This window comes from Quercus robur, chromosome 10, assembly GCF_932294415.1.
Source record: "Quercus robur chromosome 10, dhQueRobu3.1, whole genome shotgun sequence".
Classification (NCBI taxonomy): domain Eukaryota; kingdom Viridiplantae; phylum Streptophyta; class Magnoliopsida; order Fagales; family Fagaceae; genus Quercus; species Quercus robur.
The window spans coordinates 43,726,791-43,782,366 of record NC_065543.1 but is presented as its reverse complement, the minus strand read 5'-3'; the positions used below and the strand labels follow the sequence as shown (position 1 = coordinate 43,782,366).

Below are 55,576 nucleotides of genomic sequence, written 5' to 3'. Positions count from 1 at the left end.
GGCCAAATTTATAGCTTCAGCCTCTGCTTGGAGAGGGAGAGTGGTGTTCACTCTTTTTGAACAAGCAAACACCACTTCTCCTCTCCAATCTCTGGCTACGGTTGCAATAGATGAACTCTCAAAATTTGCAAGCCGCAACTACATTGATCTTGATAGAGTTCCTATCCGGTTTAGCAGAGCCATTGGTCTTAACACAAAGATGGTGATAATTAATCAGCAAGTTCAAATTTTCCATGTGGCTAAACTAAAACGTCAAGTTGATATTTTCTTTATATCAACTTATCAAGTCCATTCCAAACCGATTTTCAAGAAATGGACAGAATCAAATAAACTGTGGACATCCATGAGAAAACATTAGAACACAGGAGGGTTAATCCAAAAGCAAAATGACAAAGGGGTAACTGTAAATGCAAAGCAATTTGTAGATGATGTAAGTTCAGAAGTGCAGATATTTTCAGTCATAATCGACTTTTCTTGGAGCTAAGCATCTTCATGTACCTACTCTCAACTTTTTCCTCTAATATGATTAAAAGGGTGCCCACCATATCCTATTTTCACTTTTTTATCAAAGTTGGATTATGCTTTATATCTGGAGTCACACTGCTTATAGTCACATCCCATCCAATACTATTTTTTCTTAGTGGTTTATTGACTTTTACCTCTCATGCTTGTCTTATGTAGTACTTACAATTCAATTAAAGTGCTAAGGTTTTTAGGTGTGACAAACCACATCAAAACACATCTCTCTCTCTCTCTAGCACGTGTTCATGTGATGTGCATAGTGCACGCATTTCATATTCCATAATGCTAAAGTAAAAAAAAAAAAAAAAAAAAAGTGAACTGGTTATACTTTCTTTTTCCTCTTGACTTTATGAATAAAAATCCAGGTAATGCATGCATGATGGCTTTGTAGTTTGTACATCTTTCGTTATAGAAAGATAGTTCATTTCTTTGAGACTAAGAAAACAAACACTTTTGCTGCATAATAGCAAAAAAGAAAAAACCAATGAAACAAAATGAGCTGGTATTGATACAGTAAAAAGTAGAAAGGCCTCAATCTAGGCATGTAAGACCATCCAAAAGCCTAGAAGTCAGAATTTGCGATTCACACGTTTTTTTTTATACCTTGGTTCATTACTGCATTTTGCTTCCAAGCAACTAATTCCTTTGATGTTTATGGTTTACCTTTAATGATGTCTATGTGGTTTTGGTTCACCTGAATAGAAAAAGCAGAAAAGTTCTTCATAGCTCAAAGAAGAAAAGAACGGAAAGGTGCATATTTTGTGGATCATGTAGGTTCATCCATTGATAAACAAGATTGGAAACCAGCATTTATTGAATCACATGTATCACCATATCTACTACAGATTATCTAGTTCAGTTTTGTCATTGCAGAATGTTTCAATATAAAACTATGATCTATGAATGACATGGTTGGACATATCCGATCTAACTTATTTATGACAATATACGCAATAAGTGACGTTCATAACATGATGCTTGACCAAATTTTAGAAAATTTTCCATTCCAAATCAAAACTTATCCAAATCTGCCCATTTATGTTGTTATCCGGTGAGGAGTTTTAGTTTAACTAGTTTATTTATTTATGGTATTTCTAATAGAAACGTTTAGGATTTAAATTCTCCTTACCTAAGTATTGAACTATACATATGAGTGCTTCAAAAAAAAAAAAAAAAAAATCCTTATCATGAGTACGATTGAACAAGTCAGACTAGATTGGATTAACCTAAATTAAATATCTAAAATAATCTTTAGCTTGGATTTAAAAAAAAAAAAGCCTTCAGTAAATTTTTTTAAGAATTATAGTTTTAAAATTGTTGCAATCTAGATTCTCAGTGAAGTAATGCTACAAACATAATATTTTTAACAATAAATTTTAGAAATATTGAGTTGTCAAGTTGTTAGTGATTTTCATTTGGACTCATCACTACCACCATTTTATTGTTTACCGTTTATAATCTATCACCTTGATGGTTGAGAAAATTTTTGTGGGAAAAATGGTGACTTTAGACTTATGGTTCTCAGGTGCCTATTAACTAACAGGGTTTTAAATTGAACTTTTTAAAAGTAATTTTTTTATATATAAATTTTACTTTATTCTAGATGTAGTGTTTTTTATTTTATTTTTTTATTTTTTTTATATATATTTATTTTACCTGATTTTCAAAAGGCTGAAAAATTAATTTTACCAAGTGGGTACTAATAATCAATTAAAACTTAAAAGCAATTGAAGCTCACGTGAGTTACTCTGAAGATCCTTTTCCCCCCTTCATGTGGATCCTAGTTATTTTAAGGCAATTTTGGTATGAAAATACCACTTGCCATTCATAAAGAATTATTTTAAAGTCTAGGTATATCTTAAGTACAACTAATATAAATTTTTATTAAATATAGAGCTGTGAAAGGTTTAACTTGTACTAAGTAGAAACTAAAAGTTAGATATCTATATAATTGAAATTTTACAGTTAAATTTAAAACTAAAATTAAATATATGATCTCTATTTTATAATTCTTTTTTTTATTATAAATTGTATAATAACTTATTAAATTTACATTTTCAACATGCATGCAAGTCATATATACTTGAATATTTATGTGCACTCATGTGGCTCTTCATGAATTAGGATAACAATTAATCCTCATATATGGATTTGTAAGTGCATATATAATATGTACCTTCAGTTTATGGTCATGTCCTAGAGGATATATATACTTCTTCTCTCTGCCGAACTCTGTGTCTTTCTTCCATGTTAAAAGATAAGGTAATCCACTTGCCCATTATTTAGCTATACAAGCCAAGTTTGGCAAGGAGTTGCAAGTTTGGTTAGAATCTATTCATGATGATATAACCTCTCTTGTAGCTCGTGACTCTGTAATTTTTTCCAATCAAATAAGCGACCTCTAGGTAAAATATATATATAATATGTACCTCCTCGTTTAAGATCAAAGGAAATATTTGCCAAGAGTGTGATTTAAAAATTTATAAAAACCTTTATTTGAGTGAGTGAGTGAGTGAGAGAGAGAGTGTGGAACTTATACAAAAGGTCAAGATGGACAATGGAACCCCACAAAACCTTATCTTAGCTTATCCCTGCCAGAAGCAAAACCCACCAGTCCACAATGGAAGGCCATTATATTTAAAGTGTACGGCCTGTAAGAGATAACAAAAAAAATCTTCTCCTCTCAAAAAAAAAACAAAAAAAATCTTCTTCTTCGTCCTGTCATATGGACAACAATCGAATATGCCAAGCGGACGGTCCATACTCCATAATACATTACTTCCATTTCTCTTTCCACCTATAATTTTATTTTGCTGTATATGTATCTTCAATCATTATCATTTTGTGTACACTTGATTGTTAAGAAGCATGGGCAATCAGGTGCTTCATTTAGGGTGTCGTATTTGTATAGTACTCATGTTATACTAGTATCGTTTCGGTTGTTTTATGTAATAATTTTCAGAAATTGCTTGTGTTGTCGAGTCATATCCATATCTGTGTCTGTGTCTATGTCTGTATCCATGCTTTTTAGGTTTTTTTTTTTTTTTTGGAGTAAACAGTAATACTTATTAGAACATACATGAAAATAGTAATATTAGTATTTTAAACCAGGTTTATAGTGCATTACATAACCAGAATACAACTATAAAATGGTTTAACTTTAATAGCTTTACATCATGTCAATGGCCAATTTTCTAGCAAAGTTTTTATGAAAACTTTGGGGTTGGCATTTGTTTTACATGGAAAAATACAAAGAAAAAAAAGTTCTGTGCGGCTCTTGAGAATAAAAGTTTGATCGTACATAGTTATTGGTTTAGCTAACATTTTTTTGTTTTTTTTTTTGCTTAATTAAATTTGCTCAGACAAGATAGGTTTGACTAGATTCATGTGACTGGATAAAAAATGTGGGTCCATATAGGATATTTATATATGTTGGTGATGTGCCTTCCCATGTGCTGTGTTTCTGAACTTATATTCTGATGCACAACTTGTATTTCTGGTGGTTGAGTAGTTTTATAAGAGGAAGTCATATCTGCTTTTTAATTTTTATTTTATTTTCACTACTTTGCTTGGTAAAATTAAGAAACTATTCCAAATCCTTATGGACTTTTTACTACCTTATATGCAATACCATATTTATGAGAAAAGTTAATGGATATTCTAATAACACTGATTTACAAAATACTTTTTAGAAATTTTTATGAAAATGTTAAGAAAAAAGTAACTTTTTTATTATTATAATTTTTTATATTTCTCATAAAAATGATATCAAAACTTTCATAAAATAGTCCATTAACAAATACCTTAAAAACACTCATTAATTAACAAAATCCATACTAAAATTAAGTGGGATCTCAAAGTTTAAGGTCCTAGAGTATTTTGTAAACCAAGAAAAACTTCATTTATTTATTGTTTTAATAAGTTGAATTTCAATCAATACAACGTTAATGGAATAGAACTCGATCTTGATGAAAAAGAAAATAAGATCGAGTCATTGGACGTATCGAAGATATTATGCATGATCCCCATAAGGCCTCTATCATGAAAAGAATGATACTAGAAATTTTGACTGTCAAAATCAAAGAAAAAGAGTACGACCTTTAAGGTGATTATCACAACCAAAGAAAAAAAATTAGAGAAAAGAGATAAAAAAAATTTGGCTCTAGAATTTTATTGTGAATGATAAAATTCACATGATGGTTTTCTATGCAAGAAAGTGACATTTTATTGCACTACTTTCACCAAACATCACTTTAAAACCGTTGGTCTATTATATGAGAGTTGTGAAATTTTGTAATAATTAGATGTTTAGTTATGTGACCAAAAACATTTACAATAAGATTTGTTATTATTATTATTATTATTTTGATAGGAACAAAAAGATTATTTATTATATACGTTCATGTTTGAAATCGCGTTACAACATAAGGCATGGACCTTTAGATAGTTTTTCACAAAATTTGTAAAAGTTAGGTCCTAGAAGTTATTGATGTGCCAAGTGACTCAACTTATGCATAATGTGAAACTCTATTGCTAAAATATCAAATGACTTATTAATTGTTAAGATTGTTTACTTAGTAAATCTCTAGTACCTAAATTTTAAAATTTTAAAATATTACTCCAAATTAAATTCCACTAGCAAAAGTTTCAGAAAATTTGAAATAAAACTTATTGTTTAATTTAATTATTTTGATCATCTATCATTATTTTGTGTTAGGATCTTATAAAAATTACATTACATCCTACATATCATGATTGCGTCGGTGACTCAACACATGTACTGCATGTCGTAAAATTTTGTGTACTTTTTTTTTTTATTAGAGATAATTTTTTGTGTACTTTTGCCATATGGCTTATAACATATTAAAATAGTTACTTTTATTCTAGGTGGATATCAATTAAATTTTAAGTGACTAACTAATTATTATGATAGTTTTGATAATAAAACATTGTTTGATAGTCGAGTCCTGAATAAATGATAATGGGTCGCTCATTACCACTACCAATGTGCTTCCCTTTTAACAATAAAATATACTAATTAGTAAGTAAAATAAGATAAAATATAGGTAGAAAAAAGAAATTGAAAATATATAGAAAGAAAAAAAAAATTCCTTTACAGAGGTAGTACCTAAGATCATAAAGCATCCAGCACCAACAATGAGAGATGCAGTGGTGAAGAAAGAAATACAACAACAATAATGTTGACAAAAAAAAAAAAAATCTAATACCTCAAAAAAAAAAAAACATAATTTTTGTCACAACTATTCACGTGGTAAATTGTGAGTACTGAAAAAAAAAATATTTATATGAAAGTAATAGACAATCAATCATAGTTTGTGAATTTATTTGTGGTACTAGAAGAACTTTAATGTTTTTTTTTTTTGAAATTAGAAGAACTTTAATGTTAATTGTGATATATTACCAAATGCAATTGCAAATGTGGAGTTTCTAGGAATAATACAAGCATACTAGTTGTCAAAAAAAAAAAAAAAAATACAAGCATACTAAAAGTTTCTAAAAAAAATGGCTAATTTTGGTACCAAAAAAAAAGTTGCCACTTGACATGTGACTTTTAGTCCACTGCAACCTCAATAACTTTTTGCCGCTTCTGAAGGAAGCTAATCCACCAACACATGAATTTACGCTTCGAAATTTTAGGTAAAGATGCCTGTAAACCAACTAGATTTCAGGTCTCTAGGCCCTAGGGCCCAAATTTGTAAGACAAGTCGTTTTCATATTTAACATGCAGCTCCAACTTGAGTCCAAAATGACAAACAAAAGGGGTGCTAGCTTTTCCATAGATAAGATTATTTGGAAATCCACACACACACACGTTGAATGGGCGTGAATGTCTCTTTGATAGATAGGACCTTGTGTCCCTAGTTTTGATGAATGTCCCTATAACCCAAAAAGAAATCAAAATCAACATGACCTGTTTAGAGTTTATTGGTGCTTTGAAGCCATGGTTGTCTCTAGCTTAGCTCTCGTTATCCCTTTGTACTATATTATAGAGTTCACTAATTTTTCTATCAAACATGTTGGGGTACAAATGTGTGACCACATGAGATTATGTGAATCCAAGTTATCCAACAGCTAGCTAGCATGTACGATTGATGATTCCATATCCACACGTTTTTTGCTATAGAACTATAGAAGATGCCATCTTGCAATAATCGAGGAACTACCAACAAAACTGAAGAGGTTAAAAAAATATGTCAAGACAAAAAAGTCAATTTTAGTTACTTGTATTGATATGAGACAAATTTTAATCATGTATGTGGCTGGGATATCATTCTTATCTATAAGGCTTTGATTGATTTGGTTATGGGAAAGTGGAGAATAGAAGATGTTTAGTTTTTTCTTATGTATGTTTAGTTGGGGATGAAAAGGTTGATAGATAGAAAACTCATTTGTTTGGTTGAGATAAAAAATGAGAGGATAGAAAATGAAATTTGTATAAATAAACTCTCATAACCCTATTACATAAAAAAAAAATTGTTGTCAATAATCAATATAAAAAATAATAAAAACTTAAACATTAAAGTTGAAAAAAAAAAAAAAAACCAATGTCAAACACAAGTGGGAGGAGATGTAGATACTGGATATATCAGAGATAAATAATTTTCCATCAAATCTCCTCTTTCCCCCATATTTTCTCTCCAAAGTAAAGAGATTCCAAAATCACCTCAAATGGCAGACTCAAAGAGAAAACACATTACTCTTAGGCCCCACCATTTTTCTCCTCACCTTTCTCTTTCCCACTTTCCATCTTCCTATAATCATTCCAACCAAACGAGCCTAAATGATAGTTATATATTTGGTTGAAGAATTTCTTTCTACAAATTTGCATAAATAAATTAAGGGAACCTACATTCTGGTTGTAGCGATAAATAAATCAAATTATTTATGAACAATGTTTTGAGAAAATCCTTGTTGATGTTTGTTTATTTAGCTAAAGAGTCAAATTCAAGGCTTAATTATTGAAAACTAAGCTCATTTATAATAATGTATTTATGAGTAAACTAGTTAATATAATAACCAATTTAAAAAAAAAATATATATATATATATAATATTATATTATATGTATAATATATAATATTATATGTAATATATGTATAAGAATATACTTATATAGACTTAACATGAGATAATGTAAGTTTCTAAATAAATGTATAAGATATCAAATTATTATTTATAACTGATTGATAATATAAAATTTTAATTTCATAAAAATTCATATTAAAATTTGTATATAATTTTTAATAATACGAGATTAATAAATCTAATTTTTATAAGTTTGTAAATGAAAATATTATATCTAATTAACTTAATAATATAATTTCAAAAAAATTTAAATAATAATTTCAACTATTTTAGTTATCAATTATTTGCATAAATTTATGTAAAAAGTTTTCAGTCATATTATTCACTGTATTTGGAGAAAAATTAAGTCAATGAAGTAGATTTTAAACAAGATCAAGCTTGTTTGAAAGGTAAATGAACTAAATATGAATATGTAATAAAGCTTATTAATGAGTTTAAATATAAATTGTTTTCAAAATAAAATTAAATGAACAATTTTTAATTTTTAATAATTTGTTCTACTCAACTTGTTTACAATCCTAATGTTAGTATTTGAATCTAAATCATTTATTAAAGAAAGGACCAAAGGTATCACTCCAATTATGAGATACTATGTCAATAAGTTTAATTCGTTCTCAAGTCTCTTCAAATTTTACATGAATAACATTATTGAGGAAGCATCACATTTGAGTGTAAGATGGGGTCTAAAAATTTGTTCAACTCTCTTTGTTCATGACAAGGATTGATTGGACGCTTGTGGACTATATGAATCAATAAACCAACAAGAGAAATGCAACTTCAATTTTTTAACATATAACATGAGGCCCACAAAATTTTCATCTTCGTGTCACACATTCGTCACATACACACCTCAAAATGCATAGATACATACTGCTTATCACGCTTGGCCAGTGACACCAAAAACCAATACATTATCTTAATCCTCTTAGCCAAATAATAACAAACTAAACCCAAAATGGTCCCAAGACTCCAAAACATCGAACCCATAGTTTATATACACAAACAAATAATGATAATGATATATAATCAATCAAATATGTCAAGTGGATTGACCTTAACTAGTTAAACCCCTTTTTACAAAATTTACAGTAAATTAAAAATTAAAAAAGAAAAAGAAAAAGTCAATGGATACTCTATGAACATTGGTTTATGAGTTATTTTTAAAAATATTTATGATAAAATAATTAATTATTTTGATAATTTTTATATTTTTCGTAAAAATGATATTAAAGCTTTTTAAAAATAATTTATTAACAAAAATAATTATTTCAGAATGATTTACTTTTTTTTTTTTTTTTTTTTTTTTTTTTTTTTTTTTTTTTTTTTTTTTTTTCCACGTTCATAATAGATGCCACCATAGATTTAAGAAGGAGCATCATTTCTAAACTCCCAGAATACTAAAAAAATCTTTCTATTAACCATTAGCATCAATAAATGTGTCCTAAAAAAATGTTAAAAAAAAAAAAAAAAAAAAAAAAGCAAAACCACGTATGAAAAGCAGACACAAACCATAGGTTTCATAACGCCACAACTTTACACCCACACATCCACATGGTGCCACCCCATCTCTGTCTTTCTTTCTCTCTCCCACACACACACACACACATACATATATTTATATATATATATATATATAAACCAACACACACACAAAACCTTTCATTCATATTTTTCTATCTCTATTTCCACTTGTACGGTCTCTAAAGATTCCCTCTTTAACAAGAACAAGAAGAAGAGAGAAGAGATTTAAAAAAAAAAAAAAAAAAAGGTATAGCAAAGTGAAAGGTTTTCTCTCTCAGAGATGGAGATGGAGATGAAGTCAGAGACGTGTGGAAACGGAGAGATCATGTTGTTTGGGGTGAGAGTTGTGGTGGACTCGATGAGGAAGAGCGTGAGTATGAACAATCTCTCTCAGTATGAACAGCCTCAGCCTCAGCCTCAGCCTCAACAACCTCATCAAGATGGAGAGGCTTCCAATAATAGTAGCAATAAGATTCAATCCAAAGATGATGTTGCTGCTGGTTACGCCTCCGCCGACGACGCCGTCCCTAGCTCACGCGCCACCCGTGAACGTGAACGTAAACGAGGTCCGATTCTGATAGATCACCGATCATCATTATATTTTGAGATTTTTTATTTTTATTTTTTCATTAATCCAAATCCAAAACCTTTTTGACTATATATTCTATACCAAATTCTGCTATAATGGGTTTTTTTTTTTTTTTGCTGAATTTTTAACTACTCCTAGTTGATCCATAAAGCTATGAATTCGCATGTACAAAATTCCTTGTCTTTTTTACTGTTCCTATGTGAAAAAAAAAGATTGTTTAGAAAAATAAAGTTTTTGATTTGATTACTATTACAAGTGAGTTGATTCAAGTTTAGAGAGAGAATTTAAAAAAAACAAGTAACATTAGTAGAAGCAGTAAAAAAAAAGTTGTCTTTATTAGTCTGTTGAGACTAAGATTTGGTTACTGATGATGTTGTTGTTTTTGTTGAATCTATGGTAGATTATAAGATTTTGGTACTAATGTTTTGGTTGTTTTTGTTACGATGTTTTAGGTGTGCCATGGACAGAGGACGAGCACAAGCTATTCCTGCTGGGATTGCAGAAAGTAGGGAAAGGAGATTGGAGAGGAATATCTAGAAACTTTGTGAAGACTCGCACGCCAACCCAGGTTGCAAGTCATGCTCAGAAGTACTTTCTCCGCCGTACCAACCTCAATCGCCGCCGCCGCCGATCTAGCCTCTTTGATATCACCACTGATACGGTAACCCCATTAAGCTTGCTTTCTTGTTTGGTTGATGAGAAAAAAAAAAAAAAAAAAAATTGTGGACAACAACAACAAAAGAATCTTGAAATTTTCAATCTTGAATTTTTAATGAGCTGTGATCTAATTATGTTTGACTGTTGACTTAAATTTTGGGGAATATTTTTAAATTATTTTCTATGAATATATAGATTGAGTGTTGGATTTAATTTTGTTACTTCTTAGGCAATTACCTATTACAAGGAAAAATGGTCTTCTTACTTTGTCGGCAATGAGATAATATGTAATTTCTTAGAAATGAGAAGGTTATTAATTTTTTAATGGTGGTGCTCATTTCTATGTTATTTCTTCGGTTTTGCTAGTATAGTACGTTTTGGTTGTTGAGAAAATTTAGAAAGACTAAACTCAAGGTAAAAAAATAGTAGTAGTAGTAGTACTAATGAAGAATCCTATGTTTTTGTATTTGTTTTGCTTTCTTTAAGAATTTGTGAAAGTTGACTATAGTTGAGTGATTTTCTTTGTGATTTCCTACGTTTTCTCAATGACCAAATGGTAAAAACCTTTTCTTGACCGTGGACCAATTTTCCTGTGTTAGGTCACAGCAATTCCAATGGAAGACGAACCAGGGTATAACAATCAAGATAATGTGTCGAATTCACATTCATTGCCACCTCCACCGCCTGAAACATGCAATTTTAGTGGTTATCCTATGATGACTGCATTTCCAATGACTGTTGGGCCAGCTGTGGTTCCAGTTCCCATTGAGAACCCAATGGAAAATCTAAGCTTAGGACAGGGGAATCTGGATATCAATGCATCATCAAAGCTTGTCCGTCCAATTCCTATCCATAAGGCTACTCATGCCGCAACCATAACGGACCTTAACTTGAATTGGAAGTCGGCTTCTGATCCTTCACCATTGACTCTCAAGCTGTCATTGACATCTGATCAGAGGGAGTCACCGTCGAGGCATCCTTCAGCTTTCCAAGCAATGCCAAACTTCAACAATGGGGATAGTATCATCACTGTTGCTTGAGAAAAATATTAAATATGGGGGGAATGGTTGATAATTAGTGCAGGTTTCTTAGATCAATTTATCTCTCTAGAAGGAAAAAAGAAAAAGAAAAAGAGAGAATGGGTTAGAGATGACAAGGTAATTAGGTGACTGAATTTGTCCTTGTTTGTTTTGTACAGACCCAGAAACTGTCATGTCATTTTCTTTGTTGTTGGTTTATGCTATTATCTTAGATTCGCGTTCCTTTGGCTGTTCTTGATTGTAGCTAATATAACTGAAAATAACAAGGACACTGTTCATTACTCATACAATGGTGGGTTTAGCCTAACTCTAACGTGAGTGGTTTTCATGGCTTTGAGAGGAGAAAAAAATCAAGTTGGATTATTTGTAGAAGCGCATTTTCTTCCCTTTTCAGTGATGGACACGTTGATTTTGTGTGTGTGGATTGATTTTGGTACCCAATAATGGAGCAGGGTAGTTGTGGTAGTGTGATTAATGCCGCGTTGTGGGTCATACATTTGTAAGGTTCAATTGAATGGGGAAAACAGTTTTTAAAACGTGTGGTGGGTTTTGCATTTATGGTTTTATTGATTGTTATATTTTGGTAGAAATGGTTGCTTTCATTGAACTTTGAGAAGTGAGAAACCCCTTATTAAAGGGACTGTTTGTTTAATTAAAACTGACGTTGATATTAAGATTTATGGTGCTCTGTGAAAAGAAAAATACAAAACAGTAGAAAACAGAAGCTTTTTCTCATTGGCCAGAGGAGGGTCTGTTAAATATGGTTAGGAAAGTGAAAATGGAAATGGAAAATTTGCAGACTGGCTGATTTTTTGGACTTTTGAGATCTTTTTTTTTTCTTTTTTTTTTTTTTTTTCCTTTTTCTGTACTATAGGATACAGAGAATGTTCTATTGGCATGGATATGGTGACTGAATTCTGAAATTTCTTGCCCCATGGCTAACTATTTTTTTAGGATTAAGTGCAATAATTCTCATTTGGCCCCAAATTATAGTCTCAGCTGAATTTATGGTATTGATTCTTATCTTTATTGGATTAAGTTTATTGACTTTTAAAAAGGAAAGTTGGATTGGAAGTGAAATCTCAGTAAAAAAGAAAAGTTGCAGTACCTGGGTGGGCCATTGGGTTGAATCTGGGACAGGTAGGTTGAGATGGGCTAAACCTTGAGTTTGAGTTTATGGGTCAAACATTGATGATTAACTAATTGAACCAGAACTTGCCAGCCCTGTTTATGATCAGTGTTCTGTCTGCTGTGGCAGCTGCGTCTGGAACAGTCCTTTGGAAGAAAAGAAAATGATAAATTTACTTGACATGTGATTGGTTTCACTTCAAAAATTAATATACAAATATTTATATTACTTTTATGTGATTGGTGCAGTAAAATTTAGAATAACTCTTTAAATATTTGTGCTTAATCATATGATTTATTTAATAATTATACAAGTTTAAATGACTTAATAAGTTATATGATTAATAGCACATGAGTCATCTACAACCCTTTGTAGTGGGTTTAAAGAGATTTTAGGATTCGCATTCCAACTTGAGATATAGAGAATTTGGGGGTGGTAATTTGTTTTTGTGTCATGTTAGTGTTAAAGTAGGGGCATTCTAATACATTGGTCAACTCTAACTTGGTGAATGATGAATTTAATAATCTTGTCAAAACTCTTAATCCTAACACTACTTTTTTATTAATAGTTTTAACATGATGCAAACAAGTTTAACACGCTTAATATATACTTATTTTAACTCATTTAATAAACATGTTATATTGGATTAACACGAATACTATCCATTTCAACTCACAAAAATAATATGATCCAAAACAATTGACTTTTTTTTTTTATAAATATTTTGTAAGTACATTAATTATAACAGTTACAAACAAATAAATTATATACAAAGTTTAATTCATTATAACATTAAAGTACTAATAATAGCTTACAATATTAAAGTTATTATTTCAACTCAATGGAGTTCCACCCAAATTGATTCGTATGGAATTGACATGAACAATAAATAACGTCATTTATTAATTATGTCAAGAGATGAATTGACCATTTTAATCCAAATTCATTTATACTAAAAGTCTAACTTTGAAAAAAAAAAACAATTCGCATTGTCAAATATTGCCACCTAGAGACACAGACTTTTGGCATTCCTTTTTGGAAGCTGTATCTGGACACCGTGTGACAATTGCCATTACTACAATTTCTCTTGTAATCATTTCTAGCTAATCCAGCTCTGGAAATGACTACAAAAAAGGAGGCAACACTATATTCGAAGAAGGTCCTATCTGAAAGGAATCGTTGAAGTTTTCCATCATCTTAATATTTGAAGGCTGAACAAACCGAGTCAAGTTCAACTACGCACTCATTGACCTGATTTGACTAATTTACCAGAGGTTCAGCTAATGGGTGTTTTAAGAGTATTGATTAGTACTTAATTTTTAGAAAATTTTGATATCATTTTTATAAAAAAATAAAAAACTGTCTAAAAAATCAATTATATTTTTCTTTTCTCATAAATTTATTTAAATTGTTAGCAAAATATTCATTAACTTTTCACATTTACTAATTAAAGCTAGTATAGTGAACGAACAATAATGCTATTACTACATATTTTGACATGATTGTTATACGTGGTAGATTGTAAGTGGTGAAGAAAAAATAGCGGAATTATATAATAATGATAAACAACTAATCATAGTCTGTTACGTAGGACAATTGTGGTAAAGTATGTATAAAAGTGTGTAATACTAACATTATTAGTACGTGAAACGAAAAAAGAAGCACGATTATCACATAAATTGCTCTGATTTATTTATTATTTATTACAATCATTACTCATTAGACATTTAGGGCTTGGTTTACACAATATGACCACCAAATCCAATGCATTAACAATGTAAAGAAAATTCTCTACGACCTTGTTATGGTTTTCCTTTCCATTAAGGTCGTTCATGTAACCACTAGAGTGAAAAATGGCCTTTATTAATATCACAATTATGGCTTATCATTGCCATGAGTAAGTGATGAGTGAATTTTTTCTTCATTGTTGAAAGTAATTGAAAGCAAGCATGCGGCTTAGATAGTGCGAGATCACTGTGGCCAATTTTGAAGTTCTAGTTGGATTTGTCCTGAGACAAGTACGATGATGCACTACTATTTTGTAGCAGAATCATGGGCTATTTGAAAGGTTTAATTTTTCGCATGGCACGTTACAACTTACAAGTAGATTCTTTAGTTGGATATACCGACATACTGCTACTTTTGTTCTGCTAAAAACAGAGGATGATGATTTGTGAATAAATGCTTCTTCTTTTTTTGTATGTGTGGAGAGGTAAGGTTATTGAATGTGTATTTTTTTAAAGTGTCCCAATTTTATTTATGATATTCTTTTGTGAAATATTGAGCAAATGGCCATTCTATAATATCCTTGTTTCAAACAAAATAGTTGTTTATGCTAATTGAAAGCATAAGAAAAATCATAGGGCATTTCTTAGTTAATAAGATAATGTTTAACTGACCTACAAGGGACAGACTGAAATAGATAGTTTATCCTTCTTGTTTATAGTGATTTTTTTGCTTCCTAGGTTTAAATTTAAACTTATACATAAGTTCTTCACAAACTTATTCAGGGGGCCTCATTTCACAAAGTTGTGCAAAAAGCAAGAGGCAACCCGCAAAGCCCTCCGCAAATGGAACAAGGAAGTTTTTGGTATGTGCCAAACGAGAATCAATTCACTCATTCACAAGATTTTTGAGATTCAAAGAGTTGAGCCATCGGACTGGAATGGCAATACTGAGGCTACGCTCAAGCTGAGTTGAGAGAATGGTTGCTATGTAGCGAGGTCTTGTGGTGCTAGAAGTCCAGGGAACTTTGGCTAAAGGAAGGGGACAAGAATACAAACTTTTTCCACCTCTCTACAATTATTAGGAGGCGCCAGAACAACATCAAGGCTATCAGAGGGGATGATGGAATCTGGATCATAGACAATTGCCCAATCAGACAACACTTACAGGAGAAGTTCAAGAATCTCTTCACTGCTGAGGATGTTAATTTCCCGAACCAGTTGGAGGACCTGATTTCGACAGTCATATCAGAGGAGGAGAATAGAGCTTTATGCAAGATTCCCACCCCTAAGGAGATCAAGTAAACCTTGTTTCACATGCCGGAGCTTAAGGCACAAGGGCCTGATGGTTTCCCTGTTGCCTTCTACAAAAGCTACTGGCCTATTGTGGGGGAGGATGTTATTGAAGCAGTCACTTCCTTCTTTTTTAACGAATCAATGCCAAAAGAGGTAAATAGCTCACTCATCATCCTCATTCAAAAGGTACCAAATCCTTCATCTTTCAACAATTATAGGCCTATCAGTTTATGTAATGTCATTTATAAGATTATTTCCAAGTTATTGGTGATCAGAATTAGGCCTATCCTCTCGAGGTTCATCTCCCCATTCCAATTAGCCTTTATCCTTGGCCGTTGGATTGTAGAGAACCAAGTGATTGTCCAAGAACTGATCCACAGCTTCAAAATTAGGAAGATAAAATCTGGGCAGATGGCAATTAAAATAGATCTCCAAAAGGCATATAATCGAGTAAATTGGGATTTCTTTCAGGCTGTTCTCAGTAAAATGGGCTTTAATAGAACATTCACTAGGTGGATTATGTCTTGTGTGTCCATAGTTTCCTTTGAAGTGCTTGTCAATGGGGGAAAATCAGACCAGTTTAAGCCCACCAGAGGGCTCAAACAAGGCGACCTTCTTTCGCCCTACCTTCTCATCATCGGGCAGGAAGTTCTGTCTAGGCTCATTGGGAAAGAGTTCGAGAATAAAAATATCAGTGGAGTTAAAGCTAGTATTTGTGCTCCAACTGTCACCCATGTGATGTATGCGGACGACATCCTCCTTTTCTCCAAAGCAACGAGAAGTAACGCCACTGCCATTATGAACTGCATCCAGAAGTACTGTAGCTGGTCTGGCCAGATCCTCAACAATATCAAATCTGGGGTTTTCTTCTCTAATCAAACAGACAGGGACAAGCGGAGAGCGATAAAGCATGTGTTACAAATGCGAAGCCTAAAGAAGGATGCCATTTATTTGGGGTCCCCTCTTTTCTTAACTAAAGCCCGAACTAAAGATTTCAAATTTCTTGTCGAAAGGGTTGAGTCAAAATTAGAGGGTTGGAGAAGCAAAAGTTTTTCTTGGGCAAGTAGGTCGACCTTGATAAACTCCATCGTCCAAGCCATCCCTAATTATGCAATGTCCGCATTCAATGTCCCCAACAATGTTTGCAACAAGTTGGACTCGCTTTCTCGCAGATTTTGGTGGAAGCCAAAGAAATCAGAGGGGAAGTTCCTAGCCCTCACAGCATGGGATAATCTTTGTAAACCAAAATGTAAAGGAGGCTTGGGGTTTAAAAGTGCAAAGAAGATGAACAATGCGCTCCTAGCAAAACTTGCATGGTTAGTTGCATCTAAAAGAGACAGCCTTTGCATCTTAATCATAAGAGCTAAATATAAAGTGAGGGATGACTAGCTTAGAAGAGAACCTGTCAAAGTGGCCTCACCAGTGTGGAGAGCCATAGAAGGAGTCAAGGATATTATTGTTAAAGGGGCGTGTTATCTCATTGGAGACGGTTCTTCTATTAATGTCTGGCTTGACCCTTGGGTACCTTGGATTCAAGGTTTCATCCCAAAGCCTGCACAACTTGCCTTTGTTGAAACTCCTATCATGGTGTCCATGCTTATAGATACTACGGCTCATTGCTGGAATGAGAGCCAAGTATGCTATCTATTTGAGGTTGAATCTGCAGAAGCTATACTATCCATCCCCTTAGCCGCCAGCCGTAAAGAAGACAAGCTAATATGGGTGCCTAATGCAAAAGGAGAGTTTACTTCCAAATCAGCATATAATATTGCTAACCCACACCCCAATCAAAGCTCCTTGAGTGACAAGATGTGGAAAAATATCTATAAAATAAGGGTGCCAGAGAGAGTCAAAATGCTGCTTTGGAGAATCGCGACAAATACCATCCCTGTAAAAAAAGTGTTAGGCCAAAGAGTTAAGCTTGACAGCTAAGAGTGCGTATTGTGTCAAGATGGACAGGAAACTATCAACCATCTTTTCTTCCATTGCCCTGTGGCTAGAGGGATTTGGTTTTCTGCTTGCTGGGGTTTGAGAGCTCATAACCATAACATCAGAAGCAATAAAGATATCATAAAGCTGATCCTGAACCCTCCCAACCCCTCTGCTTCTGACATAGATGAAGAGCTCATCTCTTCAACTATGGCCTTCATTTTAGATGAGATATGGTACCTGAGGAATCAAGTAAACTTCCAAGATGACACTGTTGATACTCAATTATCCAGTAACCGTATATGTCAAAGGGCTTTGGTATTCTCAAAGTTAGCCGATGTAGAGCATCTCACCCAGTTGTCACACCCCCTTTCATGGTCACCTCCCCCAGAAGGCTTCTTAAAGCTCAATGTCGACGCAGCAGTCAACAACTCCTTAACAGCGCTTGCAGTGGTTGCAAGGGATCATACAGGTACTCCAATTAAAACTTGGATCAAACCGTACTGTAGTTGCCTCCCTGCCCAAGCTGAAGCTGCAGCAGTGTTTTGGGCCGTTAATCTCACCTTAGCTTAAGGGTGGACAAAGGTTGTGATTGAAGGAGATGTGAAAGATTGTTTTGATGCTCTATTAGTTCAAGGTCTCCAGCCTAATTGGGTCATTAGTAACTTTGTTTGTGATATTCTTGCTTTAAGTAGGGCCTTTTTCTCTGTTTCCTTTGTTTGGGTTAAAAGAGCCTGTAACTCTGCAGCCCACAATGCTGCCAAGTTAGCTCTTAGGACCCCCTGCTTTATGTTTTTCCTTAAGGATAGTCTGCCATTAGAGTTACTAGAGGTTTGTAAGGCAAACTTCCCCCCCTGTTCTGCACTTTTTTTAATGAAGTTTAGCACACACACACAAAAAAAAAAAAAAAAAGGGCTAAAAGTTCACAAGGTTCAAGTATAATTTAAATCATCAATTTCCAAAAAAAAAAAAAAAGACAAAGAAATCTTTGCATTTTATTTTTCAAAATTTGCCTTATGCCTACAAGGAAAAATAATAGTAAAAAAGAGTATTATGAAGCCAAATGACAGCTTTGAAAAGGAGTACATCCGCACTATTGAATAGGACACCATAATTTACAACTTACAGGTATTCAATTCCACCAAACAATGCCACATAAAGCTCAGGTAGAGGAGGACCATGAGCCCCTTCTATTCAGCAAGGCATAAAGGTAACCAACAGCTAAAGGAGAATCTAATACACTTTACAAAACACTAGTCATTATCCTATCCAAGCAAGGAAGATACGCCATCTTATTTACTGGTTTATTCTAACCAAGATGACAGCAAGTAGATAAACAAAAACATAAACACACAACACAGATAAAGGTGGCTATTTAAGTACTGCATAAGGTTGAGAAGGTAGTATGCATGGAGAAATCTTTGATGCATCATAATGATTTTGGCATTTCTCATGTACCTTCCTTATGTATGCAGAAGCCCTACCATCAATGTTCATCTCTTCGCAGATCACATACGTAGATTCATCGTTTTCACCAGGTTCAATCAAGTATGAAATTTTCTTTGACCTGCTCTGTGGTTCTTGTGACCTTTGGTTCTTGGTTGACAAGTCAACCATGGCAGAGCTCATCACAGGTGCAAGGTTCTTATTTACTACTTGATTTCTACGTACTCCAAGACTCATCTTAGAAATACAGAAAGATGATAGCTTAATGATGTTCACTACCATCTTCATTGACTTCTCACAAATGGACTCGTTGCTCCTGCCCTTACTATTCATGGCTACAAATTTTTTTAACTGCCACAACTACTCTCTAATAGCAATTAAGACAATTGAGGTTAATTGGTGATATGATAATGGTATTTTGTATATAAATAAGCAAGTGATACTTGCTCCTGAAGTAACGTAGGATTGTAGATAGGTGATTTTCTATCTGGGTCCTTCTAGGGTTGTGGAAAAAAACAGCCAAAGAAACACCAACTTTCTTTAGTGGATGCACCCCTTTCAAATTTTACGAAATGAAGTCCTATTCTGGGGGCCATAATGTTACTTAAAGAATATATCCCCCCTACCTATCTATGCTTAACAAGAGTAAGCGTGAAACATGATATGCCATTGTTTTGTTGAAAAATAACATGATTTGCCATTGTTGGGGTACTCATCACCAATCATGACTTCTTGTTTTACTTTTCCTACAGATGCCCAGCAAAACTCTTATCACTTGTAAAACTAATTCTAATCAACACAGAAGGAAAAACAAATCAAATTTATGTCAATCATTTTCATAACAAATATCAAGCTTCTGAGATGCCATCATTAGCTAAGCACATATTAATGTGTTGTCTAGATTTTATTGGTTAATTTTCTCATTGTCTATAAAGTGAGTTGGAACAAGATTCCTCAATGTTGCTTTCCTCTCTATACTTTCTAATTGCATCTCTTACTTTTCACCGTTGCTTTGTGTCAACTTCCTAAGGAAGTTCAGACAGAATCCCCCCTCTCTCTCTCTCTCTGAAATCTGGCAGAAGCCTAGCCATAAGCTTAGTTTAGTAATTTGGATTGGATATTATGATATGCTTCAATTAGTAACTATCTAAAAAGTTTGAAAGCCTCCATAAATTATCACGCTGTGCAACTTAGGTGAGGAATGTAACCATGATCATTCACTATGCAATTAAATATATTAGAAATTTAAAAATCTCAAGTTATTGAGCTCTCCAACCTCTACAAGGAGATTAAACATGAATAATTTGCCATCATCACGGGATCAACACAATTTCTTCACAAGAAAAACCAATATTTGTTCCACCCTACCAAGATAAAATATAAATAAAATGGATAAAAGTTAGTGCCCAGTAGGCTCTCTTTTTCTCTCTCTGTGAGTATGCATAATGTTCTATTATTTATCTCTTACTATAAGTATGCATAGCATTCTATTATTTGCCCATATGAGTGGAGATTCACTTTTTTATATATTAATTTATCAAACCTTAGCTTGACTTCACAATTGGATGGGTAGAGAGGAGAGGAGAGAGGGAGACGGGTGGAGATTTAAACTCGTTTGGATTTCTTTTTAACAGGAAGGGGAAAGAATTTGATGGGATTTGGGGCTTAGAGATGTCCAATTTGAGAGAATTTATAGGGGAATGAATTCTAATTTTATAAATTTTATGTATTTCCCCCCATGTGTTTTTTTTCCCTCTTAAATTGTAGAGTTTAACAAATAAAGGATATATTTATCCAATTTTTTACAAGTAATCATTTCCTCTCATTTTCATCTTACAACCAACTCTCCTCCACTCTTAAAACATCCAAATAAGAGGAGGGATATCTACTTTGCTCTCCACTCGTCTCAACTTCTTTGTTTTCAAACACAATTTAAGTCCACCCACTACTTGGAGCTAACTCAGATAATTGTTTTTTATACAATCCTATCCAGCATCTTACTATATAGTCTCTTATACCACAGCTTCACATAGACCAAAATTATTTGTGCTAAATAGCATATTCTTCTCCTTAGATGATGATGATTATTATTATTATCATTAGCATCTTTCTTCTACTTCTCCTTCCATGATCATTATTATTTGTTTAATGAATAGCATCTTACTATTTGATGTTTGACTTCTTCTACTTCTCCTTTGATGATCATTATTATTTGTTTAATGAACAGCGTCTTACTATTTGATGTTGTTTGTTACGATATTGTCTCTTTCTCCACAATAAAAATAACAACCAAAACTTTATCCCAAAATTTTGAGATCAACTATCAATCCTCAACAGACTATTTAGGGTCAACTACATGTATTCTTTTCCATCATTTTATACTATCCAAAGTATTAATCTTCTTTGTTTTACTTCCTTAATTAATATGCCACTTTTTTTTTAATAAGTCTTAAATTTGTTAAGATTTATTTATTTATTATCATTATTTTTTAAATTTGACAATTAGGAGGGGGGATTTGAACCCTGGATGTTTCCATTAAAAACACTAGGAGGTGCCAACTAGTTGAGTGACAATGCGTTTGGCCAACATATCACTTATTACTATTATTACTACTAATGTTCAACTCACTAAAGACCAGTTGAGCTACAAGGCTTTTGGTTAACATATAACTTATTAAAATTATTACTACTAATGTTATCAACCCATTCTTCCTTATTAGTGCATAATTGCTCTCTTTTGCACATGACCAAATCATCTCAAACAGCTCTCCCTTAATCTTTTGATCAATAGATGCCAGTCTTATCCATCTTAGTATTTTCATTTTAGCTACACTAATCTTTTGCTTATTGACAGCCCAACATTTAGCATCATAGAACATAGATGTTCTTATAGCAGTTTTATTAAAAGTTTCTACTTAATTTAATAAGAGCAAAACTCCTGATGTACTTCACCACTTCATTTACTCTACTCTTCCCATGATTTACATCATCTTTAATCTCTCCATCTTAATCAAATGTTGATCCAAGATATCATAAACTCACTCTTGGCCTTGGATATTTCTTGCATTAAGTCTTACAACCCCTTCATCTATATTTCTACTTTCATTAAAATTATGTTCCATGTACTTTGTCTTGGTCCTAGTAGTAAAAAGCAATTGTGATAGAGAAATTGTCAACCTCAGAAAATAAATAAAACTTGTCATGCAGAGTTTGTATCTTACCGGACATGTTGTATCTGATATGGCTCTAGCGCAGAAGGAATGAAATGAAACATAAATGCCCACACTTCATCTCAAAAGATTTTTTAACTGTTAAGAATTTTTTAAAAGTTCACTAAAAATTTAAGACTAAGCTGAGTAGGAAGTGAAAATCCACAAAATTATTTATTCTAAGACGAGTTAGAAATATTGTACATGAGATATGAATGTGAACATATTTGTTTGTTTGATAGCAGGACTTGCAATCAGTTAAGATTACAATTGAATGGCAGCCCTGCTTCAAACCTCCCTTCATATCATCCTAACTATGCTCTTGGCCAGAAGCTATAAGTTTATACAGATGAAAGCCAAGGGTTAGGTGCCACATAAGTATATCCTTGGAAATGTTCACCTGCAGTTGGCGTGGGAGCTGGCGAGTCATCTGCAGGCATCGCTGTCCAGCACCGGTCGAAATTGGCTGTACAGTCTTTTCCACTCACATCTGGCTTGAACTTTGGTTGCAGTTCTCTGGCCTCTAATTTCTTCCAATTGATTGATTGAAACCACTTGTGACTTTTGATCTCATCCCCTCCATTAGGACCACTGCCTAATCTTCTTGATGGTTCCTTTTGCAGCAACTAGGAAAAAAAAATTGGAGAAATATTTATCTAATTTTTATTTGACAGGAAAATTAAAATAAAAGATGCGCAGGGTCGGGGGGAGGAAGGAAAAGAAGAGAGACAAAAAAAAAATCACTTGGAAAGGAATAAAGAAATATACTTACTCCTTTAAGTAAGGAATGAGCGTCACTGGTAAGAAATGGTGGAAGCTTAAACTTCTCTTTGATGATTTTCTCCTGAAGTTTCTTTCTATTTGCATGTGTAAATGGTGGCTGCAGAAAGAAATAAATAGTTTGGGAAAAAAACAATAAATATTTGGCAATTAATGTAACAACACTTCAGACCCCTAATAATTAGCTATTTGAGCCCGACAGTTCAAAGACATTTAATGATAAATTCCTCAACTATCAATATCAGCCTAGATATTAGCCAAAAAAGGAGCCAACTGAGTTCTATCAGGAGCAACTCGCAGTCCAAAGCAGGTGACTCCATAACATCTGTGCTATATGCAATAATGGTTAGTAAAAGGCAAGTATCTGTGCTTAACTCAGGATGACAAGCACGTGGGCATAGGGTATGCACTCAACAAAACAGTTGGATATGTCCTCAACATGCATCTATGACAAAGAAAAAAGGAACAACTTGCTAGCAGACTGTAAGTTACCTCAATCATTCTGAAAATGATGAAGTAACCATGCCTTACATGCTAGTATGTTACAGAGGCACTTTGTTTTTGCGTGAAGTATGGAAAGAGAGCAAATTCCAAAAATAGCTATTCAGTTAGATTTGTCCATTATCATTTTTTTTTTCTCATCCCCATTTATTCTAGGAAGCAATATGCACTCCCTTTCCAGTAAAAGCCATGCTACCTAACTTTTGACCCTTTGACATTGGTGGATACAATTAACAGGTTACTGGTTTGGAAATCTAGCAATTATTTGGGCAACAAGAAAGCCATAATTGTCAAAAGAGTTCCTTTTCTTCAGTAAAGCCACTACTGACAAGAAGACTAAAACAAACCACTCCCAGAAACCACTTGGGATGGATGGATACAATGTTCATATTCAAATTAGGTACTCCTAAGGTCATCATAAGTTAAAATCTGGAAATTCTAAAGCACTAAAATTTTCACATGGTATTACCTGTCCAGTTAGCATCTCAAACAAGAGTATCCCAACACTCCACCAATCTGCATCTTTATTGTGGCCTTTAGACAGCAAAATTTCTGGAGCCATGTATTCAGTGGTCCCACACATTGAATTTGATCTGCTTGATTCATCAATTTCCTTTGCCAGTCCAAAATCAGTTAGCATAACCTGTATCACAGGTACCAACATTAAGACAAATAAAAGCAAACTTATTTTAAGAAAGTATATCCATGCAAGAAGAGCATATTTCAAGACTTTCAAGCATATTTATATCTATGACCGAAATGGGTAAATGGGCACAGCCATTACATGGCCATCAGCGTTCATGAGAATATTTTCAGGTTTAAGATCCCGATGCACGATCCCGCACTTGTGAAGATGTGAAACAGCAGAAACTATCTCAGCAGTATAAACCCTTGCCTGATCCTCACTACTCAAGACACACCCAAAGCCAAAATCAAACAGGTGAACATACATTCATACAATGTGATTAGAAATCCAGAATTTCAAAAAGAACTACAGAAGATACCTGAAGATTCCCTGCCGGTACAGATGAAAAAAGAGATGCCCTCCATTAATAAAATCCAGAATCAAGTAAAGCTTAGTCTTGGTCTGCAATGTCATCCACAAAATAATAATTACAACATTCTACATCCATGTAAATTCATAAGGATTCTCCACAAATGTAGAGGAACCAAAAAGAATCTCAAGCCTATTTTTGGACCATTTATCATGCCAAGCCAAATCTTCTACATTTAATGGCCATTTGGATTAGCTTTTAGCTTCAGCTTTTAAGCTTATTTGCTTATATATTGCTTTTTTAAAACCTCATATTTTCTTGGTTCAGCCATTCGTTTGCCCACTTTCAACAAATCAGCAAAAAGCTAATTAAGCAATACCCTTTTGCCATCTAGGATTTCCTAGTAAACAGATTATACAATCAAATCTTTGATCTATAGAAATGTGATAACTGCATTTCTTAAGTCCCATAATCCAATAACCAAAACCACCAATTAAAAAACTTTCAAATCATGTTACTAATGTGGGCCAGTAGAAAGCAACAACAACAAAGGTCAAATGCCCATCTCAAATTTTTGTGAGAATCTAGAATCCTTCATTGTTTCCACGTTTAATTTGTCTTAAAACCCAATTCACAATTGGCAAACTAGGACCAATAAAAATTGAACCTTGCATCACAAAAATTGAAACCCATGTATAATAATCTATAAAATTTTGAAATTCACAAAGAAAAAAAAGAAAAGAGAATACCTGAAAGGAGTAGCGGAGCTGAACAATAAAAGGGTGGACAACTTTAGTTAGAATATCCCTCTCAGCCTTCATGTAATCCACATGGTTCTTCTTTATAATGGTGTCCTTCCTCATCACTTTCATGGCGTAAATCCCATCTCTACTACCATCACTATCACTATCAGAACCACAATGAATATTCTCTTTCTTCTTCTTCTTCCTTCTGACTTGGAACACTTTTCCAAAAGCACCTTGCCCCACAACTCTCAGAATCTCAAAATCCAAAGGCCCAATCTTTCCCACACTCTCACTCTCACCATCACCATCATCATCATCAGTTGGGTCATTTCCGGGTTCGGTTTCGGGTTCAGAGTCGGGTTCGAGTTCGGGTTCAAGAGGGAGAGAGCGGGGGAGAGAGGTGGTGGTGAAGCGAGGAGAGGGACCCACGAAGGAGTGGGACCGGTTGTGGATCACAGGTGGGTCCACTGGGATTGGGAAGGTGGTGGTGGCGGCGGCGGCGGTGGCAGAGAAGGAGGGTGATGACGTGGACGGTGGTGATGAAGATGAAGGGTTGGGATTTGAAGTTGGGTTTTGGTTTTGGTGGTGATGTGGGGTTAAGGGACCAAACACTTCGGAGAAGTCGAAGTCATCTTGGGTGGTGGTAGCGGTGGTGGTGTCGGAATACGATGGGATTGAAACTGTAAGCTTGTTGTTAAGGTTGGTGGCTAAGAAAGTGTGCAAGTATTTCTTCTTCTGAGAATTCGACAACATTTTAGAATCTGTTAAGGTTATGTGTGTTTGTGCGTGTGTGTGTGTGTGTTTTTTTAATGGGGTTAGAGATTTGAGAGAGCCAACCAAGAATTATTGATATTCAAGGCGGGCTGAGAGAGCTTGGATTACATCGTAGAGAGATAGAGAGATTGATGGTAGAGAAGCAAAGGTGACAATTATTGGTGCAAAGCAATAACAATGTTAACGCAAATTTGCTTTTATAGAAGAACATGGAAGATCAGAGAATACATTGAATTCAACAACAACGTGGATATGTTTGACTGTGGCTGCCAACTCGCCTTTGGTGGCTCGTGTTCAATACTCGCAAGTAGCAACAATTTATGTGTTCATTATCCTACTTGTCGTTTTAGGAAACCTTTGGAGTATTATAGGGTTGAAAGACAGTGAAAAACTAGAGTTCTGAGTACGACATTAGTTTGGGATAACACACTAGTAAGGGTATTTGGTTTTAGCCATTTTTGTAACACAAAATCCATGGACCCTACCTAAAAAAATATGTGTTTGGTTTAGTTTTTAAGTAGAATTTCCGTAACTCAAAATTTTGAGTTTAAGCCACGGAAATAGAAAACAACTCAAAATTATAGTTTGAGTCACAAAAATAGGAAACAAGTTTTGAGCGTTTTCAAGTTATAAGTTTCAAATTTTAGTGTTAGTCATGTAAATAAATGAATCCGTGTGGGGCTTGCATCAGAGTTATTTCTCCATCAACTCAAAACTAACCATCGCTCCTCTCTTTCTTCTTTCTCATTACGCAGTTTTTACTCCAAACTCAGCACGCTCACCTCTCTTCCTAACAAACAAAACTAGTTTGGTATAGTTATATTTTTTTACCCAAAACTTAATTTTTAAGCAAATATAAATCAACGGAAATAAGTTTCACTTCACAAAAATGTAATACATGAACCCTATACGAAATAATCATCTGATTCATCACCTCTTGTAAAATTTTGGTATCCGTTTCTTGTTACACAACTTTCCCAATGCCGTTTCTTCTTTAATTCAATTTAAGCTAAACCTAATTTCTCGAAAATTAAATTTACTATTATTCAACAAAAAATTTTTCTCAACAATCAAATTTACGCAAGTTACTATTAATTTGACATGGATAAAATTTGATACAATTCATTGGGTATATACTTTAAAGTCTTAAATGTTGTACTTTAAATGTTAAAATTAGAATCAACCATGTTAGCTACTTCAACCATGGTTCTGTATCAGCCAATACAGCACAAGCCACGTTATCTTCCATTAACAAAATTGTCTTAATGACCAATGCATTTTGCCCATCTGACATTCTTTCGTTCCTAGCAAAATTAAACAATTTCTTAACCGGAAATTATGAACATAGTCAATCCAAATAATGCAACGCATTTGAGAGGTAACTTGCCTCAATTTAACAAAGACAAAGACGAGTAGACGACTAGTAAGAATAGCAATGGGTTCAAAAAATTCCAACATTGTAAAGGATGAAAGATCAATGACTCCTAAAGAATGCTTCTTTTTTTTTTTCTTTTTTTTTTTTTTTTTACCTTCTCTTTTTGTTTTCTTTTCCATTACAGTAAATTACAACTCTATACTGAATAAACTTGGTACCCCAAAAAATGACAAAGCCAAGACAAGTGAAACCACTCTATGATCCCAATTCCCACATCTCATCAACAGCTCAACAACGGTCGCTCCTCCAACCCAATGATTCTCCTTTAAAATGGGAGAATGAAAATTAAATACAGAAAGGGTAAAAAAAAAAGAAAAAGAAAACACAGCTAATACACAGACAAATTTGGCAATTTGACATAGTGGCGTAATCAAAATGGCCCTTTTTTGTCACTCACTAATCTCCTATGATACAGGTATCAAATTCAACTCAAGCGGCCTCAGAGCTCCTTGAACAATCTCCTGAACAGTACGATTGCGGCGGCAAACATCTGCCATCTCTTTAATTGCAACAGTCAGACTATTAATATCAAATCCAGAAGCTGCATCAGACAATGCTTTCAGAAATCTTGACCTCTCAACTTCTGTGACAGCTGTCAAGGGAATTAGAGAAACGCTCTCCTTAGCCCACTCCACTGCTCGTGCCCGATAGGCATGCGTTAATGCCAGTACTGTGTCAGTTACCTGGCAAAAGGAGGCAACATAAATTTCCAGAACTAAAAAAGTGAAAATTGGATACGTTCATGTGAAAGTAAATGCTATAACAGATTCAGAGTAAAACTAGGAGCTACCGGTTCCAATCGAGAACTTGGTAAAGCTCCTGATAAAGAGGCAATCAAAATTCTGGTGATGCTGGCCCCTCGAGGGATAATCACACTGTCCCTGATAGGTAAGTATTGCTCTCCCTTGCTAGAGTTGGCAAGATCAAAGACATCGAATAAGAAGGTCAATATGGAATTGGAGGCCTCTCTGCAAGAGGAAGAAAAAGGTAAAACAACCATGAAATAGAAGTGAGTCACTGTCACTGATAACATTATTGGGGGAGGGAGATAGATAGATAGAGGCTATACCTATGCTGTACCGTGATCCCAATCAATGAGCAATCTACTAATGGTTGAAATACTTCAGATGGAATAAATAACTGTGGACAATAGCGAATGCACCTTGATGCCAACAAAAAACAATCATCTGCTATGTCTGGTCTGGCAGTAAATTCCTGCAGAAAAAGATTCAAATAGGATCAAGTTTTATTTTTTCTTCCATCGTTATTTCTTTTTTTCCCCCTTCTTTTGATAAGTAGGTCAATTATCAACAAATTTAAAGACAGATCTGAAGAACCAAATGCAATGAACTGCTTTATAAGCTATACCTGAATATTTGTGAGAAGACGCGTTGTGTGTATGAAGAGTGATTCAATCAAGATTTTTAAATAGTTTGCGCAAGAAGGGTCAGAACCAAATATCTGCAACACAATATGAACTCACAGCTCAAATATTAAGATACTTAAAAAAAAAAAAAAATACAAAATGAAAGTATCTTATTTTTATGAGGAATTCATACCTTTATGACTTCACTAGAGAGATAAAGAAAGCATGACTGATGATGCTGTTTATATAGGCCTTGAATCTCTTCCAGCATAGCTCCAATTGTGATTCCCATGAACATTCCAGAAGTTCTTACCTAAGAAAAACTTAGATCTTTATACAACCACTAATAGTATTGTTAAATTTCTACTCCCTCAGAACAAATATTATACTAACATAACAATCATTTCACATTAATCACATAATTCTAAAAAGCCACCCCAATAATTAATACATAGTTAAGAAGAAAGTGAGAACACACTTTAAAGAAAAAAATAGGAACAATTCAAAGGTGATACAAGGATTATTGGCACTTATAAGGCTAAGTCATCATTATAGAGAACCTAGATCAACATAGATTCCTTTACTTGAAAACTCAAACTTTATAACAGACGCATATCAAGCATGCAGTTGATTATTGAGCAGCACACAACAGGAACCAGAACTATAATTATAACATCAGTTATTGGGAACAAACATAACCAAAAGTCAAGTTGCCAGTGCATAATATGCATGAAGATTGAAAGCACACAACTGGGAAATAATAAAATACTAAAATAACATAACATAACACAAAAGACTGGTTCTCAGCACTATTATACTAGGAAAATCTGTATTTGACATCCTAAGTTTCACCAGTACAACCTAATGTTTTAACAATTAGATTTACAAATTTCATCAAGCTAACATAGAAAATGACATGGTTCAGAAACTCACAGCATATTTGCAAGCTCGGCAAAGAGACTCCATTGTTTGTATATCCCAAGCACGACTACACCAGAATCATTTAAAACATGGATCACATAAGAATGAGAAAATTCAGGTACATTAAAATATGAGCTCATCAAACCTAAGAAACGACATAAAATTACTTACAGGTCAAAGATTGCCTTAAAGATTGGCCACAGCCTATGAATTGCATCTGCTACTGCTTCAGGGTGATTTACATATCTGAAAAGGTTTCAGAAGCATGTTGAGGACATATAAATAGATTAAGAATATTAAAAGAAATTACAAAGGGATTTTGGTCAAACCTAAATATGTATGCAAATCGATCAATATGAACAGTTAATTCACGAGCAGGTTTCTTATTTAATATCTCTGGACCTTGACTAACTGCTTCCTGGATATTGACATTATAAAATTGGTTGAAATCATCCACAAAAGAAGTTTTAATGAATAATTACATTAAATAAAACCAACCTGTAAAGGAGTAATAACTGGCAAGCATAATGCCTCCAGAGCCCTCTTAGCATTGTCGGGAGGAAGTTCTGTAATGACCATGCTGCAATAATACTTAAAGGTTCAAAATAGATGCCCAATACAGACTCTAATTTCACCATGCAATCTTATTATTTCCAGTAAGAAACAAATTTACCTCAAGGCTTCAACTAGATGCAATGAGTCCTCAGCAGCCACTTTAAAACTACTTTCTCCACTAACTGCACTATGGTATATATGGAAGAGACCCTCTATGCATCCACAAAGCTTTTTCCGGCAATCTACAGTTAATATGAACCACTTTATTCCATAAAGAATATTATGAAACGAAATTTTAATTTGCAATGCAGCCACCAAAAGAGTGCAGCAAAGAAGACTTAACTGATTAGTATCTTAAGAACCAAAAATAAGTATTGAAGGTGTACATTTAAAAGAGAGTCAATACTACAAGAAACATAAATAAATCAATTATTAAATATCAAACAATCATACGAGAAATAAAATAAAATAAAATAAAATAAAAAAGAAGTCGATGGTCAGAACGCACCTCCTCCCACCGTAGGGGGATAAGAGGGAGCATACAAGTCATTGAGTTGAAGCTCAATTTCATTTTATCTTTGTTTGAGTGGATGACTGCTTTGGGTGGTATTCCTGTATCTTCTTTGTTGAATTTTCTAGATTTATGTAGTTTTATATAGCGCTTTGTTTCCCTTTGTACACTCTGTTTACCTGGCTAACTGTTTTTTTGCTGTTCCTCTTTTCATTTCCGATAAAGTTTTTTATTTACCGATCCAAAAATGAAAAAAGAGGGAGCTAAGTCCAATCCCTGACTTGGGTGTTACCTATACAAAGAGAGTAAATAATAAATAAGAGTATGTTTACAAGGATAGGAGAGGAGAGGAAAGACAAGGAATGGGGTGGGGGCTATCCTTCCCCTGATTGGATGTTTTGAGGGAGAGAGGATTTGAGGGGATTTCATAATATCATGAGTTGAAGCTTTTCTTCTTTCAGACTTTGTTTGAATGGACAAATACTTTGGGTGCCCTTACTTTTAATTCTCTGTCTGATTTGCTTGATTTTTGCAATTTCATTGTTATTTAGTTTATATTTTCTGTTGTCTGTATGGCACACTGCCTGTGTGCCTTGTTTTCATTGTATTTTCTTATTTTCGATGAAGTTCACTACTTATTAAAAAAAAGGATTCATACCATCCTCAAAAAATATCCTTTTTTCAATTCCTTCAAATTAAATAAATTTGGACAGAGAGGATACTGAAACTTAATAAATTTTTCTATGCTCTCCCTTTTTCCCTTAACAATTTATTGACATTTTAACAACACCTATTCCCTCTCCTTTCCCTTCTCCCCTTGTGCTTTCCTCCTTTTCCTTCAAACTCTCCCCTCCCTTCAAACTCTCAAACAGAATGTAAAACAGAAACAGACTAAGACCTTTGGGGAGATAACTAAGCATAAGGTTTTCTTTTCTTTCATTCCCATCACACTAAGCCCTTTAGATGACTTTACAATATGTCCCAAATATCTTAGACCAAAACAGAAGCATAAGTTATCAAATCAAATCAGGAGAATTTTCTTTACCAGCTTTCTAAAATCAAGGCAACAGCTAATCAATAACATATTTTCAGCCCATACACTGGGGATTCCAGAATTTGGAAGTCAGCTTGTTACAGTCCCACCAACAAATCTTAGTAGCTAAGATTCATCAGGCCTGAAATCCAGGTCTCACATCAGGTTTGGAATCAAGGGCTTGATTAAAAGCATCCAGAAAAATGAGTTTTGTCATCATTAGGTGAAAACCAAAGCACTCACTCACATATGTGAAATCACTGGACACCAAGATGTTAAAATCCTAGCAAGTGTGTTATAGATGATCCTAATGGCAAAAACACAGAAATCTAATCAAATACATACTTTACAAGACAAATTCCTTACCATCACAGATGTGTCTAAATGCCAAAGCTGCAGCAGCTGCAGAATCTTCAGATGTACCCATGCCACTCATGAGGATATCAATCAGTGAAGGCAATATAGCCGGTCCAATTGATGCAGAGTCAAGCCACTTTGAATATACTCCAATTGTTAAACACACTGTTTTCCATAAGCATGAGACAAACATCAATTATAAACAATGAAATTTAGAGAACACATGCTGTGATAAAATAGTAATTGCTATTTGATATGCAATTGCAAAGACATCCCCCTCAGCAGCCAGGTGAAGCAGGGTAGGTAGAGATGGCTCACCATCTCCATGCCATGGTAACCACCATGACCCTGGTCGGGGGAAAAGGTGGAAGGGAAAAGAGCAGCCTATTAAGCTATAACAGAAATATTACCCGTCTGAAGTAGTTGGGGTTGTTGAGGAAGTTTGGGAAGCAATCCCATAACCTGCAAATAGCAAACACACCCAAAAAAAAAAAAAAAAAAAACCCTTAAGAGTTCTATACTGATAGACATTGTCAAAAAAAAATATATATATATATATATATATATTACAAAACAATATAGAAGGAAGGCACTCTTCAATTAGAAAATTATTTTTTTACCGAATTCCACATGTACAATAGTTAAGCACAGGCCACATGAACAAAAAGAACTTTGGCAGGAAGATATTATTGTAGATTTATGTCCATATTCTCACCAGCAGGAAGTAATTAGTATGACATGGCAAATAGTTAAGAACCAAGAACATGAGGAAGTTGATTGACACTATACCTGAGGCATTACTTCAGCTTCAACAACTGCAACATAATTTGATATAGCCCGAATGCAAAATAGAGCAGCCTCCACTGGGCGCCATTCATTTTTTGCACCATTTCCACAGCGAGCTATGGCCTTAAATAATACAATAGATAGTGAATATACCATAGCAAAAAGTAGAAGGATCTTCAAACAACAAAAAGTATAAAATACAGGATATTGAAACTTTCTTAAAGTTTTGACCTACAGGCCAAAGATCCATAACCCACCATTTCTAGGAATAGAATTAATGAAAGTGTGCTAAAGAATACTTGAACTTTGAAAATGTGAGGTTTTAAAAAGCTATAAATAAAGCCTAAAAAGCAAAAAACTAGCTTATAAGCTAGTCCCAAACACTAAAAGAATTTTTTTACGCTCTTTCCCTCCTCTCAGAGTCCAAATGGTCACAAAATTTTGAAATACTTATTCTATTTCTCCATCTTTTTTAAAAACATGTCTTCTCAATAAGTTTGACACAACCCCTTTATTTTTTTGTTAGGTCACAACCCTTTTATATATGATAAAATCTATTATCAGAGAACAAATTAGTACTAGCAATTCAGGTTTTCAGCACCCAGAATAATTTATGATGACACCAAAAAGAAAAACAAACTTAGTAATAGTAAAAATCCAAATTGCAGAAAAAAAATTAAATAAAGAAAATAACAGAACAGTTCATCATTGCCAATTTTAGATACCTTAGAAGTTGATAAATTAAGACTTACTTTTAAAATCAGTTCCAAATTTTACAAAATTTAGATCTTCTGTTATAAAGATGGAAAATACTATTTGAGAATCCAAAATAATAATAATAATAACATGCACCTCAAGGAGCTTCTTGTAAAGGATTTTTAGCGTTGCATCACCACCTAAAACTGATGCTGCATCAGTCAGGACATCGGCAACAGCTAGCAACATTACAGATTCAGTTAGCATTATAGAAGAACAAGAAATGAAAATCAGTTGGTCAAAGACAGACATTAAAAAAAAAAAAAAACTCAACTAATCAATGGAAGGTTCAAGTTTAAAAATCTAAAAAATTATTTTAATGAAAGCATTTCTTTGATTAGGATTTCTTCAGGTTGCCAATGGATAGAATACTCCAGAACTCCAAGCAACAAAGAAAATGGAGATCCAGAGATCTATTTCATTAACCACAAATTATTAATTCCAATCAACTATGATCTTTTTGCACTTGATGAGATGTTTCACCATGACCTGAAATGAAGAACATTAATCCTTTGCCTATACCCTGCCTCTCTTCAACAATTGTGTATAGTACAAACTTAATCATTACTTCAGCAACCACAAAATTCTGGTTCATGTTTTTTGAAGATTACCCACACCCACCCACACCCACACACACACACCAAAAAAAAAAAAAAAAAAAAAAAACAGCTAGAAATAACTTTAAAAATTTTTGCATGCTACCATAAGTGTTACAACTTATGAAATTTCTTTAATCAATGTTGCATGTGCAGATGCAGTGGTGAGACTGTTGATCATCTGTTGTTGCATTGTGAAATAACTTATGTAATGTGGACTTTTATCTTGTCAGTTTTTGGAGTATAATGGGTATTGCCCAAGAGAGTAGTTGAACTACTTTCTGGATAGGGGAATTGGTTTGAGAATTATTCTACATTTGGGTGGAACTTAGCTCCTTTATTCCTTCTGCAAACTTTGTGAAAAGAAAGGAACTGGCATACTTTTGAGGGAGTAGATGCCTCAAGCCCTCGACTATTTAGCTAAGATCTTCTTTCACAAGAACTTTGTTTGAGTGGTATTGTGTTTTGGGTCATAGTGAGACGTTGCATTGTAGATTTCATTCTTTCTCTTATATTTAGATTTTAATTATCTCTTTAGGATACTTTGCATACTGTTGTGTAAGCAAGACAGTTCTTTCAATAAAATATTATTACTTTAAAAAAAAAATTCCTGAACAACATGAGTGTAATATATGAACTTGTATGAATTACTAATGGAGAATAAACAAAAACAAAAACAAAACACCAAAAAGCTGATAATTACCATATCTAGTCTGTTTAAACTCTCTGCGGTCCTCGTGTGAGAGATCAAGATAATCTTGAGGATATTCAACTCGGAAGCTAACCTGTGAAGAAAACCATAGCTCTCTCTAAAAATCTTATAGGCAATTAAAAGATACTCGTGAAAGTAGTCTTCAACTCAGTTTTAAGCTTAGTTGAGAGACATATTTGTCAATTCTTCTTCCATTTCACAACACTTGTGATAGAAAAAAAAATGTATCAAACTGTTATTCCATTGTTCATAAGGAATCATTTATTGGCAAATGCAAAAGTGAAGGGGGTGCAAATAGCAACAATTCAAGAAAAGCATGTGCTTCTCCAGACCAAAGATAAAAGACACACCTTACTCTGCTAAACAATAAGATCAGGAAACATTTTACGAAATTATTAAGATGACAATACTACCAATGTAAAGGAGACAAGTGAATGCCACTAAGCTACAAGATTCTTGGCAAAAATGAAGGATCAAACTTCAGATGAACGAATACCAAGAAAACAGTGATTTTATCACATTACACAACAAGAACATGAATATTTGAACTTCTAATCCAAAAGGCTCACCAGAGAAACAAGTGACTCATATGATGGAACAAAAGCACCCTGCCTCCGCTTTCTCTCAGCTTCAATGGATGCTTCATTACCAAATGGTAAACTAGTATCCCTGGCAGGTTGCAATTACTGAATTTATTATTTTGTTTTAAGCACAACTGAGTAGCATTGATGTCATTACCAACCAAGTAAATAAGAATCCCTGGCAGATTACAGAAGGATTCACCTTTTGGTCAAGATCACCTGAAGACTGTGCCAAAAATTAAATGTCATTGAAGCGATATAATTTTCTGGGTGAGAAGCAACTTCCAATAATGCATTTACTATTATCATTGATTCATCAGAACCTGAAGAAAAGAAATAATTAACCAGAAAAGAGATTCATCAAATAGAAGACAATTGATAAGATCAGGAGCACTTGGCAACACTACAAGGTACTTTGCTCCAACACGGGAAGAAGCATCCAAAAGTTTCTAAAAAGGGTTTCAATCATTTGTAGATATGCATACCAGTGGCAATCAGTTCAACGTATGAATCGCCCATGTCAGCAAATAATCGAGCTATAGCCTTGACATCCTCCTCATCCTAAAGGTACAAATAGAATAAAAAGTTAATAATTACCCTTAATGCAATAACTTTTTGAGATCTGAACATATATACTTTTTTTGAACTCTTTGATGGGAAAAAAAGGGTCTTCAACAATTTGTTTACCCTAAAAGGAAAGCATAAAAGAGAAAAAGAAATAGAACAAAAAAACCATTTAATTCTCTGTCATCATTTCATTTAGTAGAGCAATTTTAAAATACCTAATATTACGCAATAATCTCATTTCCCATATCATCCATGACAACCATGCTAAATTTCACTCAGATTTAGCAAAATCCCTTGGACCAAACACACCCAGTGTATATCTTTACCAATGTACATTGCCAAGGTCATGTTCCCAGTTTGGAGAACACTGTAGCAATAAATATATGAATAAGTCAAAACATATCAAATCTTCTGGTTTATAAGATATTCCCAAGTGTGTGTGTGAAGAGGTGACCTTTCAACCAAGAATTGTTACTCAGACAAAAGTAGCCATAAATTGTAAGATGATACGTTCTAAAAAAAAGACCACTAGTTTAACAGGAAGCTATTTATTTAATGCTATTACTTTTCTCAAATACATGTAATACCTTTGAAGAATCTTTAAGAAGTGCCTTTAGACTCATAACGTGAGGTACAAGTACTTGAATCAAGGGCATCTGTACAGCAACACCACCAGAGCTTCCTGCCGCTGTGTAGTGTATTAATTCAGAAATCACTGCAAAGAAGAGAGGGTATAATGAAAACAACAATCTCATTAGATATTATAGAAATAGACTATGCAAGTTTTAAACTCAAATCGGAAAAGGAACTTTTTTAATAAATTCCCCAAGAAATATTAGTACTTCCCAACTACGATACCATTTACGGATGCTTCTGAAAGAGGCTCGGAATTCAAGCTTGAAAGAGCTGTGAGCACCAATGGGTGAGAAGCAAGCACAGATCCAGGGATCCTGAAACCAAGACAAGATTCACTTTTCATGTTATTCACCCACTCCGCAAAATTCAAAAGCTGTGCATAAGAATGGCACATCAAGGACCCATTTGCAAGTTGAGGCATATTAAGTCAAGTAAGATACCTTCTTTTTTTTTTCTTTTTTTTTTTTTTAATAAGTAATAAGTTTTATTGATATCAAAAAAAGACACCCTAGTCAAGTAAGATACATGATACACAAACACAGGAGTACAACATATTTAAATGCATAACAAATGGATTCGTAGGATCCAACTCAACAAAGCCATTGTCACAACTATTTCAAGAAGGATAAAAGAAAATGTTATGTCTTATCATTCTGTTCTGAACTTCAACCCATTTCCTTCAGCTGTCTAATCAAGTATACCCTTAAGTATCACAATCTCTTTACATTTTGTCAAACAAAAAATTAAAGTCAAGGCCCCAATATCTCGAGTCTCCATACAATTTCCAATCAGTAAAAGCCTTGAAATCTTAAACCTCTATGATTCACTCTATCACATAATAAATAAAGCACAGTCCCCCGCATCTCATTTGTAATGTAGTGATTAAGCCCTCCTAGAAAGCCAATATTAGAAGACCCAAAGGATAAGAAAACTTTCCATTAAGTTCAAGGAGACTAGGCCCTACTTCAAAAAATAAAAAATCAACAACAATGGAGCAACAGTTTGAAGTTGTTCGAAGGGCAAGCCACTTCCATGACTCTAAGGGTGTGTTTGTTTGGAGGTGAAATAAGGTGGATGGAAAACTTTGGAGAGAAAATAGGAAGGGAAGCTTTTTTGGAGTGTGTTTGATTGGGTGGGGAGGAAGGAAAATAAATGGTGGGGCCCAAGTGTTTTCTCCCTAAGCCCACCAAAAAGTTCTCCCCAAAATGGAGAGAAAACTGGAGGAGGAGCTTCCAAAAATACCCCTCACACTGGAATTCACCTTCCAAGTCTCCAACGTGTTGGCTTTTTTTTTCCTTTGATTTTTTCTTTCCCTGTACTAACGTGCTGGCTTCCTTTTTTCTTTTTCTTTTTTCCTTTGAATTTTTCTTTCTCTGTTACTAACTTGCTGGCTTCCTTTTTCTTTTTCTTTTTTTCCTTTGATTTTTTCTTTCTCTATTACTAATGTGTTGGCTTCTTTTTTTTTGGTGCTCATATGTTTATTTTCTCATTAATTTTGGTTGGTTTTTGTTTTTGTTCCTTTTTTTTTTTTTTTAGAAAACAGTTTTGGGTTAATTTCTTATGCTATTTTTTTTTCTTTAATAAAGTGTCCATCTATACACAATTTTTTAAAAAGTATAATGTGTTAATTTTTGTTTTATTTAAAAGGGACGTGATGGTAAATTTATACAAACTTCATTTTCAACCAAATAAAAAAGTTTTCCATCTCTCCACTTTTCCACCCTCCCAACCAAACACAAATGAGGGAAACTAAAATCTTTTCCATTCTCCCACTTTTCCATCCTCCCAACCAAATAGACCCTAAAGAAACTTTCCTATCATCTATCACACAAATAGATGGACTCCCGCCTATTAAAAACTTCTTATTCTTTTTTTTTTTGAAAGTGCAATCAATTTAACAATTCTTTCCCAGGTGGAGGATCAGAATTTATCAAACTACCCCATGAACCCAGAAAATGCAAACCCTAACTCTTTACATAAACTCAATGCTAATTTCGCCACCCATGCACCACTTTTAATGAACAATGCCACAACAACATAATTTGTCCCAGAACCTCCTTTAGATTAGAGGGGAAAGAGCCACCAACTGATATTTACTACAGAATACATAACTTGCACGAAGTACTCCCCTCTCTGTATAGAAACAAATTCTGAATGAAAATTTTAATTACATGTATGTACAAGATTCAAAGAAGAGGAAATACATACCCATGCTTCAGTCGAAGCCAAGATGCAAATGCCTCGAGAACCTGACAAAGGCATTAGGTTGAAATGATCCAAAACCAGTTAGTAAACGATCCAAAGTGGGAACCTATCATGTCCTGAACATCAAAACAAACTAAAGAATTACAAAAATTCTAAAAAGAACAGCTGTTACCTGCTCCTTAAGTTCATTGATACTCAAGCAAGCTGTCAAGATACTTAAAGCAACCTCCATTTGAGAAGTGAGCTCTTTTTCAAATTGACGGCGTCTTTCGGGACGAGCTGCTATTTTGTAATTATATACTTCCTGATTGCAATAACAAAACAGGTAGAGAATGCATAGAGGAAGCAAAGTTACTACCTATGTATTATTAGCTTTTCAATAAAGACCACTAAAAGAAGCATTCCTGCGTTTCTTTTTTTTTAATGTCCGACTCGATACTATTACTTTATCTCAAACCATGGTAATATTATTATTTTATCAAATCATTAAATTATTTATTTCTTTTGTAATTGCTTCAATGTTATATTTGTGTTAGTATTTAGCAACAACAAAGTCTTAACCTCAAAACTTTGGGGTCGACTATAGATCCACAACAAACTAATCAAAGTTAGCCACATGTATTTTTTTCTTTCATTCTACCCAATCCAAAATCATACTCTCTATTACGACCTTAATTGACATATCATTTTTTTCCTAGATAAATAGGGAAAGGATTGGTGGAAGTGCAAACTCCAGTGCCCAAGCACCACAAAAGATGTTGGAACCACTAGGGTCTTACAACTCTACTAATGTTATTTTAAATCTTCCTCTTCCTTTTTTTGTTTCCTCAACCTTGAATCAACTCATTTTTCCTCATTGATGCATTAATCTCTCTTCTTTGCACATGAAAAAACTATCTCAAGTAACTCTTCCCCATATTTTCATCAATTGGGGCCACCCTTATCATTAAAAAAATTTCTTCTTTTGGAATCATATCTTTCCCTGTATTTCCACTTATCCATCTTAACATTATCATTTTAGCTACACTCATCTTATGAACATGTTGCTTCTAAATAGCCCAACATACAGTACCATAGAGCATAGCTAGTTTTGTAACAATCTTAGAAAATTTTCCCTTTAACTTAAGAGGCAACTTAAGAGGCATTTTATGATCACACAATACTCATGATACGCTTATATGATTCACATCTTCTTCAATCTCTCTATCCTTATAAATTATTTATCCCAAGCTATCAAAAGAACTCATCTTTAGCTCCATCATGCTACTGTCAGAACCTTCAAAGGATCTTATTAAGTTCCCCCCAACATAAGATAAACAGGTACAGCTCTCCAAATATCACCATTATCGTGATTAGCAAATCTCCCCTTCCAGCACTCCAGCAACTCGACTAGAGACACTGGCCACAGGCTCGCTCTATTTGGGCACGCAACGTCTGTGGGGGTTAGTATGGGCTGATGAGCTTGCAATGAACCTATTGTATCACAGGTCAAAAGAAGATAATTGAGGCCACACAACTCAAAAATTTGATCATGTGAGCATTGTTTACTCCAGAGTCTTCATGTTTTTTTTTTTTTTTGAAACATGGAATTCTGCAAGCAAAACCTCAACTACATAGGAGTGGTCTGCAAGACCCAATTGGTCCTCACAACAGGTCTCAATCCCAGCAAAGATCAAGCAGCACAATGGTTGCCAATGGAGTTTTGGCAGTGGTGTGGCATGTGTCTCATGGTGTTGAGGTAAGTTTGTGTGAATCTTGAGAGGTGACAAGGCCAGTTGGTGACTGGGTTTCACAAGAATTAAGTCTAATGGATTTGAGGATAACTGCTGCCCCAGGGGTGGGGAGCGCAAGCAAGTTTGGTTTTCGGCGATCTTCAGTTCAATGATAGGCTTGACAAATTTGGGGCCAACAGGTTTGCTTTAGCGAAACCTAGGTGTTTTGGGTAGTGGCAGTGAATGAGAATATGTTGGAGATTGGGTTTGAGAGAGGTGACTGGTTTTGTGGTTTTTTTTTTTTTTTTTTTTTTTGATGGTGGCGGGATGGGTTATTGCGAATGGTAGAAATCAGATTTTGGCCTTAACTTGGTTGTTGATTTTTTTGGTTGTGACCCCATGGCAATGCTTCGAACGGTCTGATACCAAAACCAATGCAGATAAAAACCAAAACAAATTCAAAAACAGAAATGGAAGCAGCACCTAGGCTTGGTTGGAGCCAATACCTAGCATGAGAAAACAAATCCAGTAGTAGGTACCTAAAGTTGGCTAAAGTTAGCACCAAACCATTGGAAAATGTCCAGGATAAATTTTATTTTATTAATCATAAACTTGTTTCATAGGAGAAAAATAGCATGAATAAATTTCTTATATAGAATACTAAAACCAAACCTTAATTCTAGTTGACTTGGGAAAGCCAATTATTGAGTTACAAAAATAACCTTGACTCTAGGAAATTAAATAAAATTCTTCACACCTCCGGCATCACTTTCCCTACAACCATGTTAAGCAAAGAGTGCTATAATTAATTTATTGTTTCAAAGTTTTCAGGATCTGCCTTACACTTAATCATTTGTTTTCAAGATATGCTAGCAGTTGTTTAAAATTTTGGAGTAAAAAAAATTACCTATAAACAACCCTACCCCCCCGAGTGCAAAAAAAAAATTCCAGTACACTCTCTAACCAAGCACATTCTACTTGGACTCAAGGGCATTACTTAGCTTTTCTGTGGACAACATTCTCATCATTTAATTCTTTTGTAGAAAACATTTCTGTCTTTCTTCTTCCTAAAAAATGCTGAATACATCACAGATATAAATTCCCAACACGCGTGATTTAATATATACCTCAGGCAAAACTGTAAGTAGCTCCAAGAATCCTGGTATGTATTCTGGATGAGAATTCATCTCATCTCTAAGCCAATTCACAATACCACCATCTCCCCAATCTTCTGCAGGAACATATACAGCCAAAGCAGCCACCGCAATGCTAATCTACAAAGCAAGCCATTTGAGCATAATAATATCCTCTTGGTTTCATAATATTACAAGATGGATATGCATGAGAAAGGAATTTCAAATAATACCTGAGTTCTAACTTTAGGAGGCCCTTTGTGAAATTTTTTCAGTAATGTCTGCATTTAAAACATCCATGCAGCCAAATTTCATGAATATGATAAGAAATTCCTTAAGTATTTTGTGTGCATGCATATGAATGCTTGTGTATACGGATAAAAAAATAACACTGCTTCTTCATTGACTAAATCTAAACAAAGCAGTAATAGGAGACAATAGCAGAAAAAACTACTACAACCCAATCAAATATCTGGCAAGAGAAAGGAGTGGTGAAATCCACAGCTTGACAATAATAAGATGTGCTACTGCTACCACAAGATCCAAAGTCATAACCTAGATAGCATTATTTACTTGCACTTCTTCCTTTGCTATTACACATGAGCTAATCAACTAGATTTCTATCACTTGCTTCCTTCCATAAAAATGCAACATCCAGATAATGATTGAACATTTTTCAAAGTGGTATGGACACCCAAAAATATATTTTTGATGCAAGGGATCAATAATCCCGTTTCTCATGCTAATACTAGTAAAAACATGAAATTCCAGTATATGTTTCACAGGCATGTAAAAATGGACTTAATTTGCCTCACAGTTGCCACAATCTCAAAGATTAATAAATAAGGACCGATCCAATTCATGTGCTTCATTAGAGAGATACTGTCTTCTGTTGAAAACAGAAGCATATAACTTACAAAAACAAATCATTAAGATCTGTAACATCCATTGATGAGATGTTCACCCATCTTAATTCTTTTACTTATTGAATTTATAAGAATCAAGGGAAGATAAGATTTTCTACCATTTTATACGCATAAAAAGTGTTTCGCACAATTGACTACTATTAAGAAGATGCAGCAAAAAAAAATTCTTTGTTTTTTTTTTTTTTGGGGGGGGGGGGGGGGGGTGTGTTGTTCTATTAACTAATCTAATGATTACACACACACACACACACACACACATCCAACTAATGAAACAATTCAATAGCATCTTTGTTTTGTTACATAGACAAAAGAACACGTATCATATATTTCAAAAGGGAAAAGTAATGTTCCTACTAGCACAACCAGCAATTCATGCTTTATTTATCCAGCAACATTAGTAGTAGTAAATATGATATCAAAATCCAAGCTTCTTCCATGGTCAAAGGTATAAAAAAAGATACTCACTCACATTTAAGGAATCCCGCAATGGACGAAAAGCTTCAGAAGGTAGTTCTTCAAAATCTCGTTGTACCTAAATCAAATGCAAAGTGCATGAAAACTCAAAAAGAGCCAACATCACATGCTAAACAAGTTTTTTCATTGTTTAGAGTTTCACATATCTATAGAATCAAGCAAAAAATATTCACAAGTGGTAAGCTTACCTTGCTTCTAAGGGTCTGAGAACAAAAGATTAAGGTTTCTAGATTGCTTGTGGCGTCGTGAAGCAAATTATCAGCAACCTAAATAGGAAAACAAAATGTTATTCCATCTAAAACAGAACACTGACACATATGGCTTGATGGGCAGAAAAGCCAGATAACAAGAAAATAACTATATCACATAACAAATTCTAATTAGAGTGAAATGACATATAAATATAATAGCATCTAATATACTTAATAAATAAATAAATAAACCATGTAATAGCATCCAATACAAATGGAACCATCACACAGGAACACCAAAGCTTTTTGAAAGATTCCATTTCCTATGTACGGGGCTGTGTTCTTTCAATAAAATTTTAAGTTACTTAACAAAAAAAAAAAAAAAAAAAGATTCCTTCTTCTTTTTCTTTTTTTTTTGGGGGGGGGGAAGGGGGGCGGGGATAACAACTGCTAGAATTGACCATTTAACTTCAGTCTATAAATTAAAAAACATGCCTTAAATATAATCCAGGAGGAGGCAGTTCTATTAGAAAACAGGAAGCTTGCTACACAGAGAGAGAGAGAGAGAGAAGGTTAACTGCTACAAATAAATCAAGTCCAAAGCAATTTTCATACTAAATAATGATTTCAGAGGGTAGTGTTTGAAATATGATGAGTTGAGCAGAAGAATGAGATTCATCTTTCAACTGACTTTGAGAATATTTGCTTAAAAGAACTCATAATTGATAGGCTGTCATCATAAGTTGTAAACCTTTAACTGACTAGAATTAACGTAGTGCCCGAAATCAGGCCAAGCCTAACCTAAGCCCAAGATACCAGGCTTTGATAGTGAGCATGAGCCTTCAATCTCAAGCCAAAGTCAAAGCAGGCAACACTGTGGCTCATTTGCAGCCCTATACCAACACATATCAGTTAAAATTTAAAACTAAACAAGTATGGAAGAAACAAATTTCTTTGATAATTAACTATTTGGAATTCAAATTCTTCTTCCTAAAACAATTCTATAGCAACAATACATTCTCTAGTTGATGCACAAAATTAAAATTACAGTACTAAATTACATAAATTTTCATCAGTCAGAAATATACAATATGAGATTTCAAACACTTCCAGTATATTATTTTTCCCTATTTCTTTCTCAGAAACCAAACATAATATAATTAATTCCGGTATACAACATGAACTTCATGACATTCCCAACATAAATTCTAAAATTCAAACTTGCCAGTTTCTTTTCATTTCTACACATTTTCTCAGTAACCAGACAAAGCATATGTTCATTTCCTTTGCCAGGCATATAACCAAAATCGACATACACACATAAAAAATACAAAATACAAAATAAAAAACAGTGAAGCACTACTCAAATTTCAAAAACAAACCCTAAATGAAAATTCAACTCCTTCACATTTAAAAATAAAACACATGTAAAATTTGAACGTGTGCTTGTGAACTTCTCAGAATCCAATTCTCATCAAAACCAAATATAATACAATTAATTCCAGTATACAACATGAACTTCATACCATTCCCAACATATATTCTACAATTCAAATTTGCCAGTTTCTTTTCATTTCTCCACATTTTCTCAGTAACCAAAAAAACCATACCTTATTTCCTTCCTAGACATATAACCAAAATTAACATACACACATAAACAACACAGAATTCAAAAAAAAAAAAAAAAAAAAAAAAGTGAACCGCACATAATTTGAACATGTGCTTGTGAGCTTCTCAGATCCAATTCTCATCGAAACCAAACGTAATACAATTAATTCCAGCATACAACATGAACTTCATACCATTCCCAACATATATTCTACAATTCAAACTTGTCAGTTTCTTTCAACTTCTCCACATTTTCTCAGTAACCAAACAAAGCACACGTCCATTTCCTTTCTAGAAACAATACAAATACAAATTTCAAAATAAAAAATAAAATAAAATAAAAGGAAAGTGAACCACTACTCAAGATTTCAAAAAACGAACCCTAAAAAAAATTCAAATTCAAATTCAAATCCCTCACATTCAAATTCTTCACACATGCGCTTACGAACTTCTCGAAATCCAATTCTCAATCCACAAAACAGTAAAAACATCAACCAAATTCATCTCGCAACAAAAAAATCAATCAAAAACACACAAATTCTTCGCACGAATCGAATCCAAAACCCTTCGAATCTAAGAAGCAAAGCAAAAAAAATCGAGAGCAGTACCTGCCACGCATCGAGTGTGCGCTGAAAATCTTGCAGCCACCGATCGGCTTGCATACGCAAAGTATCGCCTGGGTGATGGTACAGTGCATTTAGGGCTTGTTTCACTGTGTTCTGGAGCTCCATTTTTTGAACTCACAAAATCAACCAAAACCAAACCAGTAGCTATTCGATATAATAATATACCAGTAACAATATATATATATATATATTTCTCTGTTTGTTTTTTTTTCTTTGTTTTGTTCGTGTTTGATTTTTGTTTTTTTTTAATTGGGCTTGGGTTTTTGGATAAAGGGGTTTTTGGCGCCCGGGGGGTGAGAGGAATGACGATGATGATTGGATTCACGATCAAAAAAAGTTTGAAGGGAAATGGAGGTGATTTAGTTTTAGCCGTCGGATCTGTGCGTGTTTTTTGACTCGAGCTGGGAGTATGGACACGTGCCATGTGATTAGATTGGGGTTGGGTTCTTTGGGTCCCACTCAACAGCTTGTCAATGTTGAAATTCCTCGTTGGACTGAAAACATTTGAACTAGATAATTGTGTGTAAACATAGTTATACTTAAAAAAAAAAAAAGATATTAAAATACACAAAAGAGCATTGTTTGTACTTGACATGTTCGCAGATTGACAATGTAGCAACATTTAAATTTTTTTGTCATTTTGTTTTGAAGTAATGACAATGCCAAAAAAATTAAATATTACTCCTAATTTCTCTTCCATGTAGTAGTGTGGTAAGAAAACTATAGCCCTAATCCACGTCTCATTGAAAAACAGAACAAAACAAAATTTGAATTATTAGAAATCGAATCATTCATGAACCATCAAACTGCTTAGCTCACATGGTACTGCTTGACTCTCCCTTATAAGAGAGCTTAGGTTTGATCCCCAATAACTTGTCCCCTTAAAATATTATTATAGAAAAAAAAAAGATTAAAAAAAAAACATTCATGATCTAGTTAAGGGAAAATGCATTGGTTCGTAATAATTGTGAACTAAACATAGAGAAACTATTTTCCTTCTCATTTGCAAAAAAATAAAAATAAAATATAACATATAATTAGATACAAATATGAAAATTTTGACTATATTTTTAGCGTGGTATCATGTAGATTTAGATGTTTATTTTGAAATATTTTACTAAAAAGAAAATGTGTGGATCATTTGAACTTTGTCCTTTTTATTTATTTGCTAAAGCTATATTTGTGCCATCAAATCTTTACTCCTTGATTGTTAAAAGACGTTTGGTTTGCTGTGATGTGTTTTTGATGTGATACACATTACAATAATGTGACATTAAAATTTTGTTTATTTTATTTTTTCTAACACTACCATAATCTAAAATTACAAAATATTACCTAAATCTCGTCACCTTCCTAAATAATGTAATATTACATTCTTGTATTGAGATTACATTAATTTAAGATTTTAATGATATAATATTACGGTGTAATGTAACATTATGACAAACCAAACACCCCCTTAATAACTCTACTTAAGAAAGAAAAGGAGAAGGAGAAGAAGATCATCGAAATAAAAGTCACATCAATGAAATCCAAATAGAATTGGATATGCAATGGATGGAACAAGTTTTAGTATTTAACATGGTGTACACTATACAGATCTAGTACTTTAATTCTACATATTTTGTATCTCATTCAACATTTTTAATTTATAGAGCATTCAAATATTTGAATTTTTTATTACAATAAAAGTTATAATATTAATGTATGAATTTTATTCCATTCATTGTTTCGGGTTTTTTTAATATGGTGTCAAATGCCAATAACCCTTATCATTGGATAGCACAATTTTGTGAGTGATTGATGTGTTTGATGTGCACCAAGGATTTTGTGTCAAGTGAGACTCTCCTTTTCCAACAAAATGAAGATTTGAAGACTAGTTATTTGGATGAAGATTTGAAGACTAGTGATTATTGGGAAGTTGTTGAAACTTACACACGGTCAAGTTGTTGCTTTGAGAACATTCAAATTGATACTTGAAGTCATAGACCTGAGTTTTCGTGTGAAGAGATCCATTGTGGAAGAGTTCAACGGAGTTAAAGTTACATCCCTGGGATCACGGCAGTAAATTGACTAAATTCTACTGGAGGTATGTAGCAAATTAGTATTGAATAATTCTAATTGTAAAATGTCAATGTCATTGATGGATTATTTTGTTGGGGATGACTATTATCATTTGTTAATTCTACGAATAAAATGAATGGTGCTCTGCATAGAAAAATATGAAAGTCACTTAACATTTGTGGAAAATGTATGTTCCACCTTATTAACGTTGTATGAGCATTTCCAAATGTTATTATTCCAATCATGTATTTTATTCCTTATTTCAATTTATTAAGAAATAGAGAAAGTTCAAGAGATAAATTTTTGTGAATTGATTGCCTTTAATTGCAAATTGCTTTTCAAAGTAGTTCTTCACCTTTCGTTTTTTATTTCATATTGTATTAGAGGTCAGATGTAATTATAGTCATGTTGGGTATACATGTGTGAGAGCAAAGTTCTACATTGAACAAAAATAACAAGAGGTAGTGATTAATATAACATAATTAGTAGGGGTGTCCAAACTCGATCGGAGCTTGAAAAACTGACCAACCCACCCGACGTCAACCCGATTTTAGCCCAAACCAAAGATCCAATCGGTTGGTGACGGATTTTCGATTCCAAGAATTGATGCCGACAGATCGAGTGGCAAGTTTGCTTCTCCAAAACCTGAGCAACACGAACCCGATCGGAGCTATATAAAAAATCCGGCCAAATCAAGCCAGATTCGGCAAGATCTTGACTAGATAGTGAACGTTTGGATAGCAATGAATCTCACGTCTGCGTTTTATGTTGCGTTTTCTCTTTTTTTTTTTGTTAGCTGCAGCAGAGGACAACGGCTACTGTTCATGAACAGTAGCCGCACTTTTCCTACTTTTTCGTCACTTTTATCAGTCTTGTGGGTCCCGTGAACAGTATACGGGACCCACAAATATCACTTTTCAGCAATTTTTTCATTAAAAATGGGTCCTAAAGTACTATTCACACATTTAAAAATTATTTTGCTACAGTGTTTTCAGTTTTCAGTTTCAACAAAATAAGTTCAATCCAAACAAACCCCTAGTAAGATCTTGACCAAATCTAGTGGGATTTAGCTAGATCCAGCTAAATCCCAGCAATTTTTAGAGAAAAAATGTAGATTCTAGCAACATTTTTGCAGATTTCAGTGATGTTTTTGCATATTCTGGCGACGTTTTTGTAGATCTCGACAAGCGATCGAACCAACCGACGCTCACCCTCACCCAAAACTGACTCGATCGATTGATTCTGGTGGTCGAGTTCCTCTGCCCTCCACTTGACGGTGGCGGGTTGAGTCTGGGTTGGGTCCAAAACTAACTCGACCCGACCCATGAACAGGCCTAATAATTGGGCTCAAACTCATGGACTTAAATCTTTTAAGCCAAGTGGTCCATATATGTTATATTAACTACTCAATTAGAGTCTCCTCAATATATTTTCTTTCCAACAAGTCAAAGAATGGTGAAAGTTGTTTTCCAAGCATTTTTGTACTATGTCTTCTGTTTAAGATATCTCATTTTTGTAGCAATATGAGAGATCTAATATCTCATCTATTTGGTTCTCCTTGCATGTTTTGTAGAGTATCTTGCAACTAAATGTGTAGGGACTATAAATTTTGCAAATGAAATGTAATAATATAGAATTATTGTTAGCTTAAAAAGCTAGTGCATATATAAAACTAGCCTCACAACACGCGCTTCGCACGTGTGATGAGCAATAAAATGATATAGAACAATCAAAGAGAAAGAAGCAACTAAAAATCATATAGAACAATCAAAATCATATGAGCAATAAAATGATTTTTTTTTTTAAAAAGCACTAAAAGAATTACCTTGTAGGAAAAGACTACTCCTTCCTCTGAGAGAATAAAGAAAGAGATTAAAAAAAAAAAATTTAAATTGAGGAAGAGAGGCATTTATTTATGTTTGATTTTAAAAACTGAATTGGTTTAGAAGGAATAAGGAGAGATGGAAGTGCCTAATTTTAAGGGATATGGATAAGTATCTAAAATTTAGGAGTTTAAATTAGTATTTTTATATATCTAACCTTATTATTTAAACTTTTTAAACATATGAATTTGAGAGTATTTTGGTAAGCAAAATAAGAAACCCAAACATGGAATAATGTTCTAATTAATTAGTAGCGTAGATACAACAACATTTATCACACATTCAATCCAGTGCATAATTTTTAGATTAAATTATTATCTAAATGGTACAAATTGCAATTAATCCTTCAATGATAATCATTATTAGAAGCCGCAATACAATACAAGTCATCTTTACCTTCACAGCTTCGTCACTCAAATTTAAAATCATACATTCATATGTCTTGCATGTTGATTTAAACCAAACTAAATAACTTCAAACAAGATCACTTGGCAGAAATTGGCTTAAGACCAGTCATGATGAAATAGCCATTCATCTTACATATATATAGCTAACTTCCAAAATAAAAATACCATAAAATCATTTGAGCAGATGGTGCAGCTTTTGAACAAAGTTATCAATGTAGGAGTTTTCAAGACCTTTGCTGGACAAGAACTCTCTCCATTTAGCATGGTTGGCTCTCACCTCTTTTCCCACTTCACTATCATCATCCATTACAGCTTTCACTGCCTTGCACACACCTTCCCTAGTAAATAGCCCATCTTCCTCACCTTTCTCAACTTCAACTCCCACTTTTAGATCTTCACTCATCAGCCTTGCATTGATAATTTGATCCCCAGCGTGTGGTAGCAGCACCAATTGGCACTCAGACACCATGGCCTCTGATAAAGAACCAGACCCACAATGTGTCACAAAGCACCCTACAGAAGGATGCCTCAGTATTAATTGCTGCTGAACCCAATCCCCATGAACAACCCCTCTTCCTTTTACTCTCTCTTCAAACCCTTCTGGCAATGCAGAGTCAATTGTTTCAGCCTGCATTGGTTTTTTAAGCGCAGCCAAAAAAGGCAAGCCTGTTAGCTCAAAACCCAAAACCAGTTCTTGAAACTGATCCTTCTTTAAAATGCATTCGGTTCCAAATGCACAGAATATCACAGTTTTGGCCTTGAAGCTATCCAACCATTTTGCCCATTTCTCTTCTAATGCTATAGTTGGTGGCTTAGGCACTGTTGGCCCTGCAAGAATAACAGGTTTTTTGAATTGTTCTGCAACATAGTCACAGTAAGGCCCTTCCATCTCTGTGCAACTTTTGAAACTAATCGCATCAGATTCATTGAAAGATATCAATTGGCGTTCCATGAATGTTATGCCTCGGCCATATTGTTTCACCCCTCCAAAGGTTAAATGTCGATTTTCAAAAGGAGTTAACTTGATCGATGAAGGTGGGAAACTTGGTGGAGGTTCCTTATAACCAGCAGCTGTAAGGGGTTCTTCATTTTGTCTTTCTGGACTTAGCAAAAACCCTACAGTTGCCGGGCTAATGATGCAATGAAGTACCGACTTAATGCCTAGCCGGCGTGCCAGTGCTGGTAACCAGTGAGTGAAATCATAGAATACAAAATGGGGTTTGAGGTCACGAAGAGAAGCTTCAATGAAGGGTGCAGTAAGGTCCATAGCAGTCATGAGGAGGGGATGCATTGGGAGAGGAACATCAGCGGTTGTTTCAGCACCAGGAGGGAGGCCATCTACATGTGGAACACTGATTGGGATGAAAGAAATGAGGTCTTTGTGAAGATTGAGAGGTTCTAGTTTAGCTTGAGCTTTGGTTGGCAGGAAAAAAGAGATTTTGTGGCCTCTCTCAGCAAGATTGTTGGAGATTTGGAGGAATGGAATTAGATGGCCCATGGCAAACCATGGGTACATAACTACGTGAAAGGTTTTGTCACTCATATTTGCTGCAAAACAAAAATACACGAGCATGAGTCAACTATATAGAATTCTATCCCTTGATTCCTTTCTTAAAATATGCAACAACCAAATAACAAATGAGCGGATTTTTAGAGCGGTATTGTGATATTGTCACCCAAAAGATATTTTTTGATGCGTGGACCAAGAAGAAGTAATAAAGTATCCTCTATTGTTATGGTATGAGAGCCTCCTATATAGTGTTGTGACATTTAAAATTCTAAATGACGTGTAGGAGGCAAAAATTTATTCACCCAATTATAAAATCACACGACACAAAATTTAATAACAAATTTCAAATCTATGTGTCATTAAATTAAATATAATTTTTTTTTGAGAAGGAAAATTAAATAAATTAAGTGTTGACATGTATCATCCAAGATGACATTACATTGGTAAATTAAAATTTACCATGAGTCATTTGGGCCCCATGATAATTAAATTTTTTTAATCAAAATTGTGGATAATTATCTTTATTAAAATGAATAAAAATAGAGATAAATATTAACAAGTCTTAGTGGACTCTTTGATTTTGGGCCAATCAAAATATACTATATAACCTCAAAGAGATCAATTTAAAGTGGAACTCGTCTTAAGAAACCACTATAAATAGACGACACCCCTTTCATTCTACATCAATTTTTTCTATACATTGAAATTAAATTTGGATAAATTCTACCTCAAGAGCACTTGAAAGACATTAAAAAAAAATTCATTTGAATCTTTCTTCTAAAACTTGAAGTTCATTAGAATCAAGTTCAAAAACCTCCAGAAAAATCAAGTTCAAAAACCTCTAGAAACTTCAAAAAACCCTCTATAAATCAAGCCTCTAAAACCCTAAAAAACTTCCTCCCAAAAGCCTTCAAATACAAAGAATCTTTCTAAAACTCGAAAAACATTCAAAGAACTTGAAGAACAACAAATCTCTCTCAAGTTAAAAGCCAGAGATTCATTATGAAGATTGTTCAATCCATCTTCCAAACAATGTAGAGAAGATTTCATGTTCGAATCAAGACTTTGTCTACATAAATTGTGGAATGAAGAATTTTTTAAGTAGACTAAGGTTGCGTTTGGATTGGGATGAAAAGTCTGCGTCTGCGTTTACGTTTTTTCTTTTTTTCACGCGTTTTTGAGCGTTTTGAGGGGTGCGGCTACTGTTCATGCATTGTTCAATGAACAGTAGCCGCAAACTTTGACTTTTCAAATATTTTTGGACCAATCACAACACATCGTGTACTGTTCACGGACCCACAAATTTCACTTTTCAGCAACTTTTTCATTAAAAATGGGTCCCACGATACTATTCACACATTTAAAAATTATTTCGCTGCAGTGTTTTTCAGTTTTCAGTTTCAGTTTTCAACTGTATCCAAACGGACCCTAAGTCATGGGATCATTCTTTTGCAAAAGAATAAAAAATAGAGAAATGTACTCATTTATCCATATTTGTGAAACATTTTCGATTGTTTGATTTTCAAACTTGAGATTTTGTGTCCGTTAGGGAACAATTTATTTAGTTTTTTGCTGAAATGTGTTCAAATTTACTTGTACTTTTGAATTAAGGTTTTAAAAAATTGTATATAAAAACTAAAAATTAAAAACGGAGCTTGTGGGGCCCGACAACAGATGGGCCAGATCCACCTATTCACAGGAATACTTAAGGCCCAGGCCGAAGAGGATAGTAGTCCCAGCCCAATAAACACAAAGCACCAATGGGCCATAGAAACCGCCGAGGAAGGTACAGCCCTCGGCTAGCCCAGAGCTACACTAAGGAAAGGGGTAAAAGCGGCATAGGGATAATCTTGTAAGAAATATAAAATATCTAGGACAGGCTGCCCAAACTACCTGCCCTAGACGGAGCTTTGCCTCTCACAGAGTCGTGTCTCTTTAGCCTACTCAACCACTCCCAACAACTCAGGTCTTAAACTGATGGGACAAGTGTCAGGCTAGGAAAGTTCGACCCTACACGTGGACGAAGGAAATTGAATGCATGCTAATATAAAAGGAAAATTTGCAACCTAAAGAGGGGGATCCTCCCGGAAAGAAAAGGACCAAAAAGGGGTGAACACCTCTAGATCATGCATGAACAACTTAACAAAACCACAGCCGAGTAAACATGACTTAGCCTTTCGATCCCACTTTCTACAAATGATATTGTACGGGTCCATTTACGTGCGAACCCAACCCTACTGTGGTCCAACGCAAATCGTGTCCTTACAATTGGCGCCGTCTGTGGGGAGGCTTGCATGTTAGCTCGAGCGGTGGCGAAGTTGAGCTTCTGTCGAACAAGGGGCTATGAAGGTGCCTATATCACCGGCGACATATTGCTGATATTCCAACATAAGCTCTTACTAGGGGCTACGTTCCACGTTGTCAACGACATGGACAAGCCTAGGGGCTTCAAACACCAGGCCAGCTCCCCCCACCTTATTCGAGGAGCTAAACCTTCAGAAAACAAGCAAATAAAAAGAAGCATACAAGTTTTGGACAGAACCAAGGCCTTGCATGGTCCTCGGACTCAAGCCTCTGGGGAAACCAACTACTTAAAAGGAATCATACAAGTTTTGGACAGAACCAAGGCCTTGCATGGTCATCGGACTCAAGCCTCTGGGGAAACCAACTACTTAAAAAGAATCATACAAGTTTTGGACAGAACCAAGGCCTTGCATGGTCCTCGGACCCAAGCCTCTGGGGAAACCAACTACTTAAAAAGAATCATACAAGTTTTGGACAGAACCAAGGCCTTGCATGGTCCTCGGACCCAAGCCTCTGGGGAAACCAACTACTTAAAAAGGAGAATACAAGTTTTGGACAGAACCAAGGCCTTGCATGGTCCTCGGACCCAAGCCTCTGGGGAAACCAACTACTTAAAAAGGAGAATACAAGTTTTGGACAGAACCAAGGCCTTGCATGGTCCTCGGACCCAAGCCTCTGGGGAAACCAACTACTTAAAAAGGAGAATACAAGTTTTGGACAGAACCAAGGCCTTGCATGGTCCTCGGACTCAAGCCTCTGGGGAAACCAACTACTTAAAAAGAATCATACAAGTTTTGGACAGAACCAAGGCCTTGCATGGTCCTCGGACTCAAGCCTCTGGGGAAACCAACTACTTAAAAAGAATCATACAAGTTTTGGACAGAACCAAGGCCTTGCATGGTCCTCGGACTCAAGCCTCTGGGGAAACCAATTACTTAAAAAGAATCATACAAGTTTTGGACAGAACCAAGGCCTTGCATGGTCCTCGGACTCAAGCCTCTGGGGAAACCAACTACTTAAAAAGAATCATACAAGTTTTGGACAGAACCAAGGCCTTGCATGGTCCTCGGACCCAAGCCTCTGGGGAAACCAACTACTTAAAAAGGAGAATACAAGTTTTGGACAGAACCAAGGCCTTGCATGGTCCTCGGACCCAAGCCTCTGGGGAAACCAAGTACACAAAAGCGCCATCGGAGCTCCCTAACTCCCAGTCGACTGCTCGGATAGATTGTTTATAAATCATCAGCCTTGGACGACATTCACGCGCTTATCACAGAATGTCCAACTGATATCCCGGTTAGTTTCGTAACTTTGATTTATTACAAATTATCGGTATAATACCTGATAGTGATGACAGATGAGATTTGATTAGATTATGCTTCAAAGTAGCTTTATCACAAATACTCTCTAAGCAACACATACATAGAGCACATTCGTTCACAGAGTTGTGTTGCCCATTAGATCAACGTTTAAAACATGTAAATCAATTTCCATTTTTATTACGATAAAGAAATAGTACAATGTACAAATGAAAAGCTGGAATCAGCCCACGTCAAAGCTTACTACATAAGCAAGAAAAGAAAATACAAGAAAGCTGGAGAAAGCCGAGGAGGTATGTCGGAGGAAAGGTTGGCTACAGCTCCGAGACCTTATTCTTCCCCCGCACCCTTACATGCCCATAACTCAGGCAGCCAAAAAGACCCAACTTGAACCTGACACCGTTGAAGAAAAGGTGCAGGGAGTTGAAGGTGATGGGG

At 34.5% G+C, this 55,576-nt stretch overlaps 4 protein-coding genes across 5 annotated transcripts; 1 reads left to right on the top strand and 3 right to left on the bottom strand.

The window, feature by feature from the left end:
• Nucleotides 1-9,180: 9,180 nt before the first annotated feature.
• On the top strand, nucleotides 9,181-11,657 carry LOC126701411 (transcription factor MYB1R1). The gene is made up of 3 exons (XM_050399498.1): nucleotides 9,181-9,715; nucleotides 10,191-10,399; nucleotides 10,995-11,657. Exons 1-3 carry the CDS (start codon nucleotides 9,430-9,432, stop codon nucleotides 11,433-11,435), a joined length of 936 nt encoding a protein of 311 aa, XP_050255455.1. The 5' UTR covers nucleotides 9,181-9,429; the 3' UTR covers nucleotides 11,436-11,657.
• A 10,655-nt stretch (nucleotides 11,658-22,312) lies between these two features.
• Nucleotides 22,313-26,158, bottom strand: LOC126701815 (serine/threonine-protein kinase AtPK2/AtPK19-like). The gene is made up of 6 exons (XM_050400193.1): nucleotides 25,194-26,158; nucleotides 24,454-24,536; nucleotides 24,234-24,354; nucleotides 23,919-24,092; nucleotides 22,941-23,048; nucleotides 22,313-22,794 (listed from the first exon to the last, which is right to left on the bottom strand). The coding sequence occupies exons 1-6, from the start codon at nucleotides 25,941-25,943 to the stop codon at nucleotides 22,510-22,512; spliced, it is 1,521 nt and encodes a 506-aa protein (XP_050256150.1). The 5' UTR covers nucleotides 25,944-26,158; the 3' UTR covers nucleotides 22,313-22,509.
• A 1,205-nt stretch (nucleotides 26,159-27,363) lies between these two features.
• On the bottom strand, nucleotides 27,364-45,819 carry LOC126701814 (transportin MOS14). Of its 2 annotated transcripts, XM_050400191.1 has the most exons (27): nucleotides 45,634-45,819; nucleotides 43,415-43,492; nucleotides 43,222-43,284; nucleotides 42,060-42,107; nucleotides 41,821-41,967; nucleotides 39,154-39,285; nucleotides 38,985-39,025; nucleotides 36,999-37,090; nucleotides 36,728-36,855; nucleotides 36,059-36,134; nucleotides 35,776-35,896; nucleotides 35,562-35,661; nucleotides 34,984-35,065; nucleotides 33,781-33,863; nucleotides 32,932-33,051; nucleotides 32,553-32,604; nucleotides 32,152-32,307; nucleotides 30,360-30,483; nucleotides 30,185-30,266; nucleotides 30,016-30,104; nucleotides 29,858-29,932; nucleotides 29,699-29,753; nucleotides 28,959-29,078; nucleotides 28,768-28,860; nucleotides 28,469-28,614; nucleotides 28,190-28,367; nucleotides 27,364-28,082 (listed from the first exon to the last, which is right to left on the bottom strand). In XM_050400191.1, exons 1-27 carry the CDS (start codon nucleotides 45,754-45,756, stop codon nucleotides 27,804-27,806), a joined length of 2,883 nt encoding a protein of 960 aa, XP_050256148.1. In that variant the 5' UTR covers nucleotides 45,757-45,819; the 3' UTR covers nucleotides 27,364-27,803. The 2 variants fall into 2 exon arrangements, with proteins under 2 accessions (XP_050256148.1, XP_050256149.1); XM_050400192.1 differs by lacking the exon at nucleotides 45,634-45,819 and having other exon boundaries at nucleotides 43,218-43,284.
• A 4,358-nt stretch (nucleotides 45,820-50,177) lies between these two features.
• Nucleotides 50,178-51,548, bottom strand: LOC126701818 (cyanidin 3-O-galactoside 2''-O-xylosyltransferase FGGT1-like). Its single transcript, XM_050400199.1, has one exon. The coding sequence runs from the start codon at nucleotides 51,546-51,548 to the stop codon at nucleotides 50,178-50,180; it is 1,371 nt and encodes a 456-aa protein (XP_050256156.1).
• Nucleotides 51,549-55,576: the final 4,028 nt, after the last annotated feature.

Coding starts and splice junctions, on each gene's coding strand:
- LOC126701411 (XM_050399498.1), top strand. CDS start 9,430: ATGGAGATGGAGATGAAGTCAGAGACGTGTGGAAACGGAGAGATCATG. Junction 9,716..10,190: donor TGAACGTGAACGTAAACGAG/GTCCGATTCTGA, acceptor ACGATGTTTTAG/GTGTGCCATGGACAGAGGAC. Junction 10,400..10,994: donor TTGATATCACCACTGATACG/GTAACCCCATTA, acceptor TTCCTGTGTTAG/GTCACAGCAATTCCAATGGA.
- LOC126701818 (XM_050400199.1), bottom strand. CDS start 51,548: ATGAGTGACAAAACCTTTCACGTAGTTATGTACCCATGGTTTGCCATG.
- LOC126701815 (XM_050400193.1), bottom strand. CDS start 25,943: ATGTTGTCGAATTCTCAGAAGAAGAAATACTTGCACACTTTCTTAGCC. Junction 24,093..24,233: donor TCATGAACGCTGATGGCCAT/GTAATGGCTGTG, acceptor CCTGTGATACAG/GTTATGCTAACTGATTTTGG. Junction 23,049..23,918: donor TTGAGATGCTAACTGGACAG/GTAATACCATGT, acceptor TTCTTTCTGCAG/CCACCATTTACACATGCAAA.
- LOC126701814 (XM_050400191.1), bottom strand. CDS start 45,756: ATGGAGCTCCAGAACACAGTGAAACAAGCCCTAAATGCACTGTACCAT. Junction 41,968..42,059: donor CTCCTAAAGTTAGAACTCAG/GTATTATTTGAA, acceptor CTTGCTTTGTAG/ATTAGCATTGCGGTGGCTGC. Junction 29,754..29,857: donor TTTAAGGCAATCTTTGACCT/GTAAGTAATTTT, acceptor ATTCTGGTGTAG/TCGTGCTTGGGATATACAAA.